This window comes from Periophthalmus magnuspinnatus, chromosome 24 (genome assembly GCF_009829125.3).
Source record: "Periophthalmus magnuspinnatus isolate fPerMag1 chromosome 24, fPerMag1.2.pri, whole genome shotgun sequence".
In the NCBI taxonomy this organism is placed as follows: Eukaryota; Metazoa; Chordata; class Actinopteri; order Gobiiformes; family Gobiidae; genus Periophthalmus; species Periophthalmus magnuspinnatus.
In genome coordinates this window covers 3527569-3588780 of record NC_047149.1, presented here as the reverse complement: position 1 = coordinate 3588780, position 61212 = coordinate 3527569, and the positions used below count along the sequence as shown (strand labels likewise).

The 61212-nt window shown below is 41.8% G+C and overlaps 4 protein-coding genes across 5 annotated transcripts; all 4 read left to right on the top strand.

The window, feature by feature from the left end:
* Positions 1-2593: 2593 nt before the first annotated feature.
* ttc32 (tetratricopeptide repeat domain 32) lies at positions 2594-6051 on the top strand. Its single transcript, XM_033990819.2, has 3 exons — positions 2594-2763; positions 4081-4247; positions 5655-6051. The coding sequence occupies exons 1-3, from the start codon at positions 2645-2647 to the stop codon at positions 5780-5782; spliced, it is 414 nt and encodes a 137-aa protein (XP_033846710.1). The 5' UTR covers positions 2594-2644; the 3' UTR covers positions 5783-6051.
* Positions 6052-7141: 1090 nt separating this feature from the next.
* On the top strand, positions 7142-29110 carry zpax1 (zona pellucida protein AX 1). Its single transcript, XM_055232435.1, has 21 exons — positions 7142-7251; positions 9621-9697; positions 10299-10394; positions 12365-12489; positions 13131-13274; positions 15113-15211; positions 16031-16192; positions 16851-16947; positions 17525-17742; positions 18943-19099; positions 20594-20802; positions 21996-22113; positions 22916-23124; positions 23787-23901; positions 25544-25713; positions 26665-26783; positions 26887-27014; positions 27408-27594; positions 27895-28036; positions 28824-28953; positions 29017-29110. Exons 1-21 carry the CDS (start codon positions 7232-7234, stop codon positions 29085-29087), a joined length of 2793 nt encoding a protein of 930 aa, XP_055088410.1. The 5' UTR covers positions 7142-7231; the 3' UTR covers positions 29088-29110.
* A 6410-nt stretch (positions 29111-35520) lies between these two features.
* Positions 35521-46676, top strand: cep43 (centrosomal protein 43). Of its 2 annotated transcripts, XM_055232439.1 has the most exons (18): positions 35521-35749; positions 36544-36597; positions 37148-37202; positions 37393-37481; positions 37557-37697; positions 38322-38378; positions 38495-38565; positions 39224-39279; positions 39776-39837; positions 40903-40962; positions 41473-41642; positions 42348-42401; positions 42613-42645; positions 42827-42894; positions 43031-43099; positions 43178-43211; positions 43803-43866; positions 46479-46676. In XM_055232439.1, the coding sequence occupies exons 1-18, from the start codon at positions 35666-35668 to the stop codon at positions 46551-46553; spliced, it is 1296 nt and encodes a 431-aa protein (XP_055088414.1). In that variant the 5' UTR covers positions 35521-35665; the 3' UTR covers positions 46554-46676. The 2 variants fall into 2 exon arrangements, with proteins under 2 accessions (XP_055088414.1, XP_033846708.1); XM_033990817.2 differs by lacking the exons at positions 42348-42401; positions 42613-42645.
* A 933-nt stretch (positions 46677-47609) lies between these two features.
* On the top strand, positions 47610-56926 carry LOC117393197 (C-C chemokine receptor type 5-like). Its single transcript, XM_055232440.1, has 6 exons — positions 47610-47618; positions 49327-49566; positions 51260-51700; positions 53645-53995; positions 55323-55541; positions 56849-56926. The coding sequence occupies exons 2-5, from the start codon at positions 49327-49329 to the stop codon at positions 55518-55520; spliced, it is 1230 nt and encodes a 409-aa protein (XP_055088415.1). The 5' UTR covers positions 47610-47618; the 3' UTR covers positions 55521-55541; positions 56849-56926.
* Positions 56927-61212: the final 4286 nt, after the last annotated feature.

The following is a 61212-nucleotide window of genomic DNA, read 5'->3' as shown; positions in this document are numbered from 1 at the left end:
CCAGTGTTCCATGAAGAGAAAAACAGACATCAGATGCAGAGCAGACTTAACACAAATATATACCATGAGAGGAAAGAGCTAAAGACCTGGGGCTATAACGGAGCCATATCCATCTTATTCCAGAAGTTACTGTGGGCACCACCATCGTCATTTGGATTGTATTATTTTGCATGGAGCTTCCGATCTTGACAGCAAATACGTTCTTTGGGGACTACACACTACTTTACACAAATCAAACTACTTTATATAATATTTTAGCGGCAAAACTTCAAATTCTCCATTTAAAATTTTAAATGAACAGGATTTCAGATTAAGTGGAATTGTCACCACAAAGAAAGTACGCTTTAGTAGCATTTAGGGGCTAAAGTGGATGGGGAGGAATAAGACCTATAGACTATCCTGAAACCCCATCAATAGTGTAAATGAATCAATGAATAAAATGGTATAATATAAAGAAGTGTTATTTGGACTTGCATACTTTACAGTGACGTCACGCTGGGGTTGTTCTCCATGTACAGTTAAAACCAGAAGCGTACATACACTAGATAAAAAGACACATATGCTTATTTTTCTCACTGTCTGACTTGGAATCAGATTAAAATTTTCCTGTTTTAAGTCAGTTAGGATTAACAAAATCATTTCTATTTGCTGAATGACAGAATAATGAGAAATTGTTTTATTACTTTCTTCAAAGTCAGAAGTTTACATACTTTTCATTAGTATTTGGTACCGTTGCCTTTAAACTGTATGACTTGGATCAAACATTCTGGATATCCTTCCACAAACTTCTCACAACAGTTGGCAGGAAATGTTTGGTCTGATTTCATGTCAGACAGTCTCTTTTTATATAGTGTATGTAAACTTCTGGTTTCAACTGTATGTATATGCACAGAATGTTCAGCAGTTAGCATGACCCAATGCACACATTAGCAAACAAAGCCAAAAAAGTTTTAATATTGTCGAAAACTCAAGAATTTTTTTTTAAATTTAAACACATTTTCAGGAGTCTTTGATCAAAATGAGCATTCATGGTCCTGTTGAGGAGTTGGATTTTACACAAAAAGTGAGAGTGAATCACTGAAAAGTTGTTGGCTAATGCTAGCTAGCTTGTGACTGTAATGTTATTTGAGAGGGCCACAATTCAGCTCACCTGGTGTAGTTTTAACTCTGTCAGTTCTTTCTGGTGATTATGTTAAATAAAGTTCAGATTAAAGTCTAACAAATCACAGACAGAGCAGTGCCTACAGTTAGCATCACATGCCCAGGGAATGTTGATGACATCAGCTGCAACACTTCTGCAATGCCATAGTTACATTATGAAATGTTCTCTCTCTGTTTATGACTTCTCTTGTGTTTGACCCACATTTCCAGTATTAGTGGGTCTACTGCTCCGGGGTCATGGGTGCTCAAAGAAAATTGCCCTCTCTTTTTAAGTGTCATTTCGCAGTAAAATCACAGTGTTGCAGCTGGACTCACTCCTTTACAGAATGTCCCACCACAGCGTTTACGGGCCTGCTTTGAAATTCAGAACAGGGCCCACATTTAAGTCAGTTATGTCATAGAAATATATCGTTGTTTCAAAAGAAACTTTTAACGATGTTATAGGTTAAATTTATCCTCACAAAGTTGTAATTGGAGTGATTAAAGCACAGTATGTATTTTAAAGTTACAATCACAATGTGTTTTAACCCAATTTCACTTATGTTAAATGCACCACCATACTTTTTTGCAAGGCTGCCATCTACTGCTGCAAAGTATGTATGGTCAAGGTCAGGTCCATTTTATCAGAGACACTTTTTCCACTTGCAACAAAGTACTCCCTGTCTTGCACATAGGACTTGAACTAGTTTAGTGCCATACCAGAGATACCCACCCAGTCCTCTAGTCTCTGTAAGAGGATCCCATGATCCACAGTGTCAAACGCAGCACTCAGATCTAACAGGATAAACACTGAGACTTTGTCTGCATCAGTGTTTTAATACATCACGTGACAAAAAAAAAAAAAAGTCACATTCACAGGACAGAAATGATCCTTTCCTGTAGCTGTGTCAGAACAAGTATAAGACCACATAGACCATTATAGGCCCATATGAAAGCATATACTGTATTATATGATAAATACTGTATCATATACCACAGTATATTGTATTCTTTATACAATCTGTGTGTGGGAGTACGGGTGACGTTGGCTTGTGGGCTGAGTATTGTACAGAATCTTACTGCTAACCATAATTAGGGTTTCAATAGGGCCCAGGAGAGATTTCTAACTTACTGAAACATCCAAAACCTCTTCAGGCATGTTTTTGGTGAAAAAAGTCACAGTTATAACATGTTAACATGTAAAAAAAAACAACAACAAAAAAACTCGCTTTTGCTTAATACCCTCTCTTTAATAAGAACTATATGTATATAAATGTGATTCACAATTTTCTCTCTAATAACATCATTTTATTTCTAAGAAACAATGAAGCTTAAAAAACAAAAGCGTCGCGCGGACACTCATAAACCACGCCCATTAAACGCACGGAGCTCTGATTGGCTATTGCTCCCCCGTGACGCTCGTGTACTTCCGTATTTACAGTGTGAGCGGAGATTGGGCGCACACTTCGACTCCAAAACTGCACTTTTCTGTTTATCCGGGCTCATGGAGGAGCAGGAGCCCAGCGAGACTCTGCGGGATGCGCACGCACACTTTCACCAACACAACTTTGAACAGGCGGAGCAGTTGTACTCTCACTTTATCAGCCGCTGTTTACTGAACAGGTAGTTAGCCTGAGAATGCTAACAGCTGAGCGTGTAGTTAGCCTGACAATGCTAACAGCTGAGCAGAAACTAAAGAGTGTCAGGGGATGGACACTCTTTCACTCCAAACAGCAGTGTCTGTAGATTTCACCGAATAAAATGTATTATATTAGCTAGGCCTGTCACAATAATCACTATACTGTACCGACTTATCTACCTGAACAGTATTTTTGAGGTCAGTATTTATCACATGCACATTTTCTTTGCACTAGTGGGAAAGATTATTATTATTATTTTATTTTTTTTGGCAATATGATAAGATCTGTAGTAGGTTGAATTAATAACTTTTTTTTTTGAATCATGACACATTCAAACTAACTACTTAAGTGTTGTATTCTGCTGTTTATTTATTGTAGCTCATGTTGTTTTAGTTTTTAACAAATTGCACAATTAGAATTTTTGTTTTTTTATAGTCCTGCTTTAGGGTTATTATATCAGTGGCATTAATTAGTTTAAATATTATACACTTAAAGATTATACACTTAAAGATTTGTTATTGTTACAGGTCTAGTTTTAGCATGTTTATATTTAAGCCTAGAGTTATAATAATAAAAATAATGTGTTAATAAATCATCTGCAGAGTGTTAAAACATTAAAAAATCGCATTGTTCACAGTCCTGCAGCAGGACACACTTTGCTAGAATGCCATTATAGTGAATTAGGCTGGTATTAGACTTTTGATAGGAGGGGGAAAAAAGTTTTCAAATAGAACAAATGTGGCTTTACTGGGTAAAAAATGTAAAGCAGTGGATATGATACTTTAAGATTTGGTTCAACACTTACATTTTTCTTGCAGCATGGAGCTCAACAGTGACCGCCTGCTCTGGTTCCAGAACTTTTATCGTTATTTTTCCCATAGACTTAAAAAAATAAAATAAAAATTATATATTAAGAGTTCAAAGATATCGCAGAGGCTAACTAGCTACGTGCCAACTAATGTCCTTAACTGGGTTCTTTTAAGTCTGCAAAATGCTTTAATAAGTTGGCGGTTTATAAAATTTCAGAAACAGATTTTAAATAAAATGATAGATCTTGTGGTCATTAGTTACCACAAAGCTGATTAGTTCTGAGCTTTCAGACATTTAATTTTTTTTTCCTGGAAAGTCTATGGAAAAAAATTATGAGAAAATTATATTTGAAACTGAGGGGTGGGCGGTCACTGTTGAGGTCCATTATCTTTTCTATAGCTGTTAAAAAGTACATGTTTTGCAATGAGGCTGGAATTCCTTTGGACCCAGAAATGTAGTTATTACATCATCAAATGTCATGTATTTCCAGGAATTGTGACGCGAGGGATTTGGCCACTGCTTACAACAATCGGGGTCAAATCCGGTACCTGCGTGTGGATTTCACTGAGGCTGTGGAGGATTACAGCTGCGCCATACAAACTCAGGGACAGTTTGAGATCCCCTACTACAACCGGGGACTTATCCACTACAGGCTGGGTAAGGAGCAGCAGAGGTCAGGGATTCAATCATCCCCACGCATGCTCTGAATATAAGACTGTATACATTAAACCAGAGACATTAATGTTGTTCCCCCATCAATAACATGCCCGAAGGTTTTTAGATGTCATCCATGCATGCATGTTTGAGTAATCTAGTGATCTCTCTTGGGCCCTAATCGACTTTACCTTATGGTTAGTGGTAAGATTCTTTGCAGTGCTCCACCCACAAGCCGACTCATGCTCCCACATGATAATTCTCCATAAATACACAAAAACATGATACAAACTGTACACAGCAACTTGAAAACCTGATGTGATGTGCAGTAGTTTCATTAGTGGGATGCAGCTGATTGTGTTGTGATAGTGGCTCTGAAGGGGTGACGTAACGAGTGACGTAACGCAGGGAGCAAAGGGAGGGGAGAGTCAGTGCTTCTTCCCTCCCATAGAGGTAAAACTCATGTTTAGTATCCCATACTAAACATGACACTTTGTCATCAACATTGCCTAGGGGTGTGAAGCTAACTGAAAGCACTACTGTGTTAGAAGCTTCATCTGAGCTTCATTTGAACACAATCTGACTAGAAAGAGCTGACTTGGTGAGATGATTTGTGGTGTTAAAGAAGTCTCTTACACATAAAATTAGTCATTTGCCATTAGCCAACAGTTTTTCAGTTAGTCACTCTCACCTTTTTAGTTGGAAATCAAACCCTTAAACTAGACCATGAACGCTCAGACTGATCACAGGCTCCTGAAAATATGCTGTTTAAATCCATTTTGTATTTTTCTTGAGTTTTCAGACTGAAGAAAGACATTTTTGTCTGTGTTTCCTAATGTGTGCATTGTGTCACTGGGTAACTGCTGAACATCCTGCCAATAGAGCTGCGTGTAGAACATCCCCAGTATGATGTCACTGCAAAATATCAATTGAATTTCCCACATTAAATTTCCAATGTGCAGCTTTAACATTTGAGAGTATAGAAATAAAGGATAATAAATAATCGTGAGTAGTATTTCTACCCCATAACTCAGCAGCCTTAACTTTGAGCTTCCAGTGCAGTTTTATCTGTGCTGTGGTTTCCTCTTTCAAACACTAGATGTAGCTCTGCACTTATACGTGTATCGCTGTGTTTCAGATGATATACATTCTACGCCAATAATATTCAAAACACATGGAGGGCAGCTCAAATGAGTGCAGATTTTTGTTGTAATACATTGAGTTCTTGGGTCTAGTCTCTGATCAACATGAGCGTTCATGGTCTGTCAACAAAAACGGTTAGAATGACTAAATCAAAAACTGTTGGCCAGTTAGCATCACACCCACAGGGAATGTTGATGACATCAGCTGCAAAGTATCAATAGTCAGCTCTTGTGGTCTGACCAAATATTTGTGATTGTGATTTTTCAGGTTTTTATGATGAAGCCAAGAAGGACTTTGAGCAGACCCTGACACTGAACCCGGATTTTGAGGAGGCCAAATTGAGTCTCCGTCAGACACTGTTGGACCAGAAGGATAAAGAGGCCCGCGGGTACTGAGGCCGGACCCAGAGGCAGACTGGACTGGACCGGGACAAGGGAGCACAGTCCAAACACTCTGCTGCCCACACGGATCACCTCACATCTCACACAGGGCATAGGCGCTGCAGAGTGTACTGACGCATGTACTGGAGTATGGGGACACCTAGTGGAAGATGAACACTTTGCTGAGAATATGTTGAATGAGTTTTAAAGAGCACTATGTAACTTTTCTGGTGGGGATTTAGCCACCTACTTGTCTCCGTGGAGTTATTATTATCAATCTTGGGGGGGTGCTTGTTCTTTATGGTCAAATTGTGATAAAATAAAACACAGATTAAAGGCTAACTTGTGTAAATTATGAGAAAGTAGAAAAAATAAAACAAGAACAGAGGCCAAAACAACAGGATTAGCAGGTTTTGGACAGCTCAATGTTATAATTTTGCTGACTAAAGTGAACCTAAAAACGAAAAACATCTGGAAGACTAAAACTACTACTACTAAGACATAAATCACATGTACTTTACTCAAAGAATGATGAGACTAAACTTAGAGTGCCTGAAGGGAAAAAATAGAGAATGGTGTGGAAGACTTACTAAAATATTGTTACTTATGTAAAAGTATGGGTACTGGAGCAAAAAAATACGCATGTAAAAGTAAAAGTATCACATGAAGTAGAAGTATTAATGTACCTGTTTAAAAATGTACATACAGAGTAAAAGTATTTCACACAGATTTTGAGTCTTATAAAACTTCAAATGTAGTGATTTTGATACAGATTTGAGTTGAATTTTGTTCAACAGAAACAACTGAATCAATATTTTTTTCTAGCTGTTTTTCTTTACTTTTCAGTTCAATAGAAAGTACAGAAACTGCTCTCAAATGTAATGAAGTAGAAGTAAAAAGTATCCACTACAAAATCCACCTAAGTTAAGGACAGATACACTTTTACACTTCTTGTTGAAATGACGTTGATGATGACGTTGATGGGGTGACAGTGGCTCAGTTGGTAGTTTTTGCCCACTGACTCACAGGTTGACGGTGTGATTCCAGCTCCCACAGATGAACGCTGTTGACACTTAACCCACTTTGCCCCAATGTCTGTGCACACTGGTATATGAATTTGTGTGTTTGTGCTTATTTACTCCACCACTCATAATTATGCTCAGGAATTTAAATCAAAACCTGGATTATAAAGTCATTCTAATAATAACATTCAAATTAATAATAGTTATATAAAATACGTTTGAAATCCGCTAACAGTGATCTGTGTATTCTTGGTTCAAGTCTTGCACCTCTAGTGGTCACTCTCCTAACTGCTAATACCCTGGTTACCTGTGATGAGTGACACCTGTGAGAGCTCATTAGGCACAGATGTGAGTGCATTTTAGGCCCCGCCCCCTGAGGAGCTGCTTTGTCTGGGTCTTTCTCTTCTCCCTCTTGTTCGACGCTGCTACTTTTGTCTCCAATATGAAGTCCCCTGGCTACATGTAAGTCCCTAAACACACTTTATACTGTATGTTTAAACTTTTTCTAATCCTGACATGGTTTGGTTTTGCAGCACATGTGGTGGTGGGTGTTTTTCTGGCAGATTAAACACTGATGTAACGAACTAAAGGTGTCTACTTTTAAAAGGAGACACTATAGGCAAAATACTTTGGATTTTTGATGTCTGAAATATTGTGCAAAATTTGAATTTTCAATCAGATCTAGTTTATTCAAATACTAAATGAGGTCCAAAATCCTCTCTGTATATTTTTTGTATCAAATATGTAGTGGTGCAATGTGAGAGTTGTGAAGTACTGGACTTGAACTTTAAGTACATTTAAAGTGGCTACTTTTTACTTGGCTACATTTGAGAGCAGATTCTGTGCTTTCTACTCCACTAAATTTTTGAACTGAATGAACTAATGATCTGAGACCAGCTGAAAAGGCTGAGGGTTTATTTTTAACATGATCAAAAAAAGCTAGAACAATTGTTTCTCAAAATATCATCAAAATCACTACATTTGAAGCTTAGTAAGATCTCAAAATCTGTGTGAAAGTATTAAAGTCCTTTTTAAAAATGTACTTGGAGTAAAAAGGAAATCTGCTTGAGTATTTTATTGTATTTTTATTCTGGTATCTGTACTTTTAGTTAAGCAACAGAACTGAGTACTTCTACCACTGTCCAAGTATTCTAAAAATGGTCATTTAATTTTTTAATATGAAAACATTTTTGCTACATTTTATAGATGCAAACAAGTTTCAAATTGCTAGCTCTACATTTAATCTGTTCCTATTCAGATCAGCTGCTCGTGTCAAGGACGTGCTGTTAGTGCGCAGACAGGTTGGACTGTCATTTCACTAAAATGCTGTTAATATTTGAGATGCGACTAAAAATCTCACCAGTTTTTAAATTTGAAACTGAATCCTTCAATGCAGATATGACACATTTGGAGCCAGTCCTGTTGCCCAACTAATGAAAGACAACACTTTTATTTTGTTAAATTAAGGTTTTAATCTGTCAGAAAAATGTCTGTCTTGTGCATATCTTGTCCCTGCATTTTGGTTATAATTACTACATCCTGTATTTTTGTACTTCAACTTTTGAAAATAGAAAACTGAAACAATCACCAATGGTAAAATCCCACCAAAAACATGAACCTGTGCATTTTACAGGTCCTATATTATGCAAAAATGATTATTGTGAGCTTTGAGCCTTATGCTGTTCCCCCCTCAAAAACAGACCTGGAGTCGTTTTCATTCACACATGTTTGAGTAACACTGTCTACATCTCCAAACTTCAAAATGCTCTGTTCCACCTTGTGACGTTATGAAGTGGTGGCTTTCAAATTTGCGTCTTCTGTAGATTGGTAATTCCAATGTGTTCCTTTTTTTTTTTTTTTTAATTAGTTTATTTGAATAGGGACAATGCACATTAATCAACATTTCTGTAAATGCGCCAGTATTGGCTATACAGCTAGTTTCCAACTGCAGTCCCTATGGCAAGATGTAAAATGCCACCACAGTTTGAGAGAAGGGTTTGTGTGTTAACCATGTGAATGGAACAAAACTCCAGTTCTGTTTTTGAGGAAACGGCATTAGAACAGATCAGACAATGTTGCAATATGAGCCCTGTTTTTGTAAAATTTTGTTACATTCCCATTTTCACTAACATCGTTATGTCCTATGCACTTAGACCAGAGGTGTCCACAAAGGGCCACAAACCAATGTAAAATGGTGCGTTTAACGGTTTTTAAAAGAACCATTTTACTGTTATAAGACTTAAGATTATTTTTAGGTCTGTCACAATGCAGTGTGATGTTAGAGGTAGAATCTCTTCAGTTGGTAGTAAAAATACTTCCTGATCAATTGGGCCAGTTTAGGAGGAGACATGAGGGCCAACAAAAATTGGTCTGAGGGCCGCATTTGGCCCCTGGGCCGTAGTTTGGACATCCCAGGCCTAGACGATTGTACTTCCTGGTTGTGGACACTGGCAGCAGATGTGACATGTAGAGGTAACCCCATAAGCGTTACCTAGCAACCATAATGTTAACAGGGGCCAAATGTCAGTTTACATTGGCCTCATCAGAATAATTGTGTGAGACGACACCTTTTATTTAGTTAAATGTGTGTATATACTGGACTACACTGCAAGGAAATGCAAAAGTGGATACTTTATTAGAATATTAAATTGCGACTGTTACCAAACCTTTATACACACATCTGCACCTGTTTTTATATGGACTTGATTTTTTTTCCCCCCCTGTTTATATTGCATTTTAAACAGTGCTCATGAAAAAGCCCAAGTGTTTTCATTGGGTTCCCCTGTATAAAGATGAATGCCTCACTTGTCTCCATTTCCCTCTCGTTGCAGTTTGTTGTGGAAGTCGCTGGCCGCAGTGATTCTTGTATGTCAGGCGAGGCCAAACTTGAAGCTCAGTTCACAGACAGGTAAGAAACCGTTTGAGTTGCGGTTTAGTTTATTCCACATTTGTCTGGGACCATGTGCAAATACATTAATACTGTAAAAGAGCCCCTGGACAGGTGGACACACTTTAAAACGCACGCGTCATTACTGTTACATCACTGGTAGTTTTCAGATTGTTGAATGTGATGTCATACACTCAGATGGAAACAAGAGACAATTTTCCCTTTTGGTTACGCTGTACTTTGCCATGAAGCGTCCAAAAGGTAAATTCACAAATGTTGAACCTGATAATGGGTCTAGTCATAGAAATAAACTTGTATTACAACAAAAACCTGCATTATACCTATATACATTTTGGCTGCTCCGTCCGTGGTGTGTAGAATGCTGTGATGTCATCTGAAACCCAGCAATAAGACCAACTTTGTTCATAGTCCAGTGAGTTTCATCTGGTCTCCTGATTATTGCCTGTAATGCCTAATTCTAGATGGATGTGAGATTTGCGCGCTCATTAGACAGCCTCTTATGTCAGGCTGTTCCTCATGTGACTTGGAGAAACACATGGGATTGTCATAAAGCTGATCTTGCATGTTCTCGTGTGATACTGTCTAATACTGTTTTTTGCAGGCAGTGGTCTCAGGGCCGAGTGTTTGGGGAACCTAATGCGCCTGTCGCTGGATAAAGCGTTGGCAGTGGGCAATCAGCTGGAGGTGGAGGCCATCAGTGAGTACGCCAAAGCATTTACAGAGGGAAACGTGTAATTGAATGTTTTTACTTGAGTACAAGTAAAATAGCAGTTTGAAAATTTGATCATTGTGCCTGGATTATGTGGTTAAGAGGTGAGAACATTAAAGGGCTTACTGAAACATAAATCAAACAGGAAAACTGACATTTCCAACTGCTAAACTATTTTCTTAAGGTGAGGGTATTGCGCTTTTAAAAAAATTAAGCCTTCTATGATATAAATTGTTCTCGTCAAAAACATGCCTGAGGTTTTAGATGCCATGCATTTTGTTGAGTAATCTAATGGTCTCTCCTGGGCCCTATGCAGACCCTCTTTATGGTTAGCAGTACAAGGCTCTGCCCACAAGCCTACGTCACTCATACCATCACACAATTCTCTACAAATTGAAAAAAACATGATACAAAACTGTACACAGCAACTTAACAATCCTGATGTGATGTGCAGTAGTTTCATTAATGAGATGCAGCCGATTGTGTTATAGTGACTCTGAAGGGGGAGTGACTTAAAATATTTTATAAGTTTCACTTCCCTTTTTGACAGTCTCCCCTCCCTTTGCTCTCTGCGTTAATACACTATTTCGGCAAATGTAGCATTTTCAAAACAAAAGGTTATGTTAGTGGACCTTTTTTAAAGAGGGTATTAACTGCTATGATTTTTGAGGCAAACCCTTCACCAAAATGTTAGTTTGAGATGGCACGACAGTCGTCTTTTGTTTTTCTTCTCGGCCTGAGGTCCAAACTTGAGCTCATGAGTTCTAATTTTTTATACTGACTAAATGCAAGAGGTAGGCTACAATTGTAATGCGATACTGTGGAATATTCCAGGCAAAAGTCCTTGGCAATCTGAGCAACTTTCTCAGAGAGTCCACTACATCAGTTTCAGTGCAAAGTGCATTTGCATACTATCTTTATGAAACTGACTGCAGCTGGGACTCTAGCATAAAGTGCAGCAGTCTTTTTCAAAAAGCTCCTCCTGCCAAATGAGTTATGAAATATGAACAAAAATGTGACGGGCCTAGTTTACACACATGGTATGATACATAGCTGAAGAAAAATGGACGATAATGTTGAAAACAAGGGTTTTTGAGTCAGTGCCATAAATTAAAGGATAAAAAATATGGTTAAACAGACTGCTGCAGTCTGACATTTACTGCAGTCTATGATGATGCATAGAATTTATTTATTCAGCTTTCTGAGGCTCAGATCTTGTGTTGGTACAGAAAAATGGCAAGGAAAGTCCCGATGATAATGACCCTCATGTTGAACAGTGACGGGCTGAGTGTAAACCCACAATGAGCTGAAAACTGGTTTAGTTTAAAACGTCCACGTGTTTAGTTTTCTCAGACCCTCAGCTGACTCTGGCAAAAGGTCGACATAGGACCAGAGCAGCTGAATGATCCAGACATTGAGATGGCAGCTTTGAGTGAAAAGGTTGACCCGTGTGTAAAGACATGGTCATGTAAGGTTGTATGTCTTTGTGCAATGCAGATCACTCACACTGTACACACACTATACAGTATGGAAGCTCCAGCAACAATACAGGTAAATCCATTCACAATAAACTGTACCTCCACAAACTGCCAACAAATGTGAGTTTGCTGTGCCTTTTTAAAGCACATAGCGCCCTCTAGAGGTAATTGACAAAATACATTTAGCCTAAAGACTGACCCAAACACCAGCTCTGATGCCACATGCTTCAAAGTTTAAACAAAGCTGTGTCAATTTGGAATAATCAGCCTCCATGTTTAAAAGGACAACCTATTAAAACAAACAACTTAATGAAATTGTTCACCCGTTTACCATTTCAATTTTTTTTTTTTTTTTACTGAAATGATTAAATTTGTTAAGTGCAAAAGCCACTTAAATGTTCATGTGTCTTGTGGAGCTCTGGGAGAATGGTTCTTACTGTGATAATCGGAGTATCCATGCTAAAGATTTGTGTTGTGTAGATGGCAGTCAGCGCGTGCTGCTCACACCCGCCCTGGCTGCTCGCTGTGGGTACAGTATGGAGTCTGACCCCTGGGGCAACACCCGGATCTACGCCTCTCTGCTGGGCTGCTACGTCCACAACACTGTGAGCTCATCTCCACATCAACACAAGCGTTGTTTTTTAAATGCTGTTCATCAAAAACGGCATAAGCCCTTTAAGCCAAATTTCCTTGTCACCAACAGACCTGGAGTTTTGTTTCATTCACATGTTTAACACACTAACCCTGCAGATTTGGGCTGAGTGCTTCTCTGACTGAAAACGCTCTGTTCCACCTTGTGATGTCATGTGATAATACAGGAAGTGCTACTGTTTTTAAACTCCATACACCTTCAGTAGTTTAGAAATTCCGGGTTGAAATGATTCTAGTGAACTAAAGTTACTAAAACTGCCACTTGACATCACAAGGTGGAACAGAGCATTTTGAGCTTTGAGTAACACTTTATTGTTCTGTAACATCTCCAAACATGGGTGAATGAAACAACACAACACCAGGTCTGTTTTTGAGAGGACAACATTTTAACATGGCTTAAAGCTCACATTACACAAAAATTGACTCAAGAGTAAATTGGATGCCATCATTCAACCCCAATGACATGATTACACAATTTCTGAAGCTGTTGTAAGGAAATGATTTCACTTGTTTAAAGGTATGTTTTCTGCCTGTTGTGCTTTAGGATACTATGAGTTGGGTTTTGCTTAAAGTTTGTATTTTTTGCCTGTTTTAGGATGACACTACGTTTGAGCTGGGTCTGAGGCTGGAGATGTTTAACTCCATGTCTCCTGAGGTAATCTCTCACGATGTGCAGCAGACCTGCAGCTTCTCCCGCTGGGCCCCGAGGGAGGTGCTCTGTGACCGCAACTACATGGAGGTATGGGATCCACCTACACCAGCACTGTGGTTTAAAGACTTATTGTGCTTGTCTGCTTTATACTTGTCCAAATTATAATCTATGAAGGCCCGTGGATCATTGTTACATTTTAAATTGCAATATTCATCTAAAAGAAACAAGTCCGCTAACTTCCACATTAGACAACTGCAGTGCCCAGTGGGAGCTGACATTGTGACGTTTACAGCAACAAGCCGTGCAGTTGTGAGCGCCTCTTTTGCACTCTTTAAATGATCAGAGACAATCCCTCTTCATTTATTGGGTTGCAATGAAGTCATAACATGAAGAGCCCTGGTGAAAAACGATAATGCAAATACAGTATGGATTATTTTGGATTTAAGTTTACGGAGTATAAAAATACTAGAAACGCTTGCAGCAATAACACCGTTTCAACAGTAGCAGACGCAAGTCTGGTGGCTGCTTCTACACAATCGTACTGTGATTCACTGGGCATGTTTAAATTTGCCACGATCGAGCTTGGGACTGGTCACATGCCTCCGGGCAACCACAAACCCACTCAACAATACAGTGAATAACCAATGTCAGCTGCTGTTACAAACCACCACATATTTACAGTGAACAGATTACAGTGCTAAAATGACACACTCGCAACACCTATGGATGGCTGAAGATCACTAGTGGGCAACAAATTTTTTTTCACCTGCACCAAAATGTCCACACAATGTTGTTGAATCCTACGAGTATCACCAATTAAGAAAACTGGAGAATAAAGTGCGTTACAGTGGGAGTGTACCTGTTGTGGTTAAAAACAAGTGTTGATCAGCAATATGGTGTCTTGAAAATAAGCCAAATAAGATGGATTGATCAAACATGCTTCTCATTTTGAAGAATAGGTCTGATTTTAAGTAGGTGAATATGGTACAGTCAAGAGGTGAAACGCATGTTTTTTTTTTTAAATTTTTGGCTGTATAAAAATGATTATGATCAAATTTTTATTAAAGTATCAGTCTCGGGTGCAAATATACAGATTAGAATCTGATTACCTTTTTTCCCCACCCACCACCCTGATGGGCATATAGACAAAATGAATACAGCCAAAAATCTTAATGCACTGTGTCCCCCTTCCCGTTTTGAAGAGATGGGTGTTTAACAGTGAAATGATATTCCTATATCCCAAATGTCACACAGCTTCCCTGGTCTCACACTATTGCAGATACATTTATTAAAAGCCTAGCATGAACCTGAAACTGTTACAACTTAAGGGGGTAAATAAGAGGAACTAATATGGTTAAAAAAGGTTAATGGGTCCATTTTAAACTTGCATTTGGAGTGATTAGTGTATGTTTAAGCGATCTTTAATTTTCAAGACTCCATATTGCTGATCAACTCCTGCCTTCACCGTCACCAGCATAATCTGCTAGTGGGAGGTGCAGACAACTTCACAGCTCTTTGTTGTGGTGGTGTTTATGGAGATGTCAGCTTCCATTGGGCACTGCAGTTTTATAACTCAGAAGCCCAGCTGGCTTGTTCAAGCAATTTTGGAAAACTTTTTGGATGACATATTGTGCTTGTGTGTGCTCCAGTTACTGTATAACGATTATCCGCAGGTGTCAGATTAACTATTTAAAATGTGCAAATTATAAACTGAATGTTTAAAATTTCCTGACTGTAGTCATTTTAGCAGCAAAACGTACAATTGGTTATAATCCTAAATGGAACTCTTGATGCCACATATGAACATTGTGGCTCATCAAGAAATTATCCATGTGAAATTTAAAATCTCAGAATTACATTTAATTTAGACTTTAAGAACCTGTTAAAATAGATGGATTCTGGACTAATATTTCTTATCTTCTCAGGTGTCTCACCACATTCCTGTGCCTGACTCTCCGGCTGATCCCACAGGTCCAAAAGGCTCCAGTGTTAAAGATGATCCACAAATGAATGCCATTCCTGGGGTATGGAACTTTTGGTTAGGGCTCGTTTTGTCCAAAAATTTGCCCTGTAATCTTGTACATACAAGACTGTATTTGTATTCTGAAGATATTTTGAGTAAGGGCAAAATGTTTTTACATTATGATTTGGGTGATTTTCCATTTTTCTCCTGGGCTCAATCATGAGACGAGGAGTCAAAACTTTGTCAGAAATGGGCCCCGTTTTGCACATTTTGTCTCTGGAAGAACATAACAGTACCTTGATTTTGTTCTGTTGGCACAACTAAATGATCTGGGCTGAGAAAGGAAAGTAATAAAAGCCTAATTTAAGTCTCCTAGTGTGTATGGGAGGTTTAGGTGAGTACCTCATACACTTTACATCAAGAAGCATGTTTTTTCCAAACAAAATGACCAGGCTAACCTGTAGCGCTGCTTAAGAAACTTCCTCTCCTTGCTCTGATTGGCTGCCAGTATGCCAGGTCCTGCCCACAGCACCTCACACAGGGCAGAGGCAAGGCAGGAGCAGCATGCTGAAGAGAACATAATCAAAACTCAGATTTAAAAAAAATTTTTTTTTAGATGAGGCAACACCTAGTGCATTAAAAAAAACACTCACCTTTTTGCTAGAATCATTTGGCAATTCCATTGCAGAAATCAGCTCTACTGAACTAAATGTAAAAGGTAGCTTCGAGTTGTCCTACGTCATTAATTGGTCTACACCTCCAAACGTGTGAATGACCCTTGAGTTTTGAGCCATATTGGAATGCTGTCACCGCCTCATACCTGGAGCTGTGTTCTGCTTCAATTTCACTCATGGGACCTTTTAAAAATGTTTTCCTCCAGAGCTCGGCGACGGGCGGCATCTGGAAGCTGACATTCCAAAGCCCTGAGGTCGTGCCTATGGTGCAGAGGGAGGCTGAGCAGGCCGGGTACGGAGCCCACATCTCTGCCAACCGTCTGGTGGTCCGCAGCCCCTACCACAAACCAGAGACCTACTCTGAGGATGTAAGGCCCACTCACCCAAAATGGGGACTGTTGGAAATCCTGGACAAAAGTCAGCTTAGAGCACAGTGTGAGGGGTAGAGGTACTTCAGCTAGTATTTATAAGATGTTTGGATTAAATGCAAAAAAGATATACCAGTCTTTATTTGAAGACTGGGTGTGTTTTGCTTCCAATTGGTTAGAAGCAAAACACACCCACCCTCTTTTGAAACTATTAAATAACCAGTATTTAAAGGTTAATTGATAACCCATTACATACTTGGATTACCATATTATCACCATACCATCCTACCTCCATTTTGAAGGGGGTGCAACTTGGCACAGAAAGCAGAGAAACAGACCTTCAGAACCCAATCAGCATGTCCCACTAATGAAACTACTGCACTTTGTACACAGTAACTTGGCAAATCTGATGCAGTTTTGAATCATGTTATTGTATATTTGTGTAGAACTATCGTGTGGCAGCATGGAAGTAGGCTCTTTGTAAATGCCAAAAAGATCTTTATTAGTTACTATACTCTGCCAAAATATTTGAACATGACCTATATCAGTTTGTATTTAATCTACAATCTGAGGTCATAATTTCAGATTTGTAACGCAGAATCCCAAACTTCTGATCCACATCGTTTTTGAAAATTCTCCATAAATGTTCATGTTTCAGGTGGCAGGGATCCCCATGGAGGTGCTGCGGGTCAGTGTGTACTACAGCACTCCCACAGGGCTCAGCGTCATGGACATGTCTGCGGCCTGTCCCATTGGTGAGAGCACTCAGCCATGTCCCTCACCCAGTCTGTGCAAAGGACCAACCACTACATTTTTCCAACCTGTGAGGCTCTCTGGCGGGGAGAGAGTTGCAGCCTCACTCCGGATAAGTTTTGGAATTCCAACCACCAGATTAAGTTCATCGAAGCTAGCAGTTATAGGGACTAATTTGGCTGGAGCTGAACGCTGTGGGTGACATCACTGTCAATTTCTTTGCAGTCTATGGCCACACAGCAGCCCATTAATGGCTTATAAGACACCATTAACAAACAATAGTCCAGACATGTTATAAAGCCTGGAAGAAGCAGCAAATGAGGTTTAAAAGTTTTTTTTGCAAGTTTGCATAATTTCTATATAAACGATTTCATCTTGTCATTACACCAGAACACATCAGGGCATTGGGTGAGCATTTCATTAAAGGATTTCTAAATTCATCATAAAATGGACAATACAATAAAAATGAGCTTCACTTCTTGAAACTTGCATAAACCACAAAGCCTAGTAATATTTGCACAGTGTGACAGTACTGAGTCTGATTCACTGAAGTAACTGCACTTTTTGTCCATCCTGTAGGTGGCGTGCTGTTCACAGAGCAGCTGATCTCATGGCACATACCCCGTGTGGTCACTCCCCTGGTGGACAGTGGTGCCAGGATCCAGGAGCTGCACATGGGCATGAACGGGCACAGGCTGGACCCGAGCCAGCTGTCTGCCCGTGGGTACACTCTTATCACCAAGGACTTCCACATCGTAATGGAGATCCCTGTGGGCACTCCCGATGGCTACTATAAGGTAAGGGCTGAACACAATTCTGTACAAGCGTGTGCAGAATCATTTGGCTTCAGGACAGTTCATCTGCACCGTCATTGCTCGAGTGATTTGAGTCCAGGAGCAAAGGCAGGTCTGTCGTGGGTGTTTATTTTCTCAAGCTGCCACTGTTGCCCTGGGCCCCCAGTTTTGTCAACAGACCAGGTGCCAAGGTTCACATGAGCCCCACACCAATAATGGGTAAAGGTTCCAATTCTGGGCCCCTAAGATCCTGGGCCTGGGACAACAGACTTCTGTGCAAACCAGGGGAGTCGATAGAGCTGGTTTGTGTAGCATGTGCCCACCCCCCTTACTGTCATAACTTGAATAACCTTTATTTAGTTGAGCTAAATGTGAAATTACAAAGTACGAATGAGGTGTGAACAGACTGGTGTATTTACGCACAATAACATTGGCATACTAATGGTTAGTTTACATGCAGAGACAGTGTTTTAGTCTTTACATTGCCTGTTCAAATACACCCTGGAACTCAAATAGAAATCGCAGATGGGCAAACCTTAAACTTCCTAAACAGTTAGTAATAGGCTAGCTCGTGATGCTAATCTCAGTTCATTGTAGTTTAGACCAAGATTACACCACGACTAAGCCAGGTCTTATGGGACACAGCTTGAAGCCATGTTTAGGGCATAGCACTCATTGGGCCTGGTTAAGTTTTTTAAAACACAAATAATCCTTTCAATATGAATTTTATAAAATGGAATGGGCTTCACTTGACAGACTGCCAGCCACCACTGCTCCATAAATATACAAAATTGACACAACTTTAAGCGACTGCATCACCTCAGGTTTGTCTTTAGCAGATGCTCATTGTGATGGCGCTCTGAAGGGGGAGTGAGAGAGCAAGACTCAGCATTTTCAAAACAAAACTGAAACTTCTACATTTGTAGAAAATGAGTCAAATTGAGTTTGACAGTCTTTAACGTGGTAATCTAAATGTTACCAATTAATACCCCCTGTTGAAAAACAAGGTTATTTGGCTTTGATTATCCAATCCCTCCCTTATTTGGGTTTAAACCTAAAACCTCTAGCTGCAGGTGCTGGGGTTTAGGCAGGGACTGTTCAGATCAATCATGACTCAGTGCTAGTGCAGCCTCTGTAGCTCAGTGAGTGAATTCTAGCAGGAGTACCTGCCCCACTTTAAGATCCTGATGTGTTCTTTTACAGAGCCATGCCCCAGGCTACCAGTACCACGTGAGCTTCAGCGTGGAGCCCATGGTGGAGGTCCTTTGGAGGTCTGTTCAGAGCAGAGTAGACACCCACTACAAGGTGCTATTCCCCATCACCACCCCTCTGATGGCACGCCCCCCCCACGTCAGTGACCGTGAGTTTGGGTTTCCATTATTCCCCCTGCTGGTCATTTGGGGAGCCGAAAATGTTAGTGAGTTGCAGTGGCCTCCAGAACGGCCCAAGTTCTCCCACACGATGCAACCACAGGTTTTGAATTGGGCTCATGGATTGCATAAGTATTTACAATTAAGTGTCAAAACAAGCAGTTTAATAGTTCAGTTTTCTTAAGTCGGTGAACTCTTAAATCTGCTGCTTGCTACAGTAAAATGCCAGTGAAGCATGCACCAACTCATTTACACAGCAAACATTTCTAAACTTTTATGCAAGTTTCCAAAATGTGTGGAAAATCATCCAGAAAGTCATTTAGTTTGCTGTGTCTGCCAAATAACTTGTAGCGAACATGTGGCAGAAGGTGCTCTGGTCTGATGAGACAAATCAAACTTTTTCTCCACACGTAGCGTTTTGATTTTAGGCCAAAAACGAACCCTGCACATCACTCTGAACACACCATCCCCAACACTGTGGAGGCAGCATCATGCTGTGGGGGCTTTTCATCAACTCTGACCAGCTTCCCTGTTCCAGCTGAAGATGATTGGAGCAGTTCCACAAAGTATTGACTTAGCAAGGCTGAATACTTTTGCACGCTGCACTTTTCAGTTTTTTTTGGGGTTTTTTCTGGAAATGATATGTAATGTATAATGTGTACTTCACACTTATGTACCATTTTGTTACTTATTCACATAACGCAAATTAAAAAATATTTAAATTTGTGGTTTTGTGGCTTGCAAAAGTATTCATCCCCCTGGAATTTTTTCAAATTGTCAAGCCACTGTAGTTTCATACTAAATGCCACAAAACCATAGTATGTCTCAAACAGTGCTGGTAGATGTGCAAAGCTGCTGTAAAGGTCTGACTGGCTGCTGGATCCAAAGGCAAACCAACAGAAAACGGATCCGCACGAGTTTGGCACTCCCAATTTTAAATGGCACCACAGTGTTTGCTCTGTCAACTTTAAACATGTCTGAAGAGCTTGACCCTGAAATGTCAAATGACCGACCAGTTATGTTCTAGCAAAAAAGAATATGCACATAATTTGATTTAAAGTGCCTTTTGGAATTTTTTTTTTTGTACTGAAATCACTAAGATTTTAAAGTGACTGATTTGGCAGTTTAAGTTACAAATTTTCCTTCCTGGATAGAAATCACAACATTGCACTAGGAAATTCCATAACTGTTACTGACCAACAATATTATACACTTGGCCAACACTCCTGATTTACACATTCTACTGAAATGTTTAATTTGTCAGTTATGTGCAAATTGTGCTGAACATTTGGTCAGCACTCTTCCATATTTGACATCGCTAGGAACTCTAACAACTCCCTATTTGGAGGGATTATACTGAACAATTTGCAATAACTTTCAAATTATGTGTTTACACCAGTTAAAGTCAAAATGATAACCCTCAACCTGTCACATATTTTAAAATATATTGTAAACCTAACCATTGCCCCCTCACGGCCCCACAGAGACGGTAGTGGCATCGCGGCTCTTCTCGCTCCAGGTGGGTACGTTTCTTCAGGACGTGGAGCTGAGGAACATCACCTTCTTCACTGGGACCTTCTCTGTGGAGGAGTGTGTGACGCGAGGCTTCAGTGTGCAGCAGCATGACTACCCCAATGGCACACGCAGCTTCTCAGTCAGCCTGGCCTTCAGCGAGGACGTGGTCAAGAGACACGTGAGTCCAGCTCTAACAGTTTCTCAAATGTATGGGACAATTGTACTTTCAGATTTTAAAGGGGAGGAATTAAGCTTTGATCAAAAACATGCCTGAAGAGGTTTTGGATATCATGGATTCTTGACTAGTTAAGCGATATATCCCGGGCCCAATTCGAACCCTCCTTATGTTTAGGTTTTTGATGAGGGGCAATGCTATAGCAGGCTTGTGGAGAATTGTGTGGGAGCATGTGTGAGGTGTCCTGTGGACAGACTCACTCCTACCTACAGCTGTATGTATTTATCACAATGTCACATGTCTGATCACTTTTCCCCAGATTGGTGTAGGGCTCATCTAGCAACAGAGAATTTACAGATTCCAGTATGAGGAGCAGTAAAGCTGGAAAATGCTGGTTCTAGGCATAGCCATGTTAGGATCTAAAATTAGAGGTACTCAAGACGCATTACGAATCATTTGTTACTGGCCTTTAAACATAGTCTTGGGTAATGGAGGATTACAATGTGGCACTTTTGAAGTGTGGGTAAAAATTATAGTTGCCTAGGTTAAAAGTTGAGATGAATCTTCCATTAAGTGGTTGATTTTTGATTCAAAAACACAGATCTTTTCCATATTGTCCAGCCCAAAACATTCCTGACAGGTCTGTAGAGGTCCAGTAATGCAGCAGTCAATTTTGAGAAATGCTCCTCCAACTGTGAAATGGACCTGCTGTATGCACAGGAAAACTGCACGATGCTCACAAATCAGTTTTGCATTCCATTAACTGCATGAAAAGTATTCCCAATACAATAATTGAGCTTTAAGCTTTAAAACACAAATTATAAGGTCATTGGTCTTGGCTGGTTCAGGGTTTGGATCCAGTATGACTTATGCATATCGCATGTAGGCCAAGCCATTACTGAATTAGAAGTTGAAATTAAAAATGTTTAAATTATTGAATAACAAATGCAGAAAATATGTGATCCTGCAGAAAACAAATCTTGGCCCTAAAAAGTTCAGCATTTGACAATGAGCCAAAACATTTTTTCCGACAAATGCAGCATTTTACCGTATTCCACACAATCATGCAATAAACCCTGTGAATGAGACCTGAAACAGGTCTGGATCAGACCTGAATGACTGAGGAGTAAAAGCCTTTGCTGTGCCCCCTGAAACAAATATTTTAGGTTGTTTGCTTCTGTATCTTGCTCTTGTAGAACCCAGAGCCCCTGGTGACTGTGTACTCTTTGCCCCTCACTCTGGGCTTGGTGGTGCAGCCGGAGCTGTCACCCTTCTCTGCGAGTGCCGAGCTGCAGGCCTCCCTGCACGACGTGGGTGAGTTTAGGACAGACTGTATATGGAAATGGCTAACTTGTTAGCTGGTTCAAATGGGAAGTGAGCATGGACACACTTCTGGTTCCCCGGGAGGCAGTTTTTCAAACTCTGCGCCCCTCTGTAACCGCTGCTACCAGACTGGTCATTTTAGTCTCAAAATGTTCAAAATCAAGATATGAACAGTGATAAATTCTTTCAGAGGTGGCTCCCACTAGCGCTGTAAATCAAACCTGTTAAGTGCCCACTCCCAGCTGTGCTGGTGTGAAGGGGTGTTACCTTCAACCGCCTCACTCCTGATTAGTTGATACTTTGGTTGCTATTATACTGCCTCTGAGCTTCGATTGGCTCAAGCTGAACACTATGTCACCCACATTCGAATGGGTCAATTGCTACATTCAGAAGGGGAGTCCCCATAGGCTGTATTGGGTTCTAAAATAAAGACCTGTAAAAACATTCTGAAATATCTCAGATGAAATAAAGCACCTAAAATTCTTTGGATAATGACAGTAATATTTACATCAGTCTGCCTTGATATGGAGGATCATGGTCTATGTAGTTGCCACTGTTTTTGTTTTGGTTAGTACAACAAAACAATGGATTAGAAGCTTCTTAAAAATGAGCATTTGACCGTACTATTTCAGCTATTACAGCCCTACAAGATCGTCATAAATTCGAGTAACAAATGGGAAGGGACATGTTTGGTCCTTTTCTAAAAACACTTACGTTGATTAAAGCATTTAAACTTAAGCAGAGAAATCAAGTAGTTTTTGTTTTCCAACACTAACCCTCTTGCTGTGTCCAGTGCTGCCAACTGTGTCGGGCAGCTGTGACCAGGAGAAGTTCCACATCACCGTTGCCTATGGAAACCAGGGCTCTAACTTTGAGACGTTTGAGACCCTGGTGGGGTACCGGGTGCTGACAGCAGAGAGTGCTGGGAATTACCACTTCAAAGAAAATGCCACGCACTTCAACTTTGAGGTCCTGTACATGGCCCAGGACACGGCATTTGAGGTACAGACGTGAAAACATTTGAAAGTCATGTTGAATAAATTTGGGTTTTAACACCTGTCAGAGCTCTAAAGACAAACTTGCAATATTACTTTAAAATTACAGATTGACAATGATTTTAGTATGTAAGGATTTCATAAATCAAACCACTTAAAGGTTCACTATTTAATGTCTATTATGCGCTAGTCTCAATTGAGATGTCTTTAATGCAATAATGTGGAACATTCTAGGCAAAGATGACATGGATAACTATGGCAGACAAAAGCATGGCACCCAGAGATTGTTTGAAATGAATGACTTTATTTATTCATTTAATCTGCCCCTTAATGGTGCAACAGCATAAGTGCAATGTGTCACATCTGTCAGACTGTGCTAATGGCTACAGTGGTTCTGTTTTCCCCCCCCCCCCCCCCCCCCCCTTTCCAAACATGCATGAATGTTGCATGTTTTAAGTTTATCTTAAATGTTACATCTTAAAGTTGTTTAACAATTATAAGATTCAAAGATTTTTTTTTTTATTGCTCTCATGGCCTGAACATGCACTGGATTAAGGCCATATTGTGGAGCATTCCAGGCACAGCGATAATTGAAAGGATGCATTTTTTTTTACATTCAAAGTAAATCCTGACCTCCATCCGTATTGTGTACAATGTTTCCTGATGCAGGTGCTGGAATCTGACTCGGTCCGAGCAAGACTGGACATCATCCTGTGGGACCCCAAAAACCAGTGGACTGTGGGTGACCTGTACCTAGCCTGCCACTTCCCCCTCACCACAACGCGTAAGTAACATACTACTACTACTACATCTGACAAACACGTGTAAGCTTTAATATTGACCACTATATAATCAGAATCATCAGACTTATTGCCATTATAACTGTCAGTGAACACTTCAGTGTTATGTTCTTTGAAGAAAGTTCCTAGTTTGAATACAAAAAATGTATGCATGCCATTATATGTAATAGGTAAAGTAAAAATAAAATGGTCAGAGGTAGATCTATACAAACTGACACCGCATTTAAACCTCACATTATCTGACCACCAAACATAAACTGTGCTGGTGGTGCTAAGAGCTTACATGTTAGTCAAACTTTAAGCGGGGGTCAGTGTATGACACATTGGCTTGGTCTCTGGTTGGCGCAGCAGAAATACTTATTATTCCTCTTTGAAGCACCGGCCTGGACAGGGTCCTGGGCCAGTGATGGTGTGGGTCAGTCAGCACTCTCCACCTTTGCTATTTCGGAAACGATGGGTGTGAGCAATTTCCCTTTAACACATCCTGGGCAAAGATCTCAATGTTGTGCAATCCTTTGAAAGAAATTGTTTTTCAATGCGTGTGCAGACAGTTGAAATGTGATGGAAATTTAAGTATATTTACACAGATTAAAATGCTTTTAGTCTGACAGGTAGAACAGTTTCCTGTGGGATGGAGACACAGCCTTCACACATGTAAATGTCTAACAATCCATTTGCGAGGCCCAGTAGGTTTTTAAATACGGAAAATTACACTTCTAGACAAAAAGTAAACCTTTTCTATCAGAACACATGGCTGTTCATCTTCTGTGTGTTGGTAAAGTGGAAATTAAGACATTCAGTGCACCTCTTCCCTTGAATAATTTGGTAAGATCTTTGAATACTTCCATTCTGGTCTCAACTGCACCCTCAAACAGCTGATTGTTCAGTGTATAACTCCTTGGTGTGTTTATAAAACTTCTGCTAAAAGTTGTCATCTCAGATGTGAGCCACAGAAGCCAAACATGCTCCTATCCCAGTTAGTCTCCCAACAGCAGTGTATCTCTGACCTTGGCAAAAGAGCGCAGGCAGACACGCAATCTCTGCTAATGTCAACTTCATTGCTCTTTTGTGATAAATCCATTTTCTGTTTGTATGTTAACATCAATATGTGACAGTGGTAAAAATCTAATGTGTATTTTGGTTGATGTAACTATGTCAAGACAAGTGATAAAGGACTGCTAATAAAGTTTTGGAAAGACGGTATCACTTAAAAGAAAATGACTAGATTTACCAGCACTGGAAGAGGTAAAATGATTAAAGCAGTAGGAGCAAGGATTGTCTGGTCATGTGAGATACAGGTGGCTTCCTGGTTGTGTGCAGAGTGACCTTTGACCTACTCCACTAACCCTGTGACCTTTGACTACACACAATTGCTTGTAGACTTATTAAATGCTGTTAAGTGATAGATTTTTTTGGCATCAATGTGTACATTTTCTTTCCTTGTGAAATATTTGGTTATTTTGATTTGTAGACTGTTGAATTAGTCATAGGAGTGTTGCATTTGATTTACTGCAGCTCATGTTTTTCAACAATATTGTATAATTGGAATATATACATTTTGATGACCCTTCAGAGTTATGTCAGTGGCATTATTTTCAATATCTCCTACCTTTTGACCCCTTCCAGAGTGCTTCTCTAATGGCACGATGACTGCTCTGGCCGTGAAGCTGCAGTCGGTGCCTGGTCTGGAGCTGGACAGGCTGAGGTTGAGGGATCGCAACTGCGGACCAGTCAGCACCACAGAGCGGTCAGCCCTTTTTTCCTTCACTGTGGACTCCTGCGGGACCTCCAGGACCGTGAGTGCAGCATATTTGCTGCTAATCGGGGATGTTTTAGAGGGGGGTATTGTACAAAATCAGAAAGCTCATTGCCTGAAAAGGTTTTAGAAGTCTAAGCAAATGTTTAGCAAGTTATAAAGCATCGTCTGTCTCTCCTGGGCCCTTTTCAAACCCTCATTACGATTAGCTGCAAGATTCTGTGAAATGCTCCGCCCATAAGCCTACATCACCCATGCTCCCACATGGCACTTGTGGCAGTGTTATCACAGCAAACGCTCTAGTCTGACACCGTGTCCCCATCCCCTCCCTTTGAAGGGGGAGAGACATGGCACAGAGCAAAGTGAAACTTTTGAAAATGCTGTTCACCAGAAAACATGTTTACTAACAACAAAGGTAACATGGTGATCCAAATGTTTAGATGCCTACAGTGTCTAAAAAGGGGGCATTTGACTTTTGTGGGGTATTGACTTTTACTGCCTAAAATTAGTTCCTTATTGAACTTTTCATTTTTGCTGTGGTCCAAACTTATTCTTCAATTTTAACATTCCTAGTACCACAGAATTCTCCTTGTTGTGACCTCAATGTTTTAAAATTCAATTTAAAAAAAAAAAATTGTGTGCAACTTTCACAAATCGAACTGTTTGCGAGTAAAACCGGTTTATATTTACAACAGGTTTTATCCCAAATATGAAAAAAAGCAGAGTAAAATGTGATTTTCATAGTAATTTTCTGAACATTAACACCAAAAAGTGAAATTCTCAAGTCTTGCATCTAGACCACAACATTAAGGCATGTGGTTTGAACCAAAGTCAAACCTCCCAGTAAAAAGACCTGAGCTGATCAATGACAAAGATTCAATTCCTTCCAGTTATATAGGCCTTGCAATTAGAATTCAACTATGGTCTAGATTTATTTTCATACTGTATTTTCATGGCAAAGAATTTAATTTGGCATTTTTTGTCTTCTGAGTTTTTGGACAACTACATGTTGTATGAGAATGAGATCAGCCTGGACTACAGCACTGGGGTGTCGTACCCTAAATGGGACAATAAAGTGCCCCGGACCTCCCCTATAGACCCAGAGTACAGGTACAACCCTCCCATTCTCACTCCCACCTTTCACTCTCTCTCGCCCCCCCTCTCCGCTTATGTGCCCATCTCAAACCCACATCCTCTCCTCTATTCTTCACAGGCAGAAAGTCTCCTGCTACTACAAAGTGCATGGGAGAGTCAGTGCAGTATTCGGACACACTCCGGGCAGCATTCCAGCTGCAGAGGTTGGGACGGGGCAGCTGCAGGTCCACATGAGGCTAGCCAAAGGTGACCAGAAAGAGGGTCTGGGGGCTATAGTGAACTTTAGTCTACCAAGTGTTTCTGATTACAAACCTGGCTGCAATCAGGGTGGCCCTGGGTGATATCACATGGTACTTGAACTTGCAGCCCTCACTGGAGCCATGATGCACCCTTTTGTACATTCTAACCTAAAAGTGGAACTATGTGTGGTCAAAGCTTTGTGGTCACTGTTGTGCCCCTGGGCAAGGCATTTAACCACTGTAATTTAATACAGGAAAAGTGAATGGTGTATCGCTAATGAAGTATCATGATCAGCAAATACCACAGCATCAAATTATAAAGAACCTACAATATACCACTGAGTGTCTAGGAAAATGCACATGATTCAAATTGCACATCTTACACAAGTATCTTTGTCAGATTCATCCTATGGGTGGTTCTATGGACCGGAGGACTTCCCTGTGCCTAAGGTCCTCCAGGAGCCTGTGTATGTGGAGGTGTCCCTGGACTCCTCTGATACCAGACTTGAGCTGGTACTGGACAATTGCTGGGCCTCAAGCAGCCCGGACCGGAGCTCTGAGCCACGATGGGACATCATTGTAGACAGGTGAGCCTGTAGCACTTAGTTGGTCAGGGGGATGAGTTGAGGGAAGTGGGATTTGGAGGACTTGAGGGAGAAGAGGTTGTTTCTGGTTGGTCAAGTTTATTTGACTGATGCCACTGCATTTAAGAGGCTTGTGACGTCACACTCACCTTTCCTGTGATTAGTGCTCGGCGCACAATCTGTACTTGAAAAGTTGAATGTTGAGTCCCACTTTAAAGGCTGTGAATTCACAATATGATGTCCCCACCAAAAACAGTCCTGTTTTGTATATGACAATGACCCAGAGTTTGAATGTGTTTGTAGCTGTGCGAACCTGGAGGACCGCTACCTTACCCAGCTCCTCCCTGTGCAGAAGGACTCCAGTGTGCAGATCCCTGCTCATGTCAAACGATTCTCCATCAAGATGTTCACCTTCACACGAGAGGACCAGGTTCTCCAGGAGCAGGTGAGATGGTCATCTTCACACGAGAGGACCAGGATCGACTACATATCTTGACAGCCTCAGACATACTGACTCATTTGTTTTTATTCCTTTTGATTTACTGAATGAGAAAACAATGTAACTATTGGCTTCAGTGTTTTGTCTTGACAACTCCCTCTGATGTACAGACATGAAATGACACCTTTATGGCAAAGATTTGAATCATTCTTGGTGGTAAGCCCGAGGGCCACTCTGTACATGTACAACTGTATTCCCATCCATCCCACCAATACGTTTATATAATCTGCACAGTGTGAAAAGGAGTGGACTCGAGCACTCCCTTGAGATGCACTGGTGTTCAGTGTGATGTTTAAAGTGTGGGGACCGAGCTTAACTGGGACTTGTTTGGGGGGGAAAAAATCAATCCAATTAGAGAGGGGGCTCAGGTGGAGCTTTTTAAAAATATTTAGGGCATGATTGTCTTAAATGCCGAGTTGAAGCTTCTGATCTAGATGAGATATGCTACAGTATGGATTGCTGCAATGACAGTCAACTGATAATTTCCATTATGAGATTGTAATTGACACTAAAGGCCATATTTTGGACACCCCTGCATGGTTGTCAAAGATTAGGTAGAGGGCTAAGCAATGAGTTCAATAATTTGAGCGAAAACTAAAGTGACCATCAAATATATGTGGCCGATAGGGTGGGGCCCTAGCCTGAATAAAGGTGCTAGTATAGTTAAAACATGCTCAGTTTGTATGATTCACTGAACTCAAAGAGCTGCCATTGACTTGATCACTCTCTTTAGATCCACATTCACTGTGATGCTGTGGTCTGTGACTCCAATGACCACACAGACGGTGCCTGCAGGGGGCAGTGTGCTCACCCCAGGGCACCTACACATCCAGGAGTGGACGGGGCCAAAGGCAGAAAGAGGGGTAAACTTTACTGTAAAACATAGAACCTCAAACCTGTGGCAATCTAAACTGCTTGTTTTTCAGAGCGGAGCAGTGCGCAGACCTCCTCTGGACCTGTCCTACTGCAGCAGAGCGGTCGTACACATCCCTCTTAATAAACTTTGTGCATTTTAACTGCAGTGTCTGTTTTTGTCTTCACTTGAACTTTATCTGGACACGGCACCCTGAGAGCACTGGACCACAATTGAGTGCCTGTCACCAGTGGCAATAGTGATATCAGCAGCTGTAGTACTGTTAACAAATCTAAGACATTTTGAGGTCTTAAATCCAGGCTCAAATGTGTTAAGCCTCATGAAGCATCAATTTAAAGACTGTTTTCCTGAACGTACAGCACCAACCAAATCTACCCATGTACAGTTACAAGTCCATGTTTCACCAGTCCTAAACATTAGTAGAAAGACTATTAAATGTAGCCTAATGAGCTATATTTTGTTCGAGTGTGGCGCTTTTAAAATTCAGCTGGCCATGCAGCGAACGGGTATCAACATAGAAGCATTCATACATGACCAACAGCTTTGATCTTCTATCATAAATGGTGCTCTAAAGCAAAACTTGCCAATTTCAATGAACTTTAACATCTCAATGTCAAGTATTTAAGTTGATTCTTACCCACACAGGTGTTGGTAACCTAGTGCTACGTTTACCCAACAAAGATGGTCTCACTGAGCATAGCTCAACAAATGGTGTGGTGCTAGAATCAAATTGCTCTACTTTCCCTGAAGGTACTATAATAGAAAATATTCCCATGTGCAGTAGCAAGTCCTTGTTTTAGTGTACTCTTAAAACTTAGAAAAAGTACAGCGACATGTTCGTTCAGCTCAGTTGGTTAGATCATTGTGCAGTTATTCCAGGGTTGTAGGTTTGATCTCGGTATTCAATACTAAGATGTTTACTAAAGATCAAAGCTGTTGGCCATGGATAAATGCCTATCCCAAACCAAAACTTGCCAATTTCTATTGGCCTGATGAAATGGATCTTTGTGTAAGTGCGACACTTGACAGATTTCAGCATTGGGAAGCATCAATTTAGTTTTCCAACCAGTAAAACAGACTACTGCACTAACATGCCATATTTTCAGATTTTGCATAAAGTGGTGTGAATAATGCCAAGGTTACAAGTTCAAGCCCTCTATAGGCCAGATGAGTTTGAACATCTTTGTAAAGGTAAATACTTGGTTCAAATGCAACATTAACATTTTTGTCTTCTTGCCAATCAGATGTACATCTAGTGTAAGAATGCCAAGTTATCCAACAAACTGACTACTAAATTCCTGGGAATATATTTTGATCTTTGTTTTTTTTTTTTTTCTGTTTTTTTATAAACCAGCTCAATGTTTAAAATTTAAATTGTTGGCCTTCTTTAAAATAACACATGTACTTCCGTTCAAAACACTGACACCATATCACATTGCAATAATTTAGGTGAGTCTTTAACAAGGGTCTATATGGACCTTTCCTACTTACACTGCAAAACGGGTATTGCAAAAGCTATAAGGGCAATCACCTGGTCCTTTCCAGACTCCAAATTCACTCTTACACAAATATGGCAGCCTGAAGCTTTCCGAAACGAATGTATAACCCAATGTATAGTGTGGTCCACTAAACTGTCGATTGTGACCTTATCCTACTGCAATCATCAGCACAACACAAGGAAAAGTGCTTATTAAAAGGGAAATTTAGAAAGTTAAACTACCAGCTTTAGTGTCTGCTATAGAGGTCCACAAATATGGAATGAATTAAGCATTGATATTAAACAGTCTGCCTCATTGCATTTTAGATTTCTTTTAAATATTAAATTACTGTAAAATCTGTGCAGCTCAAGTTCTTCTTGAAATGAGGTTTCTCTTTGCTTGTGTCTATGCATATATGTATTATATAGATATGTTTTTGTGTGTGTGTATACACACACACACACAGACACAGAAAGAACCCTGTATTTAAATTGTATTTGCTCTATTTTAATGTAATTTCATTATTGCATTATTTCATTATTTGCATTATACAATTTTTTTTCTTTCATTTAATTATATCAGTATACCTCTTTCTGTTTATATTTTTTTCATTTATTTTTCTCTTACAATTTTCTGCTTTCATAAAACTGCATGTCAAACTCTAATGGCAAAATTTAACAACTACTTGCCAAGCCATCAAATAGTTTGTCTTGAAATTGAATTGAATTGGCATGAAAGGCCCAAAGCTACTGGCCATGGATGAATGCTAACAAGACAAGATTGAAGTCATCATTTTTGGTCCACAGAAACATAGAAAGTGTCAGCAGTCACCTCCAGTCTCTCTCTAAAACCTTCAAATCAGGCTAGAAATCTAGGTAATAATGGACTCAGACTTGAACTTCAACAGCCACATCAAATCAATAACATCTGCAGCTTTTTACCATCTAAAAACATGTCCAAAATCAAAGGTAAACTGTCACAGCCAGAGTTAGACTTATCCTGCATTTGTGTCCAGTAGGTTAGACGACTAACGTCCTGCTCACTGGCCTCTCCAAACGAGCCTTAACACAGAACAGTACATCCAGAACACTGCTGCTCAGGTCCTGACTAGAACCAGGAAGTACTTCACACATGTGTCCTGTGCTCAGGTCTCTGGCTCCTGTGGCTCAAAAATAAACTTTAAAGCAGCTCTGCTTGTGTGTAAGTCTCTCCATGGACCAGCACCAAAGTACATCTCCGAAATGTTAGTGCCATATGAACCATCTCACACTCTGAGGACTTCAGGGACAGGCCTCCTACTGGTCCCAGAGTCAGGACTAAACATGGAGAATCGGAGTTTCAATTTTATGGAGCTAAAACCTAGAACAGTCTTCCTGAAGATGTGAGACAGGCCTCTGCTTTGACAATGTTTAAATCCAGGCCCAAAACAGTTGTGTTTATCTGTGCATACGACTAAAAGGGTTTTATTCTGCACTTTTCTGTTTTAATGTTAATTTTATGATTATTTGTGATTATTCATGTTTTGATTTGTGTGATTTTAATGTCTGTCTTATTCTGTAAAGCACTTTCAATTACCTTAACCTTGTGTGCGAATTGTGCTATACAAATAAACTGGCCTTGCTATTATCACAAACCTCGCATTTAACAAAGATTCATTTCATGAGGTCAGTTGAAATTGGGAACCAACGCATTTCGCATTGCCAGTCACAACAACAGTAGCAGTGTTAGTACCAATACTACTGCTGCTTGTACTGCTAACAGCAACAATAGTAGAGCCATCAGCAGGAGCAGCAGAATTAAGAATAGTGACAGTAGTACCATCAACCTTCGCTGTAGTAGAAGCAACAGAAGCAGAGGCATTGGTACAGTCAGCAGCAGCAGTAGGTAATACTAAGAACAGTAGAAGCAATAGTAATGGCAGCTGCAGTGGCAGTACTGCCAGCAGCAACAGCAATAGTACCAGTAGCAGCAGCAATTAGTCAAAACTGCTGTAACACCACCACCACGTGGCCCAAAAGTCATTGACAGTTGAAAAAAAATCTGTATTCTTTTGTTTTTAATTTATTTAATTTAATTTTTAATGTATTTATTTTTTTCAGAGCATTTAGAACTACCCTTCCGACACTGATATGAGCAAATATAGCACCGAGAAACAAACCCTCATTGTACAGTGGTACCTCGAGGTACAAGAAATCCAGCGGTGTTACAGAGATGCCCCAAGAGTAAATGCCATTAAAGGAATAATAAGTAGTTTTCAAAGACAGGGGGCAGTATGTGATCTCCACAGACCTGACTAGTCCTGATTTCTTCATGTGGGGCTGTCTTAAAGAAAAGGTGTTTGTGAATAAACCTCAGTAACTACATAAAACGTAATATCGAGGATCCATCAGCTAGAGCCACCAGCCTGGAAATGCTTTCAAATGTTATGCAAAGTGTGTTGGATCGGGTGATTCAGGGCCAAACCAAAAATGGTGGACACTTAAAAAACATTTTTAAAAATTAGGTCATTTTTACTTCCCCTAGTTTAAGTAGTGATAAGTTCAAGTGTAAGTGAACAATTATAACATATTTTGGCAATATACTGCCAAAAATCTCGGAAGGTTCAGTTTACCTACTGCTAAAATTTGGTGAGTATAACTTAACAATTATATGAGCTATTGAAGCTTTTGTACTACCACTACTGTTAGTAACAGTAACCAGCAATAAGGTGGCTCACAAGTATTCATCGCAGTTACAACCACAAATTTAAATATTTTTTCATTCAATGCATTTTATGTGAATAAGTAAAACAAAATGGTACATAAGAGTGAAGTAGAAAGAAAATTATACATCATTTCTAGATAAAAAAAAAGAAAAAATACAAAACTGAAAAGTGCAGCATGCAAAAGTATTCAGCCTCCCTAAGTCAAAAAGGTTTGATTTTGGTCTCATCAGACCAGAGCACCTTCTGCCACATGTTTGCTGTGCAAACTGTAAGCAAGACCTTTTATGGATGGTTTTCCACAGTGGCTTTCTTCTTGCCACTCTTCCATAAAGACCAGATTTGTGTAGTGTGTAGGGAATCTGTGAACAGATTCCCTCACCTGAGCTGTGGATCTCTGCAGCTCTTCCAGAGTCACCATGAGCCTCCTGGCTGCATCTCTGATGAGTGCTGCTCTTGATCATTCTGTAAGTTTTGGTGGACGGCCATGTCTGTGTATGTTTGCAGTTGTGTCATACTCTGTCCATTTCCAGATGATGGATTGAACAGAGCTCCTTGAGATGCTTGGGACATCTTTTTTTGAGACAAGATTACACACAGGTGGACTCTTTTTAGGTCAACATTCAATCTTCCCAATACCAGGCAACTTCTAAAAGCGATTGGTTGCACACTGCACTTTTAAGTTTTTTATTTAAAAAAATGTGGAAATCTTGTAAAATGTTTCTTTCCACTTCACACTTGTGCCATTTTATGTTGCTCATTCACATAAAATGCTAAGAAAATGTATTTGATTTTGTGGTTGTGACGTGACAATATGTGAAAAAGTTCCAGGGGGATGAATACTTTTGCAAGCAGCAGAAACTGATGTAGCCACACTGGCCAAAATACCAGCATCAACAGTAGTACCAGAAGCAGATGAAGCAGCAGCAGAAGTATTATCCATCCCGCCTCATCTTTCACCTAAACTCCTCCTGCTCCATCTCCTCGGCCCTCACCTGGTCCTTTACCCAAACTCCCTTCTGCTCGTCCTTCCCTGCCTCCCCCCAGAGCTGTTATCACCAAGAGCTAGGACACACAGAGCCTCTGCTGTCCCAGGACATACAGTCATGATAAAGATAATATCAGACTGAGGCCCTGTGATGGAGCTGTATCTACAGTTACACCTCATAGACTGATTAACAGAAGGACAGTTAGACTGTCCAATCAGAGACATTTAGTTCACATTCCCTGTAAGACAATAACATCCAGTCCTACTGAAACTAATCTGAAACTTGCTGTGCTCAATGTCAGATCTTTATGTAACAAATATTTTTTAATCAATGGTTTTATTTCTTTTAATCTTGGCTTCATATTTTTAATGGAAACATGGTTCAACAAAAGCACAGGTAATGCAATTCTAGTGGAATTAACTCCGTCCAACTTGAAATTTGAATCTGAAACATGAGTAAACAAAAAGTGACTAAATTTAAACAAATTTAAACAAAAAGTGACTAAATTATTTCTAAAAAAACCCCAAAAACGCACACACCCCTCCCCTCGAGGGGTGTGTGCATTGTCTTTTGTGGTGTTTTCATCTTTTGAGTATGTTTCCTTTAAAATGGAGCTAAGACAGTCCCCCTCCATACTCTACTTAGTCATATACAAACCTCCCCAGAACTGTCTGAGTTGTATTGATGATTTTACTGCGATTCTTTCAGTCGTATGCACAGACTTTGATGGTTTAGTCATTACAGGTGATTTTAATGTACATGTGGATAATGTGTTTGACAGAAACGCTAAAGAGCTCAGTTCTGTCCTTGAAACCTTTGGTCTGACTCAGCATGTCAGCGAGCCCACCCACAACAGAGGACACACTCTGGACCAGCTCATTACAAAAGGAGTATATATTTCAAATGTCAATGTGGTGGATGTTGCTCATCATTTCTGTGTCTTCTTTGACCTGTTGTTTGAAGGAGACACATAAATGATAACACGGGTGCACTGTTCATGGAAATGATACACTTTGAAAATGCCTCATGTTCTAATGTTGATGATTTGTTGAACTCTGTGACTTTGAGTGTTTTGAATGTTTTGAATGTTCACCATTGCCTCGATGAAGGTTAAAAGAAAGCGCCATGGAGGAATGATGACTCGGTCAGGGTACAGAAAAGGCAGTGCTGGAGGGTCGAGCGGGACTTATGGTCTGCTGTGTTTGTTTGCTTTTTGTTTACAAAAAAACTTGAAAATACTCAGAAAGTATTGTATTGTAAGTATGAAAAAATAATTTAGCTTCATTTGAATACTGCTATACTATAATTCTTTACTACTATAATACTGTGGCCCACACTCCCGCACAGCAGATGGCGCAAATGCACCTAAATGTTGGTTACCACCCGCCATAAAAACAAAACGAAAAAGGTTTGTTTTGGTCCTGTTAGTGTCGCCTCTGCTCCTGACACTACCCTCAAAGTGTCTTCTGTCTCCGGGATTTGATTTGGTCCGGTTCTGGCTCGGTTTGTCTCGGCTTCCTTCGAGTCTCGGACATGTCCGCGGCGGAGGACGACACAGAGCTACGGGACCTGCTGCTCCAGAACCTGGAGAACAGCGGCGTCCTGAGCCGCCTCAAGGTGGGAAATGCCGGGGCTAAACCGGGGCTAAACCGGAGCTAAGCCGGAGCTGCTTTCATGGGCTAAACTGGAGCTAACGGGGACTAACGGGGACTAACCGGGGCTAAACCGGGGCTAAACCGGGGCTAAACCGGGGCTAAACCGGGGCTGCTTTCATGGGCTAAACTGGAGCTAACGGGGACTAACCGGAGCTAATCGGTGGCTAAGGAAGAGCTAAAGCTAAAAGTGCTGAAATAACATAACAAACACGAGTAACGCGGTTCAAACATTTACACAACAATAATGAGACTTAAAATTAGCACTTCTTCCTTAAAGATTAAGATATTTACATTGGACAACTTAAAATGCTTTATTTTTCCGCGGATTTGAAGCTAACTGATGCTAACGTATCTACATATATACTTTTATTAAAGTGATTCAAACACTGATTAAAGGTGCACTGTGGAACTTTTCTGGAGAGGAGTCTGCCTTCTGTTAGTTTCCATGGAAATGTCATTTCTTTGCTTCGAATATTCCACAGTATCATTAAACATGTTTATCTATATGGAGACGAACAGGTCACATTACAGGCCAAGTCAGAGGTCAGCAAAAAAGTTACACAATGCACCTTTAAATACAAATAAAGTGGTTGACGTGAGGGTCATGGTCTCGGTCCAGGTCTCGGTCCAGGTCTCGGTCCAGGTCTCGGTCCAGGTCTCGGTCCAGGTCTCGGTCCAGGTCTCGGTCCAGGTCTCGGTCCAGGTCTCGATCCAGGTCTCGATCCAGGTTCTGATTGGTTGCTGGTTCTTTTCCAGGCGCAGATGAGGGCTGCAGTGTTTCTGGCGATGGAGGAGCAGGATCAGCTTGAGGTTTGTGTCAGAACTTTACAACTCAATCCTGCTTAGGCCTGAGTCCCTACAGGGTGTAGGGCCTATTGTTTGATTAGCCCTTATAGAGCGTAGGGTCTATTGTTTTATTTCACCTTAGCCCTTGCAGGGCATATGTTTTATCTTCATTGGTATTGCATGAAAGCATTGCGCGAAAGCATTGCCAAATTACTACACCCCCGATTAGCTTAATTGAAGAACATGAAATTTGGCACACTGACAGGTCTTCAGGTCATCCCCGTCAGAAAAGTCTGGGGGTCCAAAGTTGTTTTTTGCACGCTGCTGCCATAGCAATGTCTGGGATGTTATTCCATCTGTTGACTTTGTCTGTTTAGTGACAAGGACAGCCCAGAGACGCAATAACACAAACACATGTGGAGTGTTAGCAGCATCCTAAGGGAGTGCTAGATCAACTGAGTGCGAAGTGCGGCGCACAAGGGCTGTTTGATGCTGCTTGTGGCTTTAATACTATCATTACTCATTCACAATAAAAGTCTGTGCTCTTTCATAGTAAAAGTCTGTGCTCTTTCAGAATAAAGCTCCTCTGGTGAACGAAAACCTGAAGAACTGTCTGAACACCAGAGACGGTACAAGCATACACACACACACACGCACTCATGCACACAAACACACATACACAAGCCCCTCCTCTCTCCTCCTCTCTCCTGTTCTCTCCGATTCTCTCCTGTTCTCTCTTGTTCTCTCTGGTTCTCCACACTCCCTCTCCTCCTCCTTGTCCTCCTCCTCCTCTCACACCTCTCTCCTGTTCTCTCTCAGGTCGTGTGGTAGCGTCTCTGGTTCTGGACTTCCTGCAGGTGTTTGACTTGGACTTCAGTCGGTCTGTTTTTGAGCCTGAGATCAGTGCTGTGAGTCTCGCCTCATATTCTGTTTGAACATGAGGGATTCATCTGTGTGTTCAAGCTTCAGTTTGTGTTTTACAGAAGCAGTTGGAGTCCAGAGACCTCCTGTGCAAAGACCTGGACCTGAACCCAAACCCCAAAAGTCCGCTTCTACTAGAACTGGTCCAGAGACACCACCAGCATCGGACCAAGGACCGGACGAAAGACTGGACCAAGGACCAGGTAAAGACCAGAGGCCATTGACCAGACTGCTTCTGAGGCCTCTCCTCCAGCACAGCCCTCCTGAGCAGCTCCTTGTGGCGCCCCCTCTCTCCTGCTCCTATTTACGATGCTCGTGAGAGGAAGTGGAGCAGCCGGATGTTTTTACAGTGCACCACACACCACAGAGATCTCATCATGAAGCATGTGTCAGAGTGTGGAGGTTTTAAAGTGAGACTAAACATCAAAATGGCATACTTCACACTGAGCAGCTAAACTGGGTGGGACCTAGAGGACTAAAGAGGAGAGTGAGAGTGGAGGACGGGTGGGGCTGGAGGTATAAGGAACAGTGTAATTGGTCTAACAGATATCCACACTTCAAACTCCAAATTTAGTTTGTGCTAAAATGACCTGGAACAGTAGATAATGCCTAAAACACCATATACACAGATTAGTAGCATTAAAGTGGGGTTAGTGTTTAGCTCCACTTTAATGAAACCAGGGCTAAACCAGGGCTAAACCAGGGCTAAACCAGGGCTAAACCAGGGCTAAACCAGGGCTAAACCAGGGCTAAACCAGGGCTAAACCAGGGCTAAACCAGGGCTAAACCAGGGCTAAACCAGGGCTAAACTGTTCTTCTATTTTTAGGGCCCATCAGAAAAACAGTTGGAGTGGGTTCGCCGGAGATTTGACTTCTACGACAGAGTGAGTAACAGAAAGAGAGAGAGGTGAAAATGATGAAGAAAAGACGGAAGGGATGGATAAACGCAAAGTTAGAGAGGGGTCATTTTCTTCTTGTTTTTCACATGCCTGCTCTTCAGGACGGCGCCGGCTCCATAAACAAAGATGACGCCAAACGGGTTTTCTTCGACCTCTTCCCCAAAATGAACAGGTGGCATCATTTGTACTTCTTTCCCTCTTCTCTCCTCTCTCTCTCCTTTCTCTCTCTCCTCGCTTTCCCTCCTCTTACACTCTCTCTCCTCTCGCTCTCTTTCTCTTTTCTTGCTCTCTCTCCTCTCGCTCTCATTCTCTCTTCTTGCTCTTTCTCCTCTCGCTCTTTCTCTTTTCTTGCTCTTTCTCCTCTCGCTCGCTTTCTCTTTTCTTGCTCTCTCTCCTCTCGCTCTCATTCTCTCTTCTTGCTCTTTCTCCTCTCGCTCTCTTTCTCTTTTCTTGCTCTTTCTCCTCTCGCTCGCTTTCTCTTGCTCGCTCTCATTCTCTCTTCTCGCTCTCCTCTCGCTCTCCTCTCACTCTTTCTCTCTTCTCACTCTCCTCTCGCTCTCCTCTCACTCTCTTTCTCTCCTCTCGCTCTCCACTCACTCTTTCTCTCCTCTCGCTCTCTTGACAAACCTGATGTGATGTGCAGTTGTTTCATTAACGGGATGCACGCTGATTGTAATAGTGCTCTGAGTGGGGAGTGATTTAGCACGAAGAGTAAAGAGGGGTGAGGGGCTGACTCAGAGCGGCAAACACCCTGTCTTTAATTCTTTAATCTCGTATGAATATAGTATTGTGCTTTAAACTCATATAAACTCGTGGTGATGTTGTTGTAGACATGTCCTGGAGCAGTTTGTCCTGGAGGAGCTCCGAGATCGAGCTGTGAGTACAGGTAAGTCATGACCCCTGACCCCTCTGACCCTAAAGAACTCTTTGTTTCTTTTGTTCTTTTTGGTCAATCAGGGGAACCCAGAGAGAGCACTTAGACTCTTTGTGGGGGACACCATGTTAAAAATACAATACAAACAGAAAACAAACAAGTATACAAGTCCATATAAAACATTAAAAACAGGTGCAGAAAAGTTCCTTACAAAATTATTAAATTATGATTGTGACGCCAAGGTATTCAGTTTTGTGTGTGTTCCATTTTTGTGATTCAAAACACGCAAAAGCCCTCTTTCCCGTCTCATGTCTCATCTCACTAAGGAATCTTGTGACCTTTGACCCCCCCATAACCCTTTCACTCCTGACCCTCCTGACACTTCTGACCCTAAAACAACCCAGCACCCTGACCGTGTGTGTACATGTGTGTACATTTGTGTATATGTGTGTATATGTATACGTGTGCTTGCAAGTGTGTAACCCTGTGTGTCCCTGTGTGTTCTCAGAGTGTGAGTGGAAGACCTTCCAGCTTTTGTACCAGAGCCTGTTCTCCTTCAGCTCGTCTGTGGTGAGTCACTAACAATTGTACACTTTTAGTTATTAGGGCCCAAGGGCGAGTGTGCGAGGAGAGGGAGTCAGCGACTCGTCCTCTCTATTGTATTTGTACATTTTTGAGGAAAATTGCAAAAATTAAGTCGTAAATAATAATGTATAGACAGTTAATGGTATCAGAAATGTGTTCAGTGAGTGATAGTGATCTTTTAAGATGGTTTGAGTCCCATTATTCTAACTTTTTGTTTAGGCACAAAAATTGAAGAAAAAAAAGATTATTATTATTATTATTATTATTATTATTATTATTATTCCTTTCTGCCAAGTAAATCACTCCTGAGAGAAAGAAAAAATGCTAAAAAAATCAGCACAAAATTAGAGATCAACTCCAATTTAAGTTACATAGCTTGGCTTAGTGACACCCTCTGAAAAATTAAAGTACATTAAGAGATGGGAGGGGCAGGTACATAGAGCATGTCAAGATAGACAAAAAAGTACATTATGGCCCCGCCCTAAACCACACAGGATGTTGGCAATATTGGGTCAAACTTGAGGCATCCAAAATCTAGACCTCGTACTTCAATGAACTTGTCCTTGTTTTTTTTCTGATGGACCCCAAACTGAGGCCACATCATCAGGACATATCTGAGGTCAAAAGTTGTTAAAATAATATACATAAGTCTTAGGGTGTGGTCATAATGAATTCTTAGCGAAATGGCCATTTTAAAAGCATAAAAATTCCTGTAACTTTTGCAAACATCATTGGGTTCACACAAACCCAATATAGTATATGTGTATTTTGATGAGCTGGACAAAATGAGAGTGTGGATTAAAATTCTATCTTTAAAAATGGCTCTCCAGCGCCCCCTGCAAAGTTACAATGGGCCGTAAACATTTATCTCCAACATGTCAAGCTAAGGTTGATATGGAGCTCTCCCACTGTGGCTTGTCCTTCCACGGTCGCAGGGATTGCGAGGGCCCTTTATCACTGCTTGCAGTTCTAATATTATGAGGATGTTGTTATTAGTATGATTATATGAGGTGCAGTAGTAATAGCAGTAAAGGTGTGCGTGTGTCTCAGGTGGAGTCGTGTGGACAGGATCAGGATTCAGAGGAGAGACCCTCTGCTCCACACAGACAGGTGCACACACGCGCACACACACACATACAGCTACAGGCACACATACACATATACAGCTACACACAAACACACACACATACAGCTACAGGCACACATACACATATACAGCTACACACACATGCAAACATATAGCTACATGCACACATACTATGCACACACACAGCTACACGCACACACATACAGCTACACGCGCACACACACACACATCTACATGCACACAGACATACATACAGCTACATGCACAGCTACACACAAATATATAGCTGCACACATACAGCTACACACGCACACATACAAAGCTACATGCACATACAGCTACAGACATACATACAGCTACACACACACACAGAGCTACACACACATACAGCTGCACGTGCACATACAGCTGCATGTGCACACACACACACACACACACAGACACACACTCATTTTCATCATTGTCCTGATCCACAAACATCTGCCCTGAACCTGAACTCTGACCTCTGACCTCTGTTCTAATCCGTGGCACAGGGCTTTGAGACCAAAGGAGTCTCAGGTCTGGACCCTGGTCTGACCCGGGACCCTGGTCTGGACTCTGGCCTAAACCCAGACCCTCAAAGGGACCTGGACCTGGATCATGTGGACGATGGAGACTCATTTTTTGACGATCCTCTCCCTGCTCCTCAAAAGACTTACGGCTGGTGAGTAGCACCCTACTACCTACCACCTACATCCTGCATCCTACTGCCTGCGTCCTACTGCTTACATCTTACACCCTACCACCTGCATCCTACTGACTTCCACCCACATCCTACCCCATACATCCTACATCCTATTGCCTGCATGCTACTGCCTACATCTTACAACCTACTGCCTACATCTTACACCCTACCGCCTGCATGCTCCTGCCTACACACTACCGCCTTGCATTCTACTGCCTGCATCCTACCCCCTGCATCCTACCGCCTACACCTTACACCCTGCCTCCTACATCCTACACAATAACTCCTACACTCTACCTTCTACTGCCTACACCCTACCACCTACATCCTACACCCTACCACCTGCATTCTACCAACTGCATCCTACCACCTAAATTCTACCGCCTACACCTTACACCCTACTTCCCACACCATACACAATACCTTCTACACTCCACATCCTACACCCAGCATCCTACCTTTTACACCCTACCTCTTAGTCTTGTTCTTGTCTAGTCCTGGTCTAGTCCTGGTCTAGTCCTGGTCTAGTCCTGGTCTAGTCCTGGTCTAGTCCTGGTCTAGTCCTGGTCTAGTCCTGGTCTAGTCCTGGTCTAGTTCTCGGGCAGTCTTTGGTTCTGTTGTAGTCCTTCTCTGATCCTAGTCCTATTCTAGTCCTCCTCCTGGTTTTCCTTCTGTCTCTCTCAGCTCTGAAGATTCTGGTCCGGTTCTGGTTTTGAGGAGGGACAAAAGTCTGAGCGAGTGAGTCTTGTCCTATCACATTCCTGCATTCAGACTCCACTCTGCGGCTAACCTCTCCTGGTCTCCTGTGCCCTCTCCTCCTGCCCCCCCTTCCCACTCTCCTCCTCCATCCCTCTCTCCTTCACTCTCCTGCTCATCTCCTCCTCTCCTTTCTCCTCCTCTTTCTCGCTCTCTCTCGTCCTTCTCCTCCTCCTTTCCTCCCATGTTGTAGTCTGTCTATCCTGGCTGCTTCTACAGAAGTCAGGTGAGATACTTTTGTCTTTTTTTTCCCCCAAACTCTTAAGTTTTTTTCTTTTTATTCAGATTTAGCAGGCACCTGTGTGCTTTTATCTGAGTCCCAGTCCAGGTCTTCGTCGAAGTTCGTTGAGGTCTGGGTCCTGGTCTGGGACCTGGTCTGGTTCTGATACAGTTTTAATCTTTTACAGGAAACCAGAGAGTCCCATCCCATCACTGTCTCTGGGACGAAGCAGCTCCTCAGAACCAAGCCACACAGGTTAGTCCTAGTTTAGTCCTAGTTTAGTCCTAGTTTAGTCCTAGTTTAGTCCTAGTTTAGTCCTAGTTTAGTCCTAGTTTAGTCCTAGTTTAGTCCTGGTTTAGTCCTGATTTTGATCTTGTTCTGTTTTTTTCAGGAGCTTCAAAAGCCAAAGGACCAAAGGACTCAAGGCCCCTGAGCGGCCGAAGTGGGTCTCATCGTTTAGGTAGGGGATGGGACCGGGGATTGGGTCGGGGACTACTGGTCCCAAGACCAACTGTAACAGAATTTTTTGTTTTCCCAGATGAAGATGTGGAGTACGACGACGACTTTAACAGGTCAGCCCCCCCCCCCCCTCTCTCTTCCTCTATAACTCTCTCTCTTCCTTTATAACTCTCTCTCTTCCTTCATAACTCTCTCCTCTATAACTTTCTCTCTCTTCCTCCTATATAACTCTGTCTCCTCCTCTATAACTCTCTCTCCTCTTCCTCCTTTCTGTCTCTCTACTCCTTATCCTACTTCTGCTCTCTCTCCTCTGTAATACTTTTTCTCTACTCCTCTCCATCTTTTTTCCCCCCTCCTCCTCTTCTCTCTCTCTCTCTCTCTCTCACTTTCTTTCTCTCCTCCTCCTCCCCCTCTTTCTTTTTCCTCCTCCTCTTCTTGGCTCTCTCTCTCTCCTATATAACTTTTTCTCTCCTCCTTCTCTATAATTCTCTCACTCTAAAATTCTCTTTCTCCTTCTCCTCCTCTTTCTCTACTATAATTCTCTCTCTGCTCCTCCTCTGACTCCTTCTCTCTCTCACCCTCTCCCTCTCTATTTTTCCTCTGTCTCTCCTCCTCCCCCTCTCTTGATCTTTTCCTCCTGTTTCTCTCTTTCTTTCTCTTTCACTGCCTTTTTTCTTCTCCTGTATAACTCTCTCTCCTCACAGTGAGCTGAGCATTGGGGAAGAGATCGAAGAGGTTTCCATTGAGGGACCAGAACCCAGCGACAAGGTGAAAAAAAAAAAAATCTATGTCTAACGCTGCTAAATTCTGAGGCTGTGTTCCAGTGTTGCCCCTGGTACTTTTTGAGATTACTCCCATTAGAATAACAGTGGCTTTTGCACATCACCAAGGCAACACAAAATATACTTGTGAAGATGCTGCTGAAGCTGCTAAGAGTGTGTCATTATCCACAGTGAAACGAGGACTGTACTGAAATGAGCTGAAAGGACACACTGCAGGAAAAAGACATTACTCCAAAAGAAACATAAAAAAGCCAGATTACAGTTTGCAAATGCACACAGGGACAAAGAACTTAATTTTTGGACACATGTCCTGTGGTCTGACAAAACTAAAATTGAACTGTTTCAACATAATGAGCATCTTTACAATTGAAGAAAAATGGGGGAAGCTTGCAGGCCTGAGAACACCATCCCAACTGTGACATACGGGCGTGGCAACATCATATTTTGGGGTTGTTTTCCTGCAGGAGGGACTGGTGCACTTCACAACTTCACAAAATTGATAGCATCATGAAGAGAACATTATGTGGAAATGCTGAAGGAACATCTCAAGACATCAGCCAGGAAGTTGAAGCTTGAGCACAAGTGGGCCTTCCAATGACCGAAGCATACTGCCAAACTGGTTACAAAGTGGCTTAAGGATAACAAAGTCAGTGTTTTGGAGTGACCATCAGAAAGCCGTGATCTCAATCCTATTGAAAATGTATGGACAGACCTGCAAAGGCATGTGCGAGTAAGGCGGCCCACAAACTTGGCTCATTTACACCAGTTCTGTCTGGAGGAATGGGCCAACTGTTGTGAGAAGCTTGTGGAAGGATATCCAAAACTTTGACCCAAGTCATACAGTTTAAAGGCAATGGTACCAAATACTAATGAAATGTATGTAAACTTCTGACTTTGAAAAAAATCTTTCTCTCATTATTCTAGCATTTAGCAAATAACATAAATGGAAATAATGTTGATAATCCTAATTGACCTAAAACAGGAAACGTTTAGTCTGAGCCCATATTTATATAGTGTGTGTAAACTTCTGGCTTCAACTGTATTTGTCTCAGAAGCTTTTTTTTTTCATTTAAGGTCTCCACATCTCAGTAAACATTTCCTTCTCGTCTGTCTGGCTTTTTCCCTTAAGCTGCTCATGTGTGTATGAAATCAGTTTGTCAGAGAGAAAGATGAGGGTAAATGGGGCCTTCACATATGTGTTTTCGATTGTGCATAGAGATGAGTACAAAACAAGTCAAACATTCACCTCAGTCAGGAGGTCTAAATTAAGACGTAAATAAACATGGAACTGAACTCTTATGGTGCATTGAAACATACAGTGGGGCAAAGTATTTGAACACCCTGTGATTTTGCAAGTTCTCCCACTTAGAAATCATGGAGGGGTCTGAAATGTTCATCTCAGGTCCATGTCCACTGTGAGAGACATAATCAAAAAAAAAATCTGGAAATCACATTGTATGATTTTTTAAAAATAATTTATTTGTATGTTACTGCTGCAAATAAGTATTTGAACACCTGAGAAAATCAATGTTAATATTTGGTACAGTAGCCTTTGTTTGCAATTACAGAGGTCAAACGTTTCCTGTAGTGTTTCAGCAGGTTTGCACACACTGCAAGAGGGATTTTGGCCCACTCCTCCACACAGATCTTCTCTAGATCAGTCAGGAGCCTTTGTTATCCTGGCTGTGTGCTTCGGGTCATTGTCATGTTGGAAGACCCAGCCACGACCCATCTTCAATGCTCTAACTGAGGGAAGGAGGTTGTTCCCCAAAATCTTGCAATACATGGCCCCGGTCATCTTCTCCTTAATACAGTGCAGTCGTCCTGTCCCATGTGCAGAAAAACACCCTCAAAGCATGATGTTTCCACCCCCATGCTTCACAGTAGGGATGGTGTTCTTTGGATGGTACTCATCATTCTTCTTCCTCCAAACACGGAGAGTGGAATTAAGACCAAAAAGTTCTATTCTGGTCTTATCTGACCACATGACTTTCTCCCATGACTCCTCTGGATCATCCAAATGGTCATTGTCAAATTTAAGACAGGCCTGGACATGTGCTGGTTTAAGCAGGGGAACCTTCCATGCCATGTATGATTTTAAACCATGACGTCTTAGTGTATTACTAACAGTAACCTTGGAAACGGTGGTCCCAGCTCTTTTCAGGTCATTGACCAGCTGTTCCCGTGTAGTTCTGGGTTGATTAGTCACCTTTCTTAGGATCACTGAGACCCCACGAGGTGAGATCTTGCATGGAGCCCCAGTCTGAGGGAGACTGACAGCTGTTTAGCTTCTTCCATTTTCTAATAATTGCTCCAACAGTGGATCTTTTTTCACCAAGCTGCTTGGCAAATGCCCTATAGCCAAATACTTATTTGCAGCAGTAACATACAAATTATTACAAAAATCATACAATGTGATTTCCAGATTTTATTTTTAGATTATGTCTCTCCACAGTGGACATGCACCTAAGATGAACATTTCAGACCCCTCCATGATTTCTAAGTGGGAGAACTTGCAAAATCACAGGGTGTTCAAATAGTTATTTGCCTCACGAGACATGCATCATGTTTGGTCATGTTTTATTTTGTGTTTTTCAGTTTGATGAAATGACGCAGGACCTGAGTGTGTCTCAACTCAGCCACACAGCAGACTACATGGAGGAAGTCCCATAGACCAGGTCTAAACCTGGGTCAGAACCTGGACTGGACCAGGACTGGACTGTCTGAGTGTAAATACAATGTATGTGGGTGTTTGTATTAATTTTTTTTATTTATAATAAAATGTCTGAGGGTTTCAAAGGTTTTGTCTGAGTTTAATCTTGTTCATTCTGTATCATGTTTATGTTTAAATGTATATTTAGATTCATCCAGAAGTCACATAATCAAAGTCTTTTATACAAGTACAGTTTTAAACGTGGAGGTGTTACACCTCATGATGTCATCAGATGAGGTTCAGACTGGGCCTGCTACAAAGAGAACAGATTGAAAAACATATTTTTTTAAGTTTTTGGTGAAATAATCAGTAAAATTCGTAATTCTCAATTTAGATTGGTAAAATGTGACGCGGTCGTCTCTAGAGATCTGTTTAAATGTAACACAGTCAACTCTAGAGCTGTTTAAATGTGATGTGGTCAACTCTAGAGCTTTGATTAAATGTAACACAGTCGACTCTAGAGCTCTGTTTAAATGTGACGCGGTCGACTCTAGAGCTGTTTAAATGTTACACGGTCAATTCTAGAGCCCTCTTTAAATGTGACACGTCGACTCTAGAGGTCTGTTTAAATTCAACATGTTGTCTCTAGAGCCCTCTTTAAATGTAACATGTTGACTCTAGAGCTGATTAAATGTTACCCGGTCAATTCTAGAGCCCTGTTTAAATGTGACACGTTGACTCTAGAGCTTTTTAAATGTAACACGTCGACTTTAGAGCTCTGTTTAAATGAGAAGCGTTGACTCTAGACCTGTTTAAATGTGATGTGGTCAACTCTAGAGCTCTGTTCGAATGTGACACGTTGACTCTAGAGCTCTGTTTAAATTCAACATGTCGTCTCTATAGAGCTATGTTTAAATGTGACACGTTGACTCTAGAGCTGTTTATATTTGATTGTGGATTTTTTAAAGTTCTGTTTCAGTGAAATATTACACATTTGAATCTGTTCTGTATTTGTGACATCATCGTGTGGGTGTGAGAGGAAACTACCTCTACCGTGTCATTCGACTTCTGAACGACGACTGAAGGTGAGTGACTGTTTATTCTGCTCAGAACCAGGTCTAAACCAGGCCTGGTTTATTCCTGGTTTAGTCCTGGTTTAATCCTGGTTTAATCCTGGTTTAGTCCAGGTTTAGTCCTGGTATAGTCCTGGTGTAGTCATAGTTTAGTCCTGGTTCAGACCTAGTTCAGACTTAGTTTTCCCCAGGGACTGTTTAATGGGTTTATAAAAAAGACTAGCAGAGACATTGCTTGTAGTTGTTAAACCTGGTTCAGACCTGGTTCAGTTCTGGTTCAGTTCTGGTTCAGTCCTGATTGAGTTTTGGTTCAGTTCTGGTTTAGTTCTGGTTCTGAGGAAGTCCCTGAGAGGAACTTCACATTTCTGCTTTTGTCGTCAGTGACGATTTGATTGTCTTTAAAGGTCTCCTCACTGTAGTACTACTGCTGCTACTACTACTACTACAACTGCTACTACTTGGTATATCTGATCTTATTTTTAAACTACTTATGCAGCTTATAGTGGAGGTTCTGCCACCTGCTCGTCTCCATAGAGATGATATTTCTTTGTCTATGTTTCATAGCATGGCATTAATTGAGACAGGTCAGGTCTGTGGAGAGGTGAGCTCACGGAGTTGTAGTTTTGTATTAAATGTTCAGGTGAAATGTTCATGTTTCATACTGTGGAAGATTCCAAAGGCTTTAACATCTCCATGGAGAGAAGCAGAACCTCCTCACCAGAAATGTTACATAGTGCGCCTTTATCTTATCTTTTACCCGATCTAAACCACTAACACCAGTTCTAGACCTGGTTTAGACCTGGTTTAGACCTGGGTCTAGACCCGGCCCCGCAGGTTGAGGTTCCTGCTCTTTGCAGTGACCTGGTTTGGTGCATGTACTCTTGCAGTATTCAGTACTTCATATTCATCATGTATGTAATCATATACTAACTGGGTCAGACCACAACCACCGGGGACTACACCAGACCTAAACGTGGTATAAAATGGGGTCTAAACTAGGTATCAACCAGAGCCAGACTGTTTCAGTCTAAACCAGGACTGAACCAGGTCTAGACCCCATCCCACAGATGTGGCCCTTTATCACCCAGGACAGCCCAAAGCCGACAGGGCGGTGCTGATGCAGGAATGCCAGCCCCTGTCCCAAGTGGCAGCGTTTAGAGCTGCTGCTGGTAGTGAGTCTGTTCAGTAAAATCACACTGAAATCAAAGCATTTTGTGACCACAGGAAGGTTTCTGAGCCTATAAAGGCACTCTGCACTCTTCAGTCCTCACATCAGCTTTATTTTACATCATAGATCACATATTAATGTTGTTCTGTTGTATAAATTACATATTTGTGTTCTGTTGTTTTTAACTATATATTTAGCACATACATATACATACATACACATATATGTATATATATGCGTGTGTGTGTGTATGTATATATATATATATATTATATGTATATTATATATATATATATATATATATATATATATATATATATATATAATACACACAGATATACTTTTAGTTTTTGTTTATTGTCCTGACACGAGTGTGTATACACACACACACACATATATGTATATATATATATATATATATATATATATATATGTGTGTGTATGTATATATATATATATATATATGTATATATATATATATATATATATATATATAAATAAAAACATCCTGGTTTAGTTCTGGTTTAATCCCTAAGCGTCTGTGATCCTCAGATGCCCTCCATGGACCTGGGCGGGACCCTGAACCTGACTCTGGACTCTCTAGACCCCGAATATGATTACCTTGACTACTATAACGGCTCGTTTGAGGGACCGTGTGAAACTGTCCAGAACCGGAGCTTGGCCCTGATGCTGGGTCCGTATGTGCACTCGGTGATCTGTGTCCTGGGACTGATTGGGAACTGCCTCATGCTCCTCCCCCTCTGCTGCGCCCCCAAACCCTCCATCACCCAGGTACTGCTCTAGTCCTGCTCTAGTCCTGCTCTAGTCCTGCTCTAGTCCTGCTCTAGTCCTGCACTCGTCCTGCACTCGTCCTGCACTCGTCCTGCACTCGTCCTGCACTCGTCCTGCACTCGTCCTGCAGTCGACCTTTTTCTATCCTAGTTTAGTCCTGCTCTAGTCCTGCTCTAGTCCTGCTCTAGTCCTGCACTCGTCCTGCACTCGTCCTGCACTCGTCCTGCACTATCCTAGTTTAGTCCTGCTCTCGTCCTGCTCTCGTCCTGCTCTCGTCCTGCTCTCGTCCTGCTCTCGTCCTGCTCTCGTCCTGCTCTCGTCCTGCACTCGTCCTGCACTCGTCCTGCATTCGTCCTGCACTCGTCCTGCACTCGTCCTTTTTCTATCCTAGTTTAATCCTGGTTTAGTTGTGCTCTAGTCCTGCTCTAGTCCTGCTCTAGTCCTGCTCTAGTCCTGCTCTAGTCCTCGTCTAGTCCTCGTCTAGTCCTCGTCTAGTCCTCGTCTAGTCCTCGTCTAGTCCTCGTCTAGTATTGGTTTCTGTCCTGCACTAGTCCTGCACTAGTCCTGCACTAGTCCTGCACTAGTCCTGCACTAGTCCTGCACTAGTCCTGCACTAGTCCTGCACTAGTCCTGGTTTAGACCTTTTTCTATCCTAGTTTAATCCTGGTTTAGTTGTGGAGGAGAGCCAGAGAGGAGCAGAGCCAGAGAGGAGCAGAGCCAGAGAGGAGCAGAGCCAGAGAGGAGCAGAGCCAGAGAGGAGCAGAGCCAGAGAGGAGCAGAGAACTAAGTCTTAAAATGGCATAATTCTTAGCCCTTAAATTTGAACTTAAGAAAAGACGCCAGTCAGACCCCTCATGTGTTTGTATGTAGAGTGTTTGTATAGAGCGTGTTTGTATAAAGCGTGTTTGTATAGAGCGTGTTTGTATAGAGCGTGTTTGTATAGAGCGTGTTTGTATAGAGCGTGTTTGTATAGAGCGTGTTTGTATAGAGCGTGTTGGTATAGAGCGTGTTTGTATAGAGTGTGTTTGTATAAAGTGTGTTTGTATAGAGCGTGTTTATATAGAAGCGTTTGAGCGCAACTACAATATATAAAAGTATAAAAACATGGCTCTGAGGCCCCTCTGTGCCATGGGCCCCGGGGAAACAGTCCCCTTTACCTTCACCTCATCCTGCAAGGGTCAGACCTTGACAGACCTCTTGTCCCTTGCAGGTGCTGCTCCTGCACCTGGCCCTGACAAATCTAGTTCAGTCCCGCTTTAGTCCTGCTCTAGTCCTGCATTAGTCCTGCTTTCGTCCTGGTTAGATCTAGTTTAGTCCTGCTTTAATCCTGTTTTAGGTCCTGTTTTACTCCTGCTCTTGTCCTGGTTTAGTCTTGGTTTGACCTGGTTCAGTCCTGGTTCAATCCTGTGTGAGTCCTGCTTTACTCATACTTCAGTCCTAGTTAGACCTAGTTTAGTCCTGCTCTAAGCTTGCTCTAATCATGGTTTAAACCAGGTTTAGTCCTGGTTTAGTCTTGTTTTAGTCCTAGTCTAGTCCTGGTTTACTCCTGGTTCCATCTTGGTTCAGTCCTGCTCTAGTCCTGGTGTAGTCCTGGTTTAGATCTGGTTTAGGTTTAGTCCTACTCTAGTCCTGGATTAGATCTGGTTTAGGTTTAGTCCTACTCTGGTCCTCACAGCCCTTTTGTCTCTTGCAGGTGCTGCTCCTGCACCTGGCCCTGGCTGATCTGGTTATAGTCCTGGTCTTGCCGGGTTTGGTGGTGATGGATTTGGGGGCATGGTCAGATGGGGGGGCAGGGTGTAAGGTGCTGAGGGGTGGGTACAGCGTGAGCCTCTACAGCGCCGCCCTGCTGCTAGCGGCGGTGAGTGCAGACCGTTACGCAGCCGTCGTGCACGCTCGCAGACGGCTCCGTGCACGCTCGCAGATGCCTCGCCTTCTCCTCTGCGCCTTCGTGTGGTTTTTTGCAATACTGCTCAGTCTGCCCAACTTCATCTTCTACGAGCGCTACCTGCCCCAGCACCACATGTGGATGGGGCATCAGGACCTGGAGTCAGGGGGTGGGTTTAACCTCACTATGGTTCTGGCTCTGGACATAAACCAGGATGAGGACACTGACTATAACATGACCGGGGATCAGGTGAGAGATACTGCTAATTTGAACCAAACTATCCCCTCTGACTCCTCCCCATCTCTGTCTGACTCCTCCTCCTCTGACCCTTGTCCCTCTAACTCCTCCCCCTCTGACTCCTCCCCTCCCACCTGTCACTCTTATCACTCCTCCCTCAATTTTGAGACATGAGAATTGATTTAACAAACAGAAAGTTAGAAAATCAACAATGAAACAGAAACAGACAAACAAATGAATCAACAGAAAACAAGCAAATGGAGAAGTGTCCCAGAGCACCCCCTGACCCTCCTTCTCAGCAAAGAAAAACTAAAAAAACTCAGTGGGAAAAAGAGAAACTTTGAGTAGACCCACAGTGAAGGAGCGATCCACTCCCATTGACTAAACCAGGATAAAACCAGGACTAAACTAGGACTAAACTAGGACTAAACTAGAACTAAACCAGGACTAAAACAGGACTAAACCAGGAGTAAACCAGGAGTAAACCAGGAGTAAACCAGGACTAAACTAAGACTAAACCAGGATAAAACCAGGACTAAACTAAGACTAAACTAGGACTAAACTAGGACTAAACTAGAACTTAACCAGGACTAAACCAGGACTAAACCAGAACCAAAACAAGGAACCAAAATCAGGACTAAACCAGGACTAAATGAGCAGGTTGCAGATGTGTCCAGGACTATTGTCCATCCATTTGCAGATAGAGTTCAATTTGTAGAACCAGAGCCACTCACCTAAGGGTCAGAGGGAGGCTTCTCCATGGTGGGTGGGGGTCATCCAGCCAGGTGAGGGAAGAGGAGGGTCCGGCTCCGCCGAACAGGACCAGGGCATAGAAGGGCATCTATGGTCCAGCCATCAGTGGGCGGTCAGTGGGAGGGCATCTGAAACAGTTGCACTCCCCAAATGGGAGCTCAGAGTTACATGAACAATCTGGTACCTCTCAGTAAGTAGAAGTAAAATTTAAAACAGCCGAGGGCTGCCCCTCTGACATCTATGTCACAGTCTAACCTCTGCAGCAGAATATTGTGGTTGATGGTGTCAAACGCTGCACTGAGGTCCAACAGAACCAGGACTGAGACCAGTCCACTGTCAGCAGCTAATAACAAATCATTTGTGACTTCAAATAGTGCAGTTTCTGTGTATGGTGAGCTCTGAATCAGGAGTGAAACATTTCAAATCAGCTACATCATTAGACTGTAAGTGGCGAAAAAGCTGCTTAACTACAACTTTTTCAAGAGTTTTTGAAACAAAGGGAAGATTAGAGATGGGTCTATAGTTGGCTAAAAGATCAGGTTCAAGATTATTTTTTTCAGAAGCAATTTAATCACTGTATATATGATGGACTGGGGACATAGCCATTTTCTAATGAGGTATTTATTATATTAAGGATAGGATCTATAATTAGATAGAGGATTCCTTTGAGGATTCTTGCTCTGGAGTCTAACATACTTCTGACTCCTCCCCCTCTCACTGGTATCGCTGCTTCCTCTCCTCTGACTCCTCAGCTCCCCTCCTCCTATGGCACCACCCCCTGGTGTGTGCTTTGAAGCTCACTTTAAAGAGGGGGTATACAGCAAAATCAATGTTTTTTATATTTCGTGTTCTACCGTTGTTCCCTCATCAAAAACATGAAGAGGTTTTAGATGTCATCCATGCATGTTTGAGCAATCTAGCGATCGCTCCCGTTCAAACCCTTTTTAGGGTTAGCAGTATGAGGCTGTACAAGGCTCCTCCCACAATCCTATATCACCCGTGCTCCCACACAATAATTCTACATAAACATACAAAAACATGATGCATATCAACGTTGTTCTGGGCGAATGTAGTACCTTCAAAACAATAAAAGGAAACATGGTGATCTGAATATGTTGTGTTACAGTTAATTACAATTAATTAAGTAAAATACCCCTTCCTTAAAAACAGTATTATATTAATTATGCCTGTGTCTCTCCTCAGCCCACTCCTTCCTCCCTCCGTGACTCCTCCTCTTATGATCCCGCCCCTCTGGTGTGCGCCCTGCGCTTTCCTAACAGCGAAATGGCACGCTTGGTAAAAATTATGTTGCCGGTGATGCAGATAGCGGTGGGGTTTGTGATTCCGCTCCTCGTTATGTGCTTTTGTTATGGCTCCATTGTGGTGACGCTTCTGAGGGGGCGGCACCTGAGTGGCAAGGGGCGGGGCTTCAGGAGAGAGCGCGCCGTCCGCCTGGTTCTGTTGGTGGCGCTGGTGTTCGTCTTATGCCACGCCCCCTTTAACGTCGTGCTGCTGTGGCACACACTGCTGCAGTTCCAAACCAGAGACTGTGAGGTGAGAGGGTGCACTGACTAACTGTGACACCATTAGACTGTGTGTGTGCTGTATCAGCAGCAGGGTACCGTAAATTTCGGACTATAAGCTTCTACATTTCTCCCACGCTTTGAATCCTGCGGCTTATACAACGGTGCGGCTAATTTATAGATTATTACTGGCTAACGGCCACCGGGGGGCACTCTGCAGCAGTAAATGCAACAGTGAGACAGACATGGGGAAAGATTTTGCGCTGAAGAATAAAACAGTTTTGATTGTGAGCTGCCATCTTGCGCATCATGCACACACACACACACACACACACACACACACACACACACACACACACACACACACACACACACTCATCATGGAAAACACATGAAGAACTTAGTAAATGTAAAAAGACAAAAAAGCGACAAGAGCTTTCAGATGAAATAAAAGCAGATGGCCCGTGTTGGTGCTGTTTTATTTTCTAAACATGCAGATATGTTCATCCCGTGTTGATGTTGTGTTTGTGCCGTTTTTTCAGGCATAGTTTGAAAAAAACAAAACAAAACAAAAAAACGTGTCTTAAATTAAAACTCTAAAAATCCTCCCTGTACCGTATTTCTGTGTAAATATCTCATGTTACAACATATTTGCAACATGAGGCTTATATTCGAGTGTGGCTTATATATGTACAAAATGTATTATCTTCTAAAATTTAGCTGGTGCGGCTTATATTCAGGTGCGCTCTATGGTCCGAAATTTACGTTAATAAGAATAAAAGTATTTGGGGGAGACTATTTGAGTAACTGTCTGATTTATAATTTGAAGTGAATGTTTTGGAGCTCAACAGTGAGCGCCCCCCTCTGGTTAAAGTAAATTCTCATTCATTTTTCTCATAGACTTGACGAAAAAAAAAAGAAAAAAAAAAGAATATTAAAAGCTCTGGGCTGAACAGTGACATGGAACTAAAGACACAAGACCTGCACTTTTATTACAACCTTTGTAAACTGCAGAGTTATTCAAAGATTTCAGAATTTTGTGTTTTAAATGAGCTTTTTGGACTTAAAACAACTGGTTAGCACGTAGCTGCTTAGCCTCCGCGATGCCTTTGAACTCGCAATATCTGAATGTTTGAAAAGTCTATGGGAAAAATAAATGGAAATGTACTTTCAGAACCGTACTGGGTGGGAGTTGGAAGTGGGCGGGGCTGTGGAGCTCCATTTGACAAAACAAGAAATAAGTCACAAAATCTTGAATTTTCTAACTGACCCAAAATTGAGCCAAATTAAATCTTTTCTGCAGAAACACACATTTTCAGATCATATTGCCTCTCTCCCTTCTGACCTCTCACCTCCAGTTTGTGGACCGCCTGGAGATGGCCCTGGCGCTCACCCAGACCATGGCTCTTCTTCACTGTGTGCTGAACCCACTGCTGTACGGCTTTAACAGCGCCCCATTCAGGACACGCTTCTACAGTGTCCTGCACAAACTCCGCCCACAGAGACGTCTGTCCTCCACCAGCCATTCTGAGCGCAGCACGCACTACACGCTCTGACCAGTCACACAGCACCAGCAGGTTTGACATTCGGACACAGTCGTAGTTTATGTTTGGGGGAGTTTCGCATTTATTGGATACCAAATTATGATGTCATACTCCAGGACCAGGAAACAGTATGTGATTAAAAAGGGATGAGACCATCATCTCCAGTTTGAGTCATGTGCCGAATCTGCATCAGTCATACTACTCTTTAGCTTGCCTTTTATTTTAATAATAATAATAATAATAATAATAATAATAATAATACATTTTATTTGTATTGCACTTTACATTTCAAAGAAATCTCAGAGTGCTACAGACACAGAAAAAAAACACAAAAAAAACAACATACAAAAACACTACAAATCAGAAAAGGCAATAAGTATAAAAAGACATTACAATTTACATTCACAAACAATAAATAGTTAATAGTAGTAGTACTATTAAAAGTCATAAAACTTAATAAGACTTTTAAAAGAAGAATGTCTTAAGGCCTTTTTTAAAGGCCTCGACATTTTGTGGTGCCCTCAGAGACTCTGGAAGGGCATTCCACAATCGAGGGGCAGCAGCCTGAAAGGCCCTGTCTCCCATAGTGGAGAGTCTGAGTTCATGAGTTGACTCCAGAAACAGTTGTATGTTGCGTCAGTTAAACCTTAGTTGTTTTTCATTTAAGTGAAATAGAGTTTGTAAATAAACTTTGATGAGTTTTATTTTGATAAAGACACTGTTCAGATCCCGTCTGGCTGTAATCACAAACACATGAAATATTAACCTCAGATCAGAGCCTCCATGTTTGTCTGCTGTCATCTGTTTGCTCTATGGGTTCGTTCACTCTTAGTCCTGATGTAGACTTGGTTTGGTCCTGCTTTATTCCGGGTTTAGTTCTGGTTTAGTTCTGGTTTAGTTCTGGTTTAGTCTTGGTTTAGTCTTGGTTAAGTCCTGGTTTAGTCCTGGTTTAGAGTCAGAACAGCTGGCCTCTATGTTTGTCTGCTCTTTTAACAGTTAAATGTGCTGTTCACACCAATGCTGGACTCACATTTACCTTCAAATAAACACATTTAAACAAACAGATAGCAGATTATATAGAGTTTGTGTGTGTGTTGTAGACAAGTGTTTGTGCAGAAGGATCTGAGCATGTGCAGATCCAAGTCTGACGCAAATTCGGCTCTGGCTGAAACTGGGGAATGAGAATGACCCAAATGAACCAGCGCCAACTCAAACTAGAGCAGCTCCTACAGGGTCAAAGCTCCTACAGGGTCAAATAAAATTTAAACCTCACAAATATATAATACACTGATGAGACACTGAAAGGCCTTAAAATGTGTTTGTGTTGTGTCTTTAAATAGAGAATCTCCATCACCTCCGCCCCCTACACCCTCTGACATCATCACGTCACTTCCTGCTCCCTCTGATATGATGACATCACTTCCTGCTTCCTGTGAGACCATGGAGGAGGACTTCAGGAGGACTCCTTGTGATCTTTTTGTTTATGTTTCTCAATAAAACCTCTAAAATATTGAGTTCTGTTTAATCTAACATTTAAAGGATACATGCTTTTGGCCCCTCCCTCAACCACCACCTTAATGTGGTGGAGGAGTTTGAGCACCTGAATGATCCGTGGAGTTATGTCGTCAGGGACTTTGTGCCCCTGATAGGGTCTGGTCTTGGGAGACGGATCAGACCAAGAGTGTTTCAGAAGCCCCCCATGACGATCATCAAAACAAGGCCAGTTAGGTCGCCCGGATTGGCATTACTGGGCCCCACCCTGAAACCATGCCTGGGGTGGGTGCTCGGCAACGAGTGCCTGGTGGCTGGGCCTTTCCCCACCCAGGTGGGCCCAGCCCGAAGGAAAGACGTGGGGCCATCCTCCCGTGGACACACCACCTGCGGGAGGATCCGTGAGGGGCGGGTGTGAAGAGATCAGGGCAGCAGTCGAAGGTGGGGGCCTCAACGTCCCGATCTCCGGACATGGCTTTGGGGACATGGAATGTCACCTCGCTGGAGGGGAAGGAGCCTGAACTTGTGCGGGAGGTTGAGCGTTACCTGCTAGATATAGTCAGCCTCACCTCCATGTACAGCTTGGGTTCTGGAACCCAACTCCTTGAGAGGGGCTGGACATTTACAAAGAACTCTTTAAAATCTCAAACCAAAGTGACTTTTACAAACTTAAAATGTGATTTCAGATTTAAATAATTTTAGTGAAAAACAAACACTGTAAAAAGTCCCTAACATGTTTGGGCTGTAGTACTTTACCTTAGTTAGAGCTGTCACTGCTGTGTTTGTTCTGCTGTTGTCTATGCGCGCTCAGTTTGAGAGATTTATCAGAGTGACCACTGCACCGTGTGATGTGTCTGGAGTCTCATGTGCGAGCCAAGGTAAACTCCCCTTGTGTCTGCCTCTCTTATTTGTGATCCTCTCTACCTGCTGTTTTGGTCTTGTCCCAGAGTCCTAGGTTCAAACCTTTTCTGTCTCAGATCTGGTTTGGCTCACACAGATCTGTAACTTCTTCTTTAAGCGGCTCCTCTGTCCTCCACTCGTCACCTGTATTAATGTCATCTGTTTGAACTCGTTATCAGTAGAAAAGACACCTGTCCACAACCTCAAACAGTCAGACTCCAAACTCCACTATGGCCAAGATCAAAGAGCTGTCAAAGGACATCAGAAACAAAATTGTAGACCTGCACCAGGCTGGGAAGACTGAATCTGTAAGAGGTAAGCAACTTGTGTGAAGAAATCAACTGTGGGAGCAATTATTAGAAAATGGAAGACATACAAGACCACTGATAATCTCCCTCGATCTGGGGCTCCACGAAAGATCTCACCTCAGCCTCAAAACATCACTACTCTATAGGAGATCTGCAGGAGGAATGGGCCAAACTACCAGCAACACTGTGTGAAAACCTTGTGGAGACTTACAGAAAACGTTTGACCTCTGTCGTTGCCAACAAAGGGTTTATAACAGTATTGAGATGAACTTTTGTTATTGACCAAATACTTATTTTCCACCATAATTTCAAAATGAATGCTGTAAAAAAAATAAATAAATAAATGTGATTTTCTGGATTTTTTTTTTTTCTCATTTTGTCTCTCATAGTTGAAGTGCACCTATGAAGAAAATTACAGGTCTCTCTCACCTTTTTGCACAATCGGTCACTGAATAAATACTTTTTTGCCCCACTATATCTCTTGGATGGCTTTTCACTTGTTGTCTGGTTGGACTTGTCTTTGGGCTATACCAGGAGTGGTCTGAGTTTGGTGTGGTTTTATTATTGTGTTGACGTTGTGCTTTAATAGAGCTCTTTCTGTCTGTTCTGTGACCCCTGTATGATCAGAGACGCAACAGTGACACCTCTGACCACGGTGGGGTACTACAGCCCAAACATGTCAGGGACATAAGAAAGTGACCTTTTTACAGTGTTTATCTCAGACAAAAACACAGAAGAGTCATGTGTCCCTCACACCCAGAGCAGGTCTATTCAGTAACATTTAAAGGCCCATATTACACTGTTTTCTGATCTCTGTTATAATGATGTTTCCTCATCACAAAGATCTTCTCTCAAAGAAGAAAACACTGTTCCAACTTGTGATATCATGTGGGAAAACAGGAAGTGCTCCACTGTGTTTTTAAACTCCATACACATTCATTAGAATCATTTGGATAATTTCAGCCCTGGAATTGCCAATCTCTACTGAACTAAAGTTAAAAGGAGCTGTTAACTTTGAAATAAACACTTCATGACATCACAAGGTGGAACAGAGCATTGGAGATGTAGACAGACTAATAATAAAGGGTAATTCAAACGTGTGTGAATGAAACAAAACATAACTCCAGTACATTCTTGAGGAGGGAACAACATCATGACATGGCTTAAAGCTCACAGAGTCCATTCTGTGAAATACAGGAGCTTTAAACATAAGTTCAGCAAATGAACCGAAGCAATGGTTTGGTTACAGGAGCAGCACAAGTACAATTACTGTAGTACAGGGAAAGTACTACAGGGACGGTACTGTGCCTACTTCCTCAAACACAGACAGATAGTGTGAGTGCCGCTCTGTCTACTCCTGTCGCTCCTCTGTCTGCTCTTGTCGTAGATTGTCTCTTGTTGTAGATTGTCTCTTGCTGTAGTTTGTCTATTGTCTCCCGGACGCCCTATCCCACTGCTGCTCCATGGCTGCCCTGAAAGACGGTGACATCATCATGGGCAGGGCTGGGGTGAAAGGTCGCAGAGGGATGTTCCCACCTTTTCCAGGAACGTCAACACACTGAAAATACTTCTGACCTAAAACAAAAGGTCAAAGCTAAGCATTTGAAAAATGTGCCCATTTATCAAATGCCGAGCTATACGCAAATGTAGTGATGGGCAGATGAAGCTTCATGAAGCATTTCATCCAATTGGTTCACTCCAACGCAAAGCTTCTTGAAGCTTCATTTGCTCTAGCAAGAAATCTACTGGATGCAAAAATATCAGTTGGCATGAGTTTGAAGTGTGTGGCATTTTGCAGAAAGCCTGTGAATAAAACTGTCAGCAAAATAAAGAAGTATACAAAACATGTATATGGTAATGATGACAGTATACTGTGTATATATACACTGGCAGTATGGAAAATGGTTATTTGGAAATGATCAGTTACAGTGAAGTGAGGATGGTTGAGGTATGGACAATGATTGTGCTTTTGTAACGTTGAAGTGTGGCCAGTGATTACGGTTTAGAGGACACATCATTGTTTTTTTGTTTTTTTTTTGTCTAAAAACAAGTTTTTCCACTGTGGCAGGTCTTAGGCTATTTCTTTTGTTTGACAAAATTTATCCTGCTTTGGAAAACACGCGTTCACAGGGCACAAATGAGGCAGGCATACACAAGAATGCCGCTGCTAGCTTATATAAATAGGGATAGACATATTTTTGTTTCTCCCAGTATTGACTCTCCAAAATCTCTCCAAATTATCTCTACCTCTCTCCAAACTATCTCTAACTCTATCCAAACTGTGTCCAAACTCTCGCTGGCCGCAACCTCTCCGTCAAACACCCACATTTTGAATGGAGCCTGAGGGGTTTATATCGCTGTCAAAACTTGCGGCAAAATCCGAACCACTTTCTGAATCACTCACGTGGTACAACCAGGTAGCGAGGCTTCGGACGTCAACATTTTCAGCTCCTCCCCTAAATGAAGCAAGCCTCGATATGTGCATCGCATACGGACCGTCACATCACTGCGCAATTGCATCCAACTCAAAGGTTTGGTGTATACAATCTTCTGAAAGTACACCAAAAAGCAGTCTTGTGTACGCCCATAAGAAAGTTAGTCAATTGGTGGTCATGCTATAGGTGCACTGTAAAGTCTTGTGGCTCGTTGGTCTAGGGGTATGATTCTCGCTTAGGGTGCGAGAGGTCCCGGGTTCAAATCCACGACGAGCCCGGCTTCCAGTTCTGTTTATCTCTTAACAGCTGCACCAGTTTGCCATTTCCATCAACGAATACAATGTCTAGAATCCAGCTTTCCAGTGCGTGTGCATTTCAATTCCAATCCCACACTGTTCTTCCCAAAAAGGTGACAGTTTAATTCCCAATCAATGAGAGTTCACAACTGATATCAGTCAGTAAAATGTTGTTCATTTTACAGGTGACCTGTCAAGCATCTTGACCTGTTGGTCTAGGGCAGTGTATTTCAACCTTTTTTGAGCCAAGGCACATTTTTTTCATTGAAAAAAT

What these genes read in the sequence shown, in the direction of transcription:
- ttc32 (XM_033990819.2), top strand. Translation starts at nt 2,645, where the DNA reads ATGGAGGAGCAGGAGCCCAGCGAGACTCTGCGGGATGCGCACGCACAC. An exon ending in AGCCGCTGTTTACTGAACAG is followed by an intron (nt 2,764 to 4,080) that starts GTAGTTAGCCTG and finishes ATGTATTTCCAG; the next exon opens with GAATTGTGACGCGAGGGATT. An exon ending in ACTTATCCACTACAGGCTGG is followed by an intron (nt 4,248 to 5,654) that starts GTAAGGAGCAGC and finishes GTGATTTTTCAG; the next exon opens with GTTTTTATGATGAAGCCAAG.
- zpax1 (XM_055232435.1), top strand. Translation starts at nt 7,232, where the DNA reads ATGAAGTCCCCTGGCTACAT. An exon ending in CCTGCGGGACCTCCAGGACC is followed by an intron (nt 25,714 to 26,664) that starts GTGAGTGCAGCA and finishes TTGTCTTCTGAG; the next exon opens with TTTTTGGACAACTACATGTT. An exon ending in CCACATGAGGCTAGCCAAAG is followed by an intron (nt 27,015 to 27,407) that starts GTGACCAGAAAG and finishes TATCTTTGTCAG; the next exon opens with ATTCATCCTATGGGTGGTTC.
- cep43 (XM_055232439.1), top strand. Translation starts at nt 35,666, where the DNA reads ATGTCCGCGGCGGAGGACGACACAGAGCTACGGGACCTGCTGCTCCAG. An exon ending in CCTCTGCTCCACACAGACAG is followed by an intron (nt 40,963 to 41,472) that starts GTGCACACACGC and finishes TCCGTGGCACAG; the next exon opens with GGCTTTGAGACCAAAGGAGT. An exon ending in TACGACGACGACTTTAACAG is followed by an intron (nt 43,212 to 43,802) that starts GTCAGCCCCCCC and finishes CTCTCCTCACAG; the next exon opens with TGAGCTGAGCATTGGGGAAG.
- LOC117393197 (XM_055232440.1), top strand. Translation starts at nt 49,327, where the DNA reads ATGCCCTCCATGGACCTGGGCGGGACCCTGAACCTGACTCTGGACTCT. An exon ending in ATAACATGACCGGGGATCAG is followed by an intron (nt 51,701 to 53,644) that starts GTGAGAGATACT and finishes GTCTCTCCTCAG; the next exon opens with CCCACTCCTTCCTCCCTCCG. An exon ending in TCCAAACCAGAGACTGTGAG is followed by an intron (nt 53,996 to 55,322) that starts GTGAGAGGGTGC and finishes TCTCACCTCCAG; the next exon opens with TTTGTGGACCGCCTGGAGAT.